Source organism: Uloborus diversus, chromosome 8 (assembly GCF_026930045.1).
Source record: "Uloborus diversus isolate 005 chromosome 8, Udiv.v.3.1, whole genome shotgun sequence".
Lineage (NCBI taxonomy): Eukaryota > Metazoa > Arthropoda > Arachnida > Araneae > Uloboridae > Uloborus > Uloborus diversus.
Genome location: NC_072738.1, coordinates 150,834,993 through 150,907,081, shown reverse-complemented (window position 1 = coordinate 150,907,081; position 72,089 = coordinate 150,834,993). Strand labels below are relative to the sequence as shown.

Genomic DNA, 72,089 nt, shown 5'->3' with positions numbered 1-72,089 from the left:
AATTTTTTAAATAATGCATAATTAAATTTCTCGGCAGGAATTTAGTTTTAAAAACTATTATATGGACAAGGAGGTCAATGCTACTATTCTAATAAGCTCAAAATTCATCACATGTTTGTCGGTGGTTCTTCTTAAAACATAATTGGTACTTGGTAACTCGGCCGAGTAGTGAAAGGCCGAGTACTCGGTACTCGGCTACTCGGCCAAAGTGCTACTCGGTACGTCTCTATTTTATGGTATTGTTAAAAAACGTCTTCAGTTGTTCACATTTGTCCCCCTATAGAGACACAACAGGCCTGGGGCACATATGAACACGGGTAAAAAAAAATATTGTATCATATTTTAAAGGGAAATTCTTCAATATGAAACATATACCTAAATAACAAATGCGTTGAAGGGTTTGCAACCTATACTGCGTCAGTTTCAATTGTGCAGTAATTGCTCCACAAAGAAAATATTTTTAACCCCGAATATATAACTGCTCACTGTCAAATTCTTAAGTCTCGTAGCCTGTTCTGATCACTAAATAGACTAGAAAAAAACTTATATGACTACATAATACAAAACGAGCTGACGTGTGCATCACATGACTTCCTTTTACTCCAATTTAATGTCATTTCCACATTATTGGCAGTTTTAATGTGAGTCAATTGTTTATTCTCTAAATATCACCAACAGTGGCCAAACTGAAGCCAAATTTAAAAAAAGTCGACCAAAAGACTGGCGATATATCGCCAAGTGTCCACCAAATTATAACACCACTTGAGTTTACATCGAAATTAACAATGATTTCCCCCAAAAAGTAGCAAAAGACCCCTTTAGGAACATCCGAATGTAACCAAAAGAAAAGGTGCACAACTAGACCCCACTAGGTTAGCTACGTACCAAATTTCAACTTTCTAGGACATACCGTTTTTGAGTTATGCGAGATACATGCACACATTCACACATACGCACGTACATACAGATGTCACGAGAAAACTCGTTGTAATTAACTCGGGAGTCGTCAAAATGGATATTTCAGGTGTCTGTACGTTTCTAGGCATATATCCACGTGTGGTCGTGTCGAAAAAAAAAACTCAACATTCATTCATGGGTGAGAAAAATGGAAATTAAGGTCGATTTTTGAGTGAAATTTTTTTCGCGAATACAATACTTCCTTTTTTGTAAAAGGAAGTAAAAAAAAATTATGATGCTCTACATATATTTTGCTTTTAAGCTTCATACATTGTTTGATAGTGTATTTTAAAATGATTTTGAACTTCAGTTTTTAATTAAATTAAAGTTATTTGTGCCTTATTATGTACTGTAAGTATTGCATAACACTAAATTATTAATCAACTATTTAGTAACCAACAAAATTCAAAAATAAAATAATAAACATGAATAAATACAAATTTAAAAATATTAATTACAACTAGCAATAAATTTAGAAACTGATTGTCGGAAAACAATAATTATATAAGTATTTACACATTTTTTAGCACTTACAATATCCTATACTAATAATAATTTTACGGAGAGCGGCTATGGGAGTTGTTCACTTGTGCCCCTAGATGTTGTGTTCACAAGTACTCCATCGTCTTCTTTAGAGCTAACTCGCAAAAAAAAAATAAAATAAAAAAAAATTAATTCTGAAATTTTGAATTCAAATTATGTTTTTCGCAATCACGAACTGAGACAGGACCCTACTCATTGGAGTTACTGTTTCTAGAAACGGCTCCTGTCCCCCCCCCCCCCCCCAAGCCTGCCTCTCCTCCTGGGCGGTTACGTGTGCATAGTTGTGTGTGTGCGTAGACCTGTGTGTATGCACGTAGGCGTGTGTGAGTGTATGTGTGTGAAGTCGTGTGTGTGTATTTGTGTGAACGTGCGTGTGTGTAGGACATGGACGCCTCCGACCAGGAGAAGCGGATAGCTCAAAACCGGAGCAGCCGCGCCGCCAGCAGAGGACGGTGGGCGGTGGTGCTGCAAAGGCTTCTGGTCCAAGTTGAAAAAGGCACGGACACCAAAAACGGTCAAATGAGAACAATAAGCAATCGTGATTGCTCAATAACAAAAATTAAACATTGTCATAAATTTACTTGAATGTTCATACAATGGTTCGTAATACAGTGAAACCTGTGTAAGTTGATCACTTGCGGTGCAGCACTTTGGTGGTCAACTTAGGCAGGTGATCAACTTATAGAGGGTAGTAAGAAAAACTTTTTTTTTTTTTTGTCATTTCTTGTCCCATGCATTCATTTTTACTTTCTTCTATATCTAATATATAGAAGAAAGTATTGGATTCGTGCAAATTTTCGAATTTCGAATTTTGACGGATTCGAACGTTTGAGGTGTGCTGAGTCCATTTCGACCATTTTTGGAAAATGTCTGTCTGTCTGTGTGTGTGTATGTGTGTGTGTGTGTGTGTGTGTGTATGTGTGTGTGTGTGTGTGTATGTGTGTGTGTATGTGTGTGTGTCACGTCTGTGTGTGACCAGTTTTTTGTGGCCGCTCTACAGCAAAAACTACCGCATGAAATCGAACGAAATTTTGTACACATATGTGCCCCTATGTGAACTTGTGCCCATTGGTTTTTGGCGCGAATTCCTCCAAGGGGGGTGGAGCAATGGGACGTTTTTTGAGTTACGCGTGCTTGCTATTCCTCAGGAAGTAACTGGCGGAATCAAACAAAATTTGGTCCATATGTTGCCATTAACAGGAACAAGTGCTGATTCAATTTTGGTGTCAATAACTCGAACGGGGGTTGAGCTATAGAACGTTTTTTGTCGTCAATTGTGACTGCTGTATCTCAAGAAATAATGAACGGAATGAAAGAAAAATTTATCGGCAAGTAGCCCTTAGTGGGTATAAGAACTGATTTTATTTTGGTGTCAACAGCTAAAAAGGGGGTAGCGCAATCGCTTGTTCTTTTTTTCCATTGTGAGTGCCCTATCTCAAAAAGTAATGCTACGTTCTGGTTGAAATTTGGAATATATGTGAATCCATATGTAAACAGGCTTTGGTTCAATTTTGACGCCAATCGCTCCAAGAGGTGTTTTTTTTTTTTTTTTTTTTTGCGAATAAAAATATTTTTATTAATGCATCAATAAGAAAGATAAATCGTAATAGATTGTCGTCTGCGTATTTCTCGTGATTTTAATTGAATGGAAATGATCGGAAATATTATCTCAATGATTTAAAAATTTTAACTGTTGCCGTCTTGCGTTTGTTAACAAATAAAATATTTGTAATTAATTCAAGCAAGGCTTTTAAAATAACTTTCAATTTTCGCTCTTTGCTTTGCTTTTGCAATAATTCAGACATTGGGATGGTCGTCAAGTTTTTGCATGTGTAATTTTGTTTTTGTTGGGAATATTGCTTCCTCGTCAAGCATGGGGAGGGATCAGAAAAAAAAAGAAAAATATAGAAGAAAGTTTCGTGATGGCCACAACATACTAGTTAACTAATTGGAATTCTTTAAACTCACTTTCACTGTTTAACATTACTTTAAAACAATAAGAAAAAATGATGTTTAAATATTTTTAGAGATTATTTACCAGAATGACTCGTAAAGTATCATACAAATTTAAAATTTCTGAGAATCGATCAAAAAAAAAAAAGCATCATTACTAATGAAAAACAACTTACTTGATATTAACAATTGCTAAAAATTCATAAGTCAAAAGTTACTCAAATTATTCATTTGATTTTCTCTTGAACATTTGTAACCATGGTAATCTACTTTTCAACAAAATAACTCCTTATTGAAGTTTGGCGCATTTTCTGGGACCTAACATCAGTCTGTCGATGGAAACATAAACATTCATAGGATTTTCTAAAATGTCTGGTTATTTATTTGAGGCATAAGTGATGAAACCTTTAGTACAATCTCATGCTTTTGCCTAGTGGTCAACTTACAAAGGGTTTTTTACAATACTCCAAACCAAAGCTGGTGTATATTAGTGGTGAAGATAGACAGGTGGTCAAGTTACAGAGGTTTTCTTTCATTATATAAGATAGGACTAATTCCGTTCCTGGCAAAAGCGGTCAACTTACAAAGGTGGTCAACTTTACAGGTTTTACTGTACTTATATTTAGATTTGGCAGTTAGTTTTAAAATTTTATCACGTAAAGAAGACAGTGATAAAAGTTTTCAACACCTGCTAAAACAAAGAAGTTACTACCACAGAAACATAAAATTTCGCATTGCTCTAAATATTTGTACAAGAAGTTCAACTAGTACTGTCCTTATTTGAGAATTTTTCCAGTTTTTTTGCTTGAAGTCATCTTAGTAAAACACGCCGTGTTCACATGAGCCCCCTTGCCCTTTTTCTTTTGGGAAGCAAAATCGGATTTGATTGGTACTCTACGTCGCAGACCTAGAGGTGTTATTAGTTGAAGTTTTTTTTTTTTTTTTTTTTTGAGCAATCACGATTGCTTATTGCTTTCATTTGACTGTTTTGAGGTCCTATCATTTTATTTTCCCGCCAGCACCCTTTGCAGCATCACCGTCGACCGGCCGCCTCACGATGCTGCTCCTCTAGCGAAAACCGTATCCAGGTTGCGTCAATATCCTACACTAACACGCATACATACACGCACCTACACACACACATATACATATATACACCTACACACATATACAAACACATACACACACTCAAACACACAACTACCCACACACTCATGCCTGCACAGTGCACACAGACACAAACACATATGCCTACACACATACACATTCCCCCCCCCCCCCCCCCACACACAAACACTCATACACACAACTACCCACACATTCATACCTGCACACAGACATAAAGACGCATGCCTACACACACATACACATACCCCCTACACACAAACACATACCCCCTACACACAAACACACATACCCCCCCCCCCACACACACACACATAAACACACACACTCGTGATTGCGAAAAACATAATTTGAATTCAAGAGGTCAAAATTCAAATTAATTTTTTTTTTTTTCACTCTAAGGAAGGCACTATATTGTACTGCATTTTTGTTCTTTAGACACGTTCTATCTATAAGTAGTTTTTTTATGCAATTTTAGATCATAACCGCTACTTAGATCATAAAACGTCACCTTTCTTTTCATTTTAAAGTACAATTTTAGGTAATTTTTCGCTTCAGATACATCACTTGACCAGCGACTTTTTTACTTTATAGAACGGTGAACTTCGTAAAGAATAAATGAGCAAACAAAAATATCCCTCCAACCCTCCACTCACGGTCGAAAGTAAAATGAGTTGGTGGCAGGAAATAGATGCTTTTCATCTTAGCTGCTTTACCAGACATAACACTTGCGATTATGACAATGCTTGCTGCATTAGCATTATATGCTGCTTCAAAAAATATTTTGTCACAAGGAAAAATAGCTTGGGCTAAAAAAACTGTTGGCGTGAACTTTTTTGAAGTTGGTTCTTCAACGTGGAGATGAGAATGAGTTTTCCAATTGCCTTTTTTTTATTATTATTATTTGATTTTTATTATTTTTTTCCACCTTTACATATTTTTTTCTTTTGTTTGTTCGATTGTGTTTTTACTTCCTTTAACAAAAAAGGAAGTATTTTATTCGCGAAAAAAATTTCCCCCAAAAATCGGCCTTAATTTCCATTTTGCTCACTCCCGAATGAATGTTGAGTTTTTTTTTCAACCCGACCAAGCGTGGATATGTGCCTAGGAACGTACAGACACCCGAAATATCCATTTTGACGATACCCGACTTAATTACAACGAGTTTTCTCGTGACGTCTGTATGTACGTATGTATGTGCGTATGTGTGTCGCATAACTCAAGACCGGAATGTCCTAGAAAGTTGAAATTTGGTAATGGACTCCTAGTGAGTTTTAGTTGTGCACCTTTCTTTTTGGTTGCATTCGTATGCTTCAAAGGGGGTCTTTTGCCCCTTTTTGGGGGGAAATCATCGTTAATTTCGATGTAAACTCACGTGGCGTTATAATTTGGCGGACACTTGGCGATATATCGCGAGTCTTTTGGTTGACAAGTTTTCTCGCCAACTTAACGACAAATTTGGCGGTTTTTTTTAAAAATCTGCTTTCAATTTGGCCACTGTTGGTGATATTTAGAGAGTAAACTATTGAATCATATTAAAACTGCCAAAAATGAGAAAATGACTTTAAATAGGAGTAAAAGGAAGTCATGTGATGCACACATCAGCTCGTTTGGCATAAGGTCCTTAATACACTATACTACGCCAAACGATTGTTAGAATGTCGAAAAAGTAGCCAAAATGGAGTAAAGTGCATTAAACTTGTAGAAATGAGATAATTTTGCCGAAATAAACATCAAGCCGAAAGTTTTAAAATTCGAATAATGAGTTAAAAGATTTAAAAAAAAAATTATTTTGAGCAACTTAAAAACTTTTTTAACAAAACGCAGGCAACGCGAAAAGAAGTACCCCAGCTTTTTGTGTTCCAGAAATTTAGTTACAATTGTGAGTGCTTGAGGTGCTTGAGGGAAAAAAAATCCGTAGCATCTACCGTTCTCACAGGAATAAAAGTTATCTCTCTTGTGGAGTAAATGTTCGTTTTCAAGATACGTAATTGCTGATATTTATCAGCCTTCAATCAGCAGATAATATTTCCAGTCCAGCCTCTGTAAACATTCCACGAACTTTTGATTAACCTCGCTTTCACGGAATATATATCCAAATGATATAAATGGGTTATTCGCTTCCCGGATTCCTGTATCGTTGTAGGATCCCTAAAATCGACTCCGTGATACCCCATCAATAGTTTTTATCGACCAAATTATGTGCAATTATGGAATATGTTTATTTTTTCGGTGACAGACGGTGCTCAGTTTTTTTTTTTTTTTTTCAATTATTGTGGAAGCCTATCAGATGATAAATTTTCTTTCAGCGAGTTTGCTTTCTGAGATCTCGAAATCAGAGAAGATATATCACAGTGAAAATGAAAACTTCGAAGTAATAAGGGGACATCCTCATGTTTCAAAATCTTTCAGGAAACATGAAAAAAAAGTTAAAAAAAAAATTTTTTTTTTTGAAGATTTTGTCTTTTCCTTACTTTTTACTTCTTTTTAGAAAAAAGGAAGTATTGTATTCGCAAAAATATTTTCACCCAAAAATCGGCCTTAATTTCCATTTTGCTCACTCCCAAATGAATGTTGAGTTTTTTTTTTCAACCCGACCACTAGTGGATATATGTCTAGGAACGTACAGACACCCGAAATATCCGTTTTGACGATCCCCGAGTTAATTACAACAAGTTTTCTCGTGACGTCTGTATGTACGTATGTATGTATGTGTGTATGCATGTCGCATAACTCAAGAACGGAATGTCCTAGAAAGTTGAAATTTGGTACGTAGACTCCTCGAGGGATCTAGTTGTGCACCTTCCTTTTTGGTTGCATTCGGATGCTCGAAAGGGGGTCTTTTGCCCCTTTTTGGGGGGAAATCATTGTTAATTTCGATGTAAACTCAAGTGGTGTTTTAATTTGGGGGGACACTTGGCGATATATCGCCAATCTTTTGGTCGCCAAGTTTTTTCGCCATCTTGGCGACAAATTTGAGGATTTTTTAAAAAATCTGGTTTTAATTTGACCACTGTTGGTGATATTTAGATATTAAACTATTGAATCACATTAAAACTGCCAATAATGAGAAAATGACATTAAATTGGAGCAAAAGGAAGTCATGTGATGCACACATCAGCTCGTTTATAAAAGTCTACTGATGCTGTCACAGCATCCAATGAAAAACTCTGACGTACAAAAGCCGGGCTAAATCGACGTGAAAAATTTTAAGCAGAGGCTGCACTAGATCTGGTTTTCAATAGGTTAAAATGATACTAGTACAGGTTTGTTGCAAAGATCGTCAAGGTAGGGGAAAAAAACTATTGCCCTGAATAGATTGTTAATACTAGTGCAGCCCCCCCCCCTTTATGGCAGTTAATCCGTTCCAAACTCTACTGCGATAATGTGAATTACCACAATGAAGGATTATCCTTATTTATGCGCCGATTTTTTTCTAGTTAGGGAGTCCACTGTGGCGTTCGATAATGAACTTCGGAATGTGTCGTTCATCGGCATAGCACCTGACACGAATTCGGCCATCATGGTGCCACAAATTGAAGCGGGATTCGTCAGAGAAGACGACCTGCTGCCAATCAGCATGCCAGCTCCTATGCACATTGGCCCATTGTAGCCGCAGGCGGCGATGGTTTTTGCGTGAGAGGAATCCTGTATAAAGGAATCCTTGCGCGCAGCCCACGCTGCAGCAGACGTCTCCGAATTGATGAAGCACACAATGAAGCGCCTGTAGCTGTTGACCACTGTGCTGCCAATTTTCTAGAAGAAGCTGTGATGCCCGTCAGCGCCATAAGAACCAGGTGTCTGTCATCGCTTCCTGCGGTCACATTTCGGGGTCCATCCCCGGATTTCCTAGCTGTCCGACCCTCGTCCGTCCAGTGCTTCCAAACACGCATGAATGTGCTGCTGTTACGCTGCGCACGAGCGGCTACTGCACGATAAGACAATCCAGCTTCACGAAGGCCGACGATTCTGCCCCGTTCAAACTCCGAAATTTACTCAAATTTCGCTTTCTTTCATCGAAGAGGCATAGTAAAGATTCAGTTAACGTTTACTCTAGCATATAACTACCGATAATCATACACGCCTCGCTACAGCCGTCTATTTATATTCGGTTCGATCCACCGTTCAGAGGGCGCTGCTCAGCATACACATGCGCTACTGGTCTGCAATTCTAATCATTTGCATATCATGCCCTACTTTACATTTCCTGCAATTTTCATCTCCCTCGCGTAAGTCCTTCGTGGTGTTGCAATTTTCAAAAACAGGAGTCATTATCGAGTTGTTGTTATCGAGCTCTAAACTACTCACGGACCCATAAGCCAACCGGTCTTAAAATTCTTGTGTGGAAAAGCATTTTTCCGGCTCAGATGAAGCATACAAACTTGTTTTTTCCCTTACCAACATGCAGAAATACAACGATGTAAAAAATTACAATAATATAACCACCATAGGCGGCTCGTACAAGACCATAGACCGCGAAGACCTTACAAAACATTAGATACACATGTACGCGAATTTGTAAGATATAAGAGTAAAATAGGTGATCTGCCAACTACTGGGAGTGTTCAAAAAGTAAGTTACACTTGAACAAGGCAAATAACATTTAGGTGGGCGCCCATGCTCCCACCTAAATGTTCTTTGAATTTGCCGGACGCGTAAAAGTTGCAGAACTCCATATCGAAACTATACGGTGGGTGCTACAAGACCTCCCATCCAAAACTGCGAAGGAAACGCTGTGCTGTGCTTGCCTTGTGAGGTCGTGCATTGTCGTGCAAGAGGACAACGCCTTTGCTTAACTGTTAAACGTACAGTTATTGACCGCTGTTAAACGTTTTCCACACAAAAGCCGTACTATTCCGCGGTCTTCAACGTTAGAGTGTTTCTCGCTGGCGCGCCATTTTTTTTTCTCGTACTACGCAGCAACGATTCAAACTATTCGTGGAAGCCGTGGAACTCATGTACCGTCTGCGCAAGCTTCTCTTTTGTTACCTAATGCTGCCATCTACGGGGAAACAAGTGTAACTTACTTTTTTAACGCCCTAAATACTATTTACTTTTAAATTTATTGTACATATAAAAAAAATTTAATATCGGTCCAAACTTGATGTTTTTGAAAATTTGTTGCTGCGCTTGACGTGTTAAATATTTTGAAATATAAGGCGTTTCTAAATCAATATCGGGGTTTTGACGCTTTTTAGTTTTTATTGCGTAAAACTTAAAATTATAATTCATATTGTCCAATCACGAATTGTATGGAACTTTCAAACGTCCGGATGAGACGAATCTATCTGAATGAGGGGGAAAAGTAAAAATTTGATGCACGTAATCCGCTCATTTGAGCGAGACTCTGCTTCTGCAAAAGCTGATATCGCTAAAAATAATAGATTTGTCCATTTCCGGCTGTAAAACGGATGTTTTTCTTTCCATACAATCCGTGGTCAGAGAGTACATCGCATAAACGCAATTCAAACAGTTATACGTACAAGTTTACTAGTGCTCAACGTGAGAACTAAGTCACACGGTGCACAACGAGTCAATATGCCAGTTCGTCCCAAACGTTGTTTACTGTTTGTGGTGAATTGTTGCAACAGCTGCCGCAAGCTTGTATCTTGGGAGGGGGGGGGGGTAGGTCAATTGGTAGCCCATGCACACGATCCTTTATGAAGGTAAAAATAACATGAGATCCGGTGAACGTGGTGGTCATGCGAAACAAGCTGCCCGCTCACCGGATCTCACGCTATGTGATGTCTACCTGTGGGGGGTTTATGAATGATTTTGTGCGAGTGTGCCTTCCCTACCAGACCTAAGAAACAGGATTGAGGCAACAATTACACCACAAACACTAAACAACGTTTAGGAAGAACTGAGCTATCGACTTGATGTGTGCCGTGGAACTACGAAAAGAGCTCACATTGAGCACTTGTAAGCTTGTACAGTGCTGGTAAAAAAAAATGCATCACCCTCGCATTTTCACAAAATGTGAGAAATTTTGGTCGACCGATTAACGATGAATGTATGTGAAATTCTGCTAAACTTATGAAATAAACATTTAACAGCAGGAATCCGATCATTGTTTACGTAGATCGGGGCTGTTTCCGGGCCAAGGCAAACTGCTGACCCCATGCTCATTTTTCCATTTCTGGACCTGCGTGTGAGTTTAGAGAAAAAAATTACTTAACCCCATGTCAATTTAAGTCTAATGGCAGGAGAAAGGTTTTTAAATTGTTACTTACCAGTTTTACCCTATGGCACGGAGCAGAATCATTCTGGAAAATGACGTTTGGAACTGAAGTAAAGTGATTCCGGATAGTATAGGAAGCAATTTCTCTTCCAAAATGCCAATATACACCTGAGCGTTTACTGTTCCTTGCACAAAGTGAAGCCCACCAACTCCTTGATCAGAAATACTTCCTCAAATCATCTGAGATACGGGATGCTTGACTGTGTGTTGAATGCAGTCGGGATGACATTCGTCTTCTTTGCGGCGGGGGTGATGCATATTTTTTTACTACCACTGTATGTATAACTGTTTGAGTTGCTATTTCCATTTCTTGAAATAAATACGATTTTAAGTTTTACGTAATAAATACGACGAAGCGTTAAAACCCCGCTATTCAGTTTGAAACACCCTGAATTTTATGTTATGAAAAAAAAATCAATACCATTAATACTTCGTACCAGGGTTCGCAAAAACCCGGGTTTTTTTTTAAAAAAACCCATGAACCCAGGGTTTTTTTGGTCTTTTTTAATAAAACCCCCCCCAAAAAAAACCAACTAAAGCTGGGTTTTTTAAAAGAAATATGGGTTTTTTTAAATCTCTTTTTAGGGAAAATGTGGGGTACTTGTATCATATTGTAGCGTAAGTATATGGACAAAGCGCAAAAATTGTCTTGGGATAAAAAAAAGCTGGAAAACTAGTTAAAATTCAGTGTTTTCTGTAGAAAAGTATAAAAGACGACGAAACCCAAGAGTTGTGAAGTTTCAAATTTTTTAGTTTCCATGATTACCAACAGTTAAGGCAAAGTTACTTCTCAAGTCTATTGTTCGTTTTTAATTGTTTTTTTTTTTTTTTTTTTTTTTTTGGCGTTTTACTTTATTGTATTTCATTTTGTTATGCAAAACTACTGTAGAACCTCAAGTAGTTTAAATCTCTTATTACTGAATTCCAGCTTAATCAAGACATTTCTTTGAATTTTATGTTGCCTGTTTTTCTATTTCTGTGTACAGAGTAAGAAATATTAAACTGTTTCGTAAGATAATGAAAATACTGTACATCCTATTCCGGTTTCTAGGTCTAACCGTTTGCAACACCTGTTAATTTCTAAAAAATATACTTTGTTTATTCGAGATTTGTGACGTGTTGGTTCGCAGAAAATAGTTCAAATAAAAGAATTTTAGCTAGAGTAGTTTCCTCTGTACAATCTACAAATATTGAGAAAATCAAACGTGACAGGACTTAGTCAAGATAATTCGAGTTATTTATTGAGAAGTTAAAGAAAAAAGTTAAATATATTTATTAAAATCTTTGAAGTATTTTTTTAATGCCCTTGAGAGTTAAGAAATACTATTAAAGCTCAAAATTCATTTTTTATTTCCATTATCTCTGGTGAAGAACAAATTAAAAAGAAGTTTAAATTGTGAAAGTATTTAAATTAATTTTTTTTAATTATTTTTTTGTTAAAAACTTCTCAGAAATTTTTTTAAAAAACCCAAAAGTGGGCTAAATAATGGGTTTTCTAAATGGGTTTTTTCAAAAAAAAAAAAAAAACATTGGGTCCAACCCAATTGAGTCCAACCGGCCAACCCTGCTTCGTACCAATATTATTTTTTCTGTATGAAGAGAACGGGGTCAAGTACTATTTCAGTGGAAATTTTTTAGATTACTTACAAAAACTGTTACTCACTTATAGACTCGTAACTTGTACGATTTTGCCACATGCAATTGCTGGACGAAACGACATGTAATCTTTATCTGACACAACAGAGCGACCCTCAATTTGACCCCATAAACGCAGTCCTCTCGTTAAACTGACTGACACTTCCGTGTTGATGGCGGAAATCAACTGCAATTTTATCACATTTTGGGTGTGTTAACAACAGCGAAAAAGAGGAATCGAATGGCTCCGGCGCTCGGAAGTCAAAAAGTTGTGTTCGTCTTTCTGGTTGGAAAGCTTTATGCGTCTGGGGTTTACTCCTTGGGCTTTGGAATGTTTCTTTAGGTGTGGAAGCTCTTTTGATCAGGTATGTCTGATCTTTATCTTTATTATTATTACTAATAATAAAGCTGAAAGTCTCTCTGTCCGGAGGATGTCTGGATGTCTGTAGGATGTCTGTGACGCGCATAGCGCCTAAACCGTTCGGCCGATTTTCATGAAATTTGGCACAAAGTTAGTAGCATGGGGGTGTGCACCTGGAAGCGATTTTTCAAAAATTCAACGTGGTTCATTTTCTATTCCAATTTTAAGAAAATAAATATCATAAGATGTACGAGTAAATTACGAAATTATCATAAACGTGGAACCGTAACATGGGCACAAGCCAATTGGCGAGATACGAAATTATCATAACGTGGAACCGTAGCATGGGTACAAGTCAACTGGCGAGAAAATTCACCATACATTATTTGTAAATATACAGGCGAACCAAAAGACCTTTTCATTCTTCTATTACGGGCAAAGCCGTGCGGGTATCACTAGTAAATTCATAAAGGTTTTGCTATTGATGTAAATTTTTAACCTTCCGTTCGTTGTGCAGCCCTTTCTGACACTTAGAGCAGGAATTAGTAACTGGAGGGAGCAAGTCCAATCATTGACTTAGGAGAAGCTGAGGCAAAGATCCCAGGTCACGTGATTCAACTACGACGAAACGGAGACACGTTTTGCGTAAAACTAATGAAAAAACCCCGATTTTATTCAATACTTTACTTTCAATGCTGTCATGTGATTTAGAATCTATGTTCAAGAAGATATGTAAGTCTTTACTCTCTCCACCTCTTGTTTCTTCTGAATGTTCTGACATGGTTAGTCGCTTTGCGCCTACCAGGTGTTTCCAGTGGCGGATTTGACTTGACTTCCTATTTCTATTCCTATTCAGAGTCACAACTGACTACAACTGTATTTATGTCGAGGACTGCATACTAAGTGCCTTGCCTCCATTATTTTATATACCGATAGATGGCAGCACCATCACCGGATCGAACAGTTAATGAGAATTTAGAACTAGTCCAGGAGCTAATAGCTACCTGGTGCTAGCACCCCCAGAGGTATCGTTTCACTTGGAGGACATTGAGACCACGAGCATATTTAACGTCGCCCAGTCCCCTTTAATGACGACGGTGGGTCTTCGACCATCGAGGTTCGAACTCAGGACCCTCCGGCCCCGAATCCGACACTTTACCGATCGGGCTACCACGGCCCTTGACTTGACTTGATTCTCTTAACGCCTAGTGGCGCATGGGGCCGCTAGCGTGGCATTCCATCCCAAACGATTTAATGCCGTCTCCCTGGCACTCCCCCAGCTTGGCCAACCAAAGGCATTTCTTTCTTATATGGCTATCTGACGCCAGGTTAGCTTTGGACGCCCGCGCTTCCTCTTGCCATCAGGGGTCCACGTGAGAGCAGTTCTTGTAGGGTCTATTGCCTGCATTCTGAGAACATGTCCTATCCATGACCATCTGTGCTTTTTTATCAGTGTGGTTATCGGCTTGCAGTTTGTACGTTTGTACAGGTCTGAATTTGATATTTTATTTGGCCAGTATATGTTGAATATTTTTCTCAGGCTTTTAGTTTGAAAGGCATCAAGCTCTTTTTCTTGCTGTCTAGTTAGCTTCCATGTATTGCTGCCATAGAGTAGGACTGCTCTAACTGTTGAATTGAAAATTTGTATTTTGAGTTTTGTGTGTATGTTGTTAGATTTCCATATTTTATATAAAGATATAAAGGTGGGCAGATTTTCCTTTTCGCAAATGTCGCAAGGTCCTGAAAAGGATCTAAAAAGGTACATGAAAAATATTTTACGTTGCTCTGTTTTTTTTTTCCCCGGAGGCTCCTAAAAATGCATTACGACGGGCCCCCAAACCTGTAAAACCCCTCCTGAGTGTTTCCAACTATTTGAAAACTAAGTTAAAAGCATTTTAGTTTAAAATTGTTACCTATTTAAGAGCATTTAACTGTTAAAATTTATTAAGCTCTGACCTTGGAAACACCAATTGACGCCAGAGGAGAGAAAAGTGCACCCACTTGTAAAGTGCGCTCGACTAATGGAAGATTAATATCTTTGATTCTTAAATTTTCATGTAGTAAATAGTGATGTTCCGGATATCCGTATCCGTATCCGCGGATATCCGAGGGAAAGTAAAGATCTGTATCCGTATCTGTTACTTTTTTGACGGATCTTAAACGGATCATTTCTATTCTAAAATATTTTAAATATTTGAATAAAAGACTCTTAAATTAGGGTTAAATTAGGTTATATTCCCTATTCAAATTATAAGGTATCATTTCAGAAGCTAATTTGTACTCCCCTCCCCGTTGCAAAAAGGAAGGGGAAATAAGTTTTAAAAGTGTGTATCAGTGTGTATTTTTGTGGCATCGTAGCTCCTAAACAGATGAACCGATTTTGCTAGTTCATTTTTCGTTCAAAAGGTGACTTGATCGAAAGTGTTCTTAGCTTGGCTTCGTTTTTGTAGAACTTTAATTACCGGAGATATTAATTAAAAACCAATTTAACATTTTTCACAATTATGGTAGTAAAAATTTACCCGTACGTTTAAAATGTTGGCCCTAATTGAAAGAACGAAGTTTTCTGCTTTTGATATTTATTTGAAACTTCCTACTTATCTACAGTAGGAGCTATAATTTTGTTAAGAAAGTTTTAAATGCAATTCTAAGCCTTTTTACCCGTGATTGGTAGCGATTTAATAGTCGGAAGATAAGGAGAAAAAGCTCAATGATTTAAAAATTTTACCTGCTGTCAGTTCATATTTGTTAACAAATGTGTGTTCTGACCTGCAAAATTCATCTTAATATGAGATCGGCTCTCTGGGACATGTTTTGTTTTTTTTAATTTTTAAATTAATATCAGTTTTTGTTATTGATTTGGGGTTTCTGTTATTCTTCATTTTTGTTTTTCTCGGCATCCTTTAAAAAAAGTGAGACTAAATTTTCTATTTACTGTTTGTAAAGGTGTTCCCGGCTCTGCATTTCGTCGCTCGGAGAAGTTCGGTGGAATGGGTCAGCGCTGCATTTATGCTGAAATAAAATGGGAAAAATTATTTCTAGCCTGTCCAGTAGCAGCTTTACAATCTTGCTCCTGTATTCTACATCTACCGAGTACGCTAGAAATAATTTTTCACATTCCATCAAGCATTAATGCAGCGCTGTCCATTTCCTTCCAACGCTCCCTCAATTTTAACGGAGATTTCTTTAAAGAGTAAATCATAGTCTTGATTATATTTTTGCCGCAGTTGACATTTTTTGAAGAAACTGCCATTATTCTGACGGGAATACCTTCCGTAACAAATTTTACACTTGGATAGTTGAATTGGGTAAAAAAAAATTTTGAGATCCGTATCCGTATCCGCGGATCTTGACACTACTGATCCGGATCCGTATCCGCGGATGTACTTTTTTAACGATCCGGCACATCACTAGTAGTGAATATGGTTTAGTCAACATGAATGTGAACGTGAACCAGTGTTTCGTCTTACGCGACCGTTACATTACGCGAACCGTTGTTTCGTCTTACGACATTGTTTTCGTCAGTTCTTGTATGAACGACAAAAGGAAAACACATAGTCATTAAAGAGAATGGAAAGTTATGCCTTTTATTACACTCACAAATAAGCTCTCATCAAATTTATATTTTTAATCAATGACTAGCGTATCCGGTCACGGCTTTGCCGGTGGTAAAAATGCAAAATAAGTTGATTGCGACCCCATTGTTACCGTATTCACTTTCAGCGTACTAAATGCTTTCATTGTCTTCGACTTAAAATCATTGCTTTCTTACATATCGCCGAACTTTTGTGATAAGTCTTAATATTTAATTTAGAAATTTAGCTTTCATCTGATGATAGAAATATAGAAAAGTCTTTTATTAGCGAAACTCAGTCTTGGGCTCTACGGGGGGGGGGGGGGGGGGTAATAGGGAAGTTTTCGATTTTTCAATTTTATTTTTATATGATAGAGTAACATGTATGAACATCAGAGGTGAAAAAAATTTTGCGATACGATAAGTAGTTTTTTTTAAATTAATTTTTAAAGTTCAAGCCATTGTGACGTCAAATGGCACAGGAAGTGACGTCATGCGCTCTTCCGCCGCGGGAGAAGCCGAAGGACGTGCAGTTGGCTTCGAAGACGAAACGTAGGGCTTACCTCTTCGCATTTAACTCTTCGCGTTTCTGGAACATTAAACCTCTCATCCTCTCGGAAATATTCGAATACCATCATTGACGTTACTTGAGGAAGATTATTAGATTGTACTTTAACGAATCCGGCCTCCATAGTGTGTTCAAAAGGATTACTGAATTTCTAAAAAATAAAAATATCAGCGCGCTCAAAATGTTCGTAGCGAAAACAAGGGATCTTCGGCGGAAGGCTGCCCATTAGTGCCCTGTGACGTAAGCTCGTGTCGTTTCAGAAGAGCGCACTTTTGCGCGTGCATTTTAAAAAATTTATTAGAAATCAATTACGGTGTTTTAAAATTCGGCGATGGTGATTTTTTTTTTTTTTTTTTTTTGTTTTGAGAGTCAATTAACAATATCCAATAGTCAAAATATGAACGTTTAATAGGTTGCAACTTCCCTATTAGTAACATTTCTCTCCTTGCATTCGGAGAGTGTGGTGCTTGCATGAAGTTTTGATCTCTTCTCTTCCCGAAATACCATTCTGCCGATTCACTACCAGTTTCACAGCATTATTAACAGCTTTTGAGTGTGACTTGGGGACGTTTTACGGAATTATTCAGAAAGCTTTAACAGGTTTAAAAATTAACTTTGTAGGAATCCGATGGAAGAAATCGAAGCTATAAAAACAAACGTAAACGACCAAAAGTATTAGTTAATCCGTAATGTCAGTATAAATACAGAAAGGAATCTCCTTTGATCACAAGGGCGCCCATATGGTGAGGTAAGAGGGGACTCAAGCCCCCCCCCCCCTTAGAATTAAGAACTCCCTTGCTTTTTGTCCCCTTTTTTTGGCAAAAGATAAGATAAGATAAGATAAGATAAGATAAAATTTATTAACAAACAAAATACACATACATAACAGTAAGCAAAATTAAAAAAAGTAAAGTTAAAAAACTTACAAATTATAAAACATAAATTACAAACTTCATAACAAAACATTAAGAAAATCTTGACTATAGTTCAACGCGAGTTAGTATTAAATTTAACACTAAAGAGCGCCAAAGGCACTGTCCGCAGTGTTTTTTAATTGATTTAGTATGGAGTACAAACACAAATATGTATTAACAGAAATATTTACAAATTAATTTTACACAAGTAGTAAAAATTTTACACAGAACAATTATTGGACTGTTTGACTCCAGAGGAAAAAAAAAAACACAATAACTCGCATTGAAACATTCAATAGTATAAAAATTACAATACAAAATCCCCCCCGGTTGGCAAGTCAGTATATTTTATCAGCTAAAAGTTAATTGTTGATACAATGTCATTATTTTGTATATATTCATTGACCCCTTTTTTATATTTTTTAAAGTTCTTCTCATTCCTAACATCTTCCGTTAGTTCATTAAACAGCCGCGGTGCCAAGTAAAAGAATTGTTTTTTAATAATCGTTTTATTTGGTTTTATAACTTTATATTGTTTACCTGAAATTCGAGTATTATATTGTTTTTCATTAATTTCAAACCAGTTATTGTTGTTATGCAAAAAATACAATATTCTCTGTGCATATATTTTTCTGATATTATAGATTTTCTCTGACTTTTGTAAAATAGTATCGTTTTTATTAAGTTCTTGTTTAGCTCCATAAATTATTTTCAAAATTTTTGCATAAGTTCTATTTAAATTGGTAAGATTTGTTTCATAATCGCCTCCCCATGCACAAATACCATACGTAATTATTGAGTTAATCCAAGCATAAAATAAACATCTAAGAAACTTTTTCCCAACTATATTTCTCAATAGATAGAGCCAATGTATTCTACCTCTTAATTTTTTCACAAGTTTATCAGTATGGCATTTCCATCTTAAATTTTCACTAAAAGTTATACCTAAATAATTTATATTTTCGACTCTTTCTATGGTAGGGCAGTTACAGTTATTTGTGCAGTCACATGTTGGTTCGTGATATTTTATGCGTAAATCAATTTTATTAATTCCATTCTTTTTTAAATCAAACTTTATGTATTTTGTTTTATTTATATTAAGAGATAACATATTGTCAGTTAACCATTTATTTATAGCAGTTAAATCAAGTTCCATTTGGTTTTTTATATCATTAATGCTCTTTGCAGAATATGTTAATGCTGTATCATCTGCATATAGAGTAATTGTACCGTATAATTTAATGTATGACATGTCATTAATATATATTAAAAAAAGTAATGGACCTAAAATTGATCCTTGAGGGGCTCCCGTTTTTGTTGTTTTATATTTGCTTATACAGTTATTTAGTTTTGTTGCTTGTTTTCTGTCCGTGAGATAGGATAATATCCATTTGTAAGGCATTCCTCTTATTCCAACATTGTATAACTTTTTTATCAAACTCTTTATGCTTACACTGTCAAATGCTTTACGTAAATCCAAGAATACTGCTGAAGTTTCATAGTTTTCGTTAATGTTCGCATAAATTTCACCTGCTAATTTTAATACAGCTTTTTCAGTATTTCTGTTTTGCCTAAATCCGTATTGTGCGTTATGGAAAAAATCATATTTTTCTAAGAAATTCATCAACTGAGAGCTATAACATTTTTCCAATAATTTTGAGAATATTGGCAGAACTGAGATAGGTCTGAAATTATTACAGTCATCTTTAGCACCTGATTTGTGTATCGGTGTAATTATTGCTTTTTTTAGATCTTCTATGAATTCCCCTCTTTGTAGACTAATATTGATTATTTTTGTCACAGTTTCTATATGATAATTAGCAATTATCTTAAGTGCATTACTTGTAATTCCGTCATGTCCCGGTGTTTTGTCATTTTGCATATTATCAATAATATTTTTAACCTTACTTATTTCCATTGGGTAAATATACATAGAATTTGTTTGGTGTGTTATGTTATTATCATAGTTTGATGCTTTATCGCCGTTTATTTCCACACAACAATTTATAAAAAAGTCATTAAATTTTTCAACTAGTTCATTGCTATTATCTACATCGATGGAATTCTTATTCTTAATCCCTGTAATATCTTTAATAATATTCCATTGTTTTCTTCCATCTTTTCCAGCATGGACAAATTTTTTATGAAAAAAATCCTCTTTTTCTTTTTTAATCAACTTTTTTAATTGTTTATTGTATTCTTTATAATTATTTTTATATTCCTTATTATAAGGAAATTGTTTTGTTTTTTTATATAATTTTTCTTTTTTATTGATCATATTTACCAACTTTTGTGTAATCCATTGTTTTTTTAATTTATTAGCTTTTTTTATCTTCTTGTTTTTTTCCATGAATTCCTTAATTTTACTGATAAAAGTGTTATAAATCTCATTTATCTCCATGTTTTCATCTATTAAGCTAGAGAAATTAATTTCTTTAATATCCTGTTCAAAAGTTCTATAATCGATGCATGTTTTAATTATTTGCTCGCTACTCCGATTACGTTTCAAATGTTTTTCTAATAATTTTTTGTTATCAATTTTTACTAGTAATGCATAGTGATCGGTTATTGTTGTTTTATGTACTGCAGCTGTTACTGCTCTATCTATTCTGTAATTAGATTTATAAAAGACATGATCAATACAGGATGAGCTTAGGTCATTACACCTAGTTGGTATATCAACATATTGCTTGAAACCCATAGTGTACATAGTATTAATATAATCATTTGTTGTCGTGTTATTCTGTAAAGTATCAATGTTTATGTCACCAATATACAAAATGTTTTTACATACAATTCCTTTTACCTTTTGTTCAAGTTCTAATATATAATCATTTATACTACATTCAATAGCCCTGTAAATAAAAACTATAAAAAAATCAAGTTCCTTATTATACAAGTATAATGCCTCAGCAGTATTCATTAAAATACTCTGATCAGAAAAGTAGTATTTCTCTTTAATATAAGCTATGACTCCCCCTGATCTATTTCTTTCTCTTGTATTATAAAGTTTGTTATACCCCTTAAGATTATAATTATCAATTTCACATTCCTTAATCCATATTTCTCTTAATAACAAAATATCTATATTCATATTTTCAATTGTTATCAAGAGTTCATCTAAATTTTGCCTTATGCTCCTTATGTTCAGATGATAAATGTTTAATACCGCTGTATTGTCTTTTATAAGAAATGTCTCTGCTTCGTCCACGTTATTTAGTTCAGTGATTTTTTCAATTGAATCATAATCCATGAACACCCGTTCACCTCTCTTAATATCGTGGTCTTCCATCGCACAAAAACTGGTTTGAATTATTTCTCAATTTATCCAAGTCCTCTTTCCTCCTTACCTGTATTACTCTATCATTCTCACTTTTTCGAAGAAAGACCTTTCCTCCTTTCATCCAAACAAATTTATAATCATTTTCACTCTTGAATTTTCTGGCTATAAAATGTAATTCCTTAACCTTTCTTGTAACATGTTCATTGATAAAAATCTTTTGTTCTTCAAATTTATTGTTAATCATGGTCGTGGTTAAATTTTTATTATCTTTGGTAGCTCTGAGCCATGTATTACGTGTGAGAATATCCTTAAATCTCACTATAATTGGTTTTATTCTATTTTTAAAATATGCAAAAACATTTCTTCTTCAGCCGTTAATGAATGAGTTATTAAAAATGTCAAATTTTAATAACTCAAATCAGCACTGAAATCAGTTTCCGTGGGGAAAATATCCTGCTAAACCATGGGGAAAATATCTGAGCCCCCCCCCCCTTACAATTTTGCATATGGGCGCCCTTGCTTAATCATGCTGTCAAAAGCTCAGGACCTTTCAATTGTTAACATTGGTTAACTTGTGCTAAAGCACACAGTTCTACGACTCCATATTTTTCAAGCAACTGAGGAGATAAAAATAGTCATAAACTAATTTTAAAAAATATACTTCAGTGTAGTTGGATTAAAAAAAAAAACCTCTGTGAAATATGGATCCGTGCACTTATTAAGCCCTGAACATCGTAGATTCACTGATTCAAAGAAATGCCTACTTAGCCGGCCTTGAGAACATTATCAGTGAACAACTGCCAACATATGAAGGAATTTTAAGCACAGGGTTGAGGCAGAACCACATGCAACACACCGATACCGACAGCTCGGTTCTGCCATCCAGTTCCAGCGACTGCCGTTTCATGTTCTCGATATAGACTCATCCGTCTGGAATAGTCAATTACCGGGCAGATGCCATAAAAATCGTAAAAAATGTAAGCCACGAGCAGGTTTTCGCATCGCATCTCATAGCAGGAAACTTTCAATGAATTATGTTATCCTATTTACCTATTTTGACCTTTAGACAATGCTGAGACAGAAAAGAAACTTTGAAATTCCCCTACGGTATACTCAGGGGCGTGCACAGGGAGAGGGGAGAGGGAGAAGGAACACGTGTTGGCTCGGGCCCAATCCTGAAGTGTTGAAATATCTATAATCGCACTTTAATTGGTTAAATCAAACTTGGATCAATAACGTTTTGCTATTGGTTCAAATCTTACTTGAAGCTCTCTCAGAGGTCCTACATTTTCTTAAGTTAATGCTTTTCTTTAGTCTATATTTTATTTATTTATCTTTTATTGGTTGGTTTATATTACATGCGTATTAATTGGTTAACTTACTAATCCTGGACTAAACTATAAACAGTCTATGTGCTTAGGGCTGTGTCTAATCTGACCAATATCATTAATGCTATCTTCAAATTCGGCTACTTCCCCCCGTGCTGGAAAAGTGCCACCGTTGTCCCCATCCACAAGGAGGGCTCCGACCCCCTCTTCCCCCAAAATTACAGGCCCATTAGCCTTCTCAGGATAATGGCCAAAATCACTGAGCAGCTAATTAAATCCCTTCTTGAGGCCCACACGGCACAGCACAACATTATCCCTGATTTCCAATTCGGATTTAGGCACAAACACTCCACCAATCACCAACTTCTACGGATAACCAACCAAATGACTGAAGCCAGGGCCCTCAAGCGGTCGGCCATCGGCATATTCTTCGACATAGAGAAGGCCTTCGACCGTGTCTGGCATAAGGGGCTCCTCTACAAACTTATAGTATTGAACTTCCCAAGCTATCTCATTCAGATAATTGCTCACTACCTGGAGAGTCGGACTTTCCGAGTTAGAGTCGAAAATGCCCTGTCGGACGAAAAACCCATAGCCGCTGGCGTCCCCCAGGGATCAGCAATTAGCCCCCTTTTATATTGTATTTATACATATGACTTCCCTTCCAACCTTTTTACTTTTAGCTCCCTCTTTGCAGACGACACCGCGGTTCTTGCGGTTGACCCCAGCCTAAAATATGCCAGATTTTTTCTTCAGAAACACGTCGAAATCATTGCCTCATATTTCAATGACTGGCGCATCTCTATCAACCCCTCCAAAACAAAGGCAGTTATCTTTGCAAGGAGGGATGGTAGAGACAAAGCCCCCCGGCCCATTACCCTTAATGACTCGATAGTCCCATTCTCCAGGTAAGTGACCTACCTTGGTGTCACATTTGACAGCTGCACCACTTTCTCCTCCCACGTGAAAACAGTTACTAGCAGAGCTAAGAAAAAGGTTGGCCTGCTCAAATGCCTCACTGATAACTCAGGTGGTCTGAACCTAAAAAACAAAATCAGACTTTACAAGTCTATCATCAGACCGACGTTCACTTATGCCATCCCCATCTGGGGTCATGCGGCAAAAACTAACATGCATAACCTCCAAATCATACAAAATAAATACCTCAGGGCTGCAATTGGCAACCTTTGGTATATTCGCAACGATACCCTTCATAGGGACCTTAACATCAAGTATCTTATGCCCCACATAAGGGAGATAGCCACCCAATTCTATACCAAAATCGAAACCCACCCCAACCCTTTAATAAGAGAACAAACAAACTTTATTCGTGACATTCCCAACACTACATACCCCTCCGATACGATGTTTGTGGACCACGACCTCTCCAGTACTAGGACTGGCGCCGGTATGGGGAGATCGGGTCCGGGAAGATAACATTGATAATCTTCCTTCGTACTCCCGCCACGCGGGCCCCTCTTCGCCAGACCTGTACATAGCCTTCATGTATATATTGTCTTGTACATACTATATTTAGCCTAGTTATTATTATTAAATTGTCGCATTCATACCCCCGTTAGGGAAACCACTTGTACATATTTTATTTAGCCTAGTTTTATTATTATTCAATTTGTCTCACTCATACCCCCATCAGGGATACCTCTGTACATAGTGTAAATATTGTAAATAGGCCCTGAAAAGATTCCTTTTTTTTCCACCGACCCGTACATTAGGGTGGGCCGAAAAAACTTTTTTTGGAAATCTGTTTTTGGATAGTGCAGAAAAGTTGCTATATGGGCCCGTTATTACCCATAAAAAATTTCGCTAAATTTGTTTAATATTTAGCCGGCGCTATTTGACCTTGAAAAACGGGAAAAAAGGGCGAAAATGGACTTTTTTTTCAAAAAAAAAAAAAAAAAAAGGAGGGGGGGGGGTCAAAAATAAAAGTTTGAAGCTAGTTTCAGCAAACATTGGAAGTATCTGTCAGTGAATTAGTGAAATCCTCAAAGACATTTATACATTTCGTAGAAGATTTAGCTACGCTTCTTTAAGACTGAAACATGGGAAAAATGAAAAGAAAAAAAAAAGAAAAATTAAAGTAGTTTCGAAATAAGTAAATACTGAAATGTTACGCAATACGTTACTTAGAAAAAACAGTGAAAATTCAATCATTTTATGCGACACTTGTACGCCCATTTTAAAAAGGGGTCCTCTCTTGTGCCCAATGTCTATTTTTGGGGAGAGAAAAGTTTCCCGGCTGGCTGCTCTCTGAGCTTCAGTCAGAACGAAATTCTGAGCATTCGATTGTTTACTGCAGAACGAGTTAAAGAAAAATTTCGAATGTCATTGCATTATTATCTTTGTTTTGGTATACAATACGACTGTTATGGAGAAACGTGCGAAAAAGAAAGTAACGCGAGCAAGCACAAGTAGTCTTCTATTTGGACCTGGAAAAGATTTGTCTCCTCCCGATGCTTTATTTCTTCCAACATATGAGAACATTATGAGATGTTATCAAATTACTAGAATGCAAATAAAGGGAGAAGGAAGTAAGCAACTATCTTCTGCAAGTGTGGCCACTGTAGTTGCAAAAAAGGTTATTGATACAGTGAAACCTGTGTAAGTTGACCACTCGCGGTGCAGTACTTTGGCGGTCAACTTAGAAAGGTGGTCAACTTATAAAAGGCGGTAATGTTTTTTTTTTTTGTCATTTCTTGCACCATGTATTCATTTTTTGAGGAATTCACCCTTACTCTTTCTGTTCAGCTCCACTTTCATTTTTTAACATTATTGAAAGTGAAACAATAATTAAAAATACTATTCTAATACTTTTGTTATTTTCAACTTGTTTTTAACTATATTAGACACTTTAGTTTTAGAAATTCCATATATGCCAGCTATTTTTCTCTGGCTTTCTCCATTTTCAATTACTTTTAATATTTCATACTTTTTATTAATCTCAAGCTCCACTAACTTTCTTTTTGAAGCCTTTTTATGTAAAACTTATAGCACGAAGAGCAACAAGCTCGACTCTCCCAGTTCATAAAGGCAAAATTAAAATGTCCTATCTCTTAATCCCTTGCACCAGAAACATGTAACTTTACTCATTCCTCATTAGCTGGCCCAGATCTGTGTACCCGCAGTGCGAGGGGCCCGCGTCCTTAATGGGGCTAAGGGCCCTAGAAATTTATGAAAAAATAGGAAAAAAAAAAAGAAAACTAGCACTAAGGCTTATTCGCTTTTCAAATAGACACTTCTCGCCACTAGGGAGAGGCCCTACATATTTTGTTGCAGTGGGCCCAAAATGTATAGATCCGGGACTGCTCTTTTTAGCAGAATTCCTGTGTTGCCACAACATATTGCAACTGAAAGAAAGGACTTTGAACTTTTCTACTGACAACTATTTTCATTGAACAGAGTACAAAAAGCTGTCTCAAATAGAACAACAAATGAAAAATAAGTTTGGAGAATAAAGAGCAGCATAAGCTTTATGCTGCTGTTAAGTTCGTAAATTGCTATAGTATGTCATCAAAGCTTTTTTTTTTTTTTTTGAAGTTTTTTTTGAAAGCTATCCAAAAAAAAAGATATTATTATTATTATTATTACTATTATAAATAAATAAATAATAAAATAAAGTAATATTCTGAAGAAAGTTTTAAAAAATAAACCAAGTGGTCAACTTACAAAGGGTTTTTTACAATACTCCAGACCAAATTTGGCGTACATTAGTGGTCAAGATAGACAGGTGGTCGAGATAGAGAGGTGGTCAAGTTACAGAGGTTTTCCTTTATTATATGAGATAGGGCTAGTTCCGTTCCTGACAAAAGCGGTCAACATAGACAGGTGGTCAACTTACAAGGGTGGTCAACTTTACAGGTTTTACTGTATTTGGGAGCGTGCTTCCCTTCTCGTTGTTTCAATAAGGAGAGTGATTGCCATGATTTTATCTTATTATTCTAAATATAATAGCGCAACAAAGAAAGCTAAGAATATAAAGACGCAAATTTTACAATCAAAGCTAGGCAAATTTAAAGCAGATGCTACGACTTTGTTTGACATTTGTGCCTGCAAATGCGCAGATTTATATTGGTGTAATTGAAGAAAAAAAGCAAAAGTCCCTGATAGAGAAAAACGATTTCTAATTGATCAAAGGATAGTAAGAAAACTGGCTATTGGGAAAGTGGGTAAGGTAACAACCCAGAAACTACGAAAAAGAGAAAAAAGATGCCAGAAAATTGGAACAAGTGTTGCTTTGGACGAGAAAGACATATCAGTACCCAGCACAAGTGGATTGAGGGTTAAGGAAAGTCATATTACATTGAATAAACCTGAAACAGAGCTTGAATCAGGAGAAAGCACAGAAAATACAGATGACGATTTTAAACTGAATTATCCGCTTTCAAGAAAACGTAAGCGAACTGATGCGCCATCAACAATGACAAGTCAAATAAGACTTTCTATGCCTCATACAGCTTTAGCAACTATTGTTACGCTTGTATATAGACACTCCAACTCCATCAGAAAATCTTAAGATGCTTGTAAAGTATGTAATGTTAGCTTATGCTCCAATGTGGTTTGAAATAAAAATGAAATCGAACTGCCAGTATGGTGCCCAACATGTTTGGAAAATGATTTCTCTTGCAAGGCAGTTTCCAGACAACGTTAAGGAGATAATTTTCAAAGTTCTCTCAAATAATGCATATGTCGCTCATCCTGAACAGCTACTGTTGGCAATGTTGTTTGACTCAAGAAAATACATTCGGGAATTAGCTGTTAGGCGCATTCTGAACTCTAGAAATAAGAAGACGAAGAGCTCGGATGGTGTACGATTTTTTAAGCGTCCTAAACTCAATTTTGAAGCCGTTGATTATGTTGATTTAGTTCATTGGGCAAACTATGTTGTAACAGAGTCACCTCTTACAATGCATCTAAAAGACCAACAATTGAAAGAAATGTGCAAAGAACAGCCGACATACTTCACTTTCGAGAAATTTCCCTGTCACTCGAAAGCTGTAAAACGTTGTGTGAAACTAATAACCGAACTGCAATAAAAGTTCGTGGCGAAACTGCACGAGATGGATACATTCGTACCAAACTTCAAGCTAGGAAAGAACTTCCATCATTTGATAACAAGGGACAATATTATTCCAAAATATAATATTCATTACGCATGAGGTATTATAAATCAAATTTGAAGTTTTTTTTTTTTCAAAGTTTTATATGTCTATACGTAATTCTAGAAAATGTATGACACTATTGCGTGATAAAAATTACAATGATTAATAGTGCTATTTAATTAATTAGTCTATGATTTAATTTTGAAAAATAATTTTCACATTGGTTTTTAAAGAAATTCAATATTTTTTCATTTTTCTCCAATTTTTGATGTTGGAAAGGAGCGGTTAAATGCTCATTAAAATCAATGAAACATTTTATGGGCTCGAACTGGCTCATTATATAACATTTTCGGTGCATTCCAGCAAAGTATTTGGAATTTTGTTTTTTAAAAAAATTTCGACAAAAATTCATTTTTCTCTTCTTTTTCGGTTTTTCAGTGTCAAATGCTAGATATTTTTTAATATCCAGGAATTTTTTTGTGAGTGCTAACTAGCTCATTACACAACTTTTGCGCGCTATCCAAAAATTGATTTCGAAAAAAAAAATTTTTCGGCTTTTTTCGGCCCACCCTACCGTACATACCTTCTCTCTCTCTCTCCTGTGCAGTTTCTCTTCTACTTCCCTCTCTGAGCCAACTTTTCCCCCCACCTACCGGGGAAAAGGCTCTGCGGGCCTGCCCGACCAACCATCCAATAAAAAAAAACCCAAACTTGGTCATCATGAAAACCCACTGATATTTGAGCAAATCTTCCACACTTTTAATTCTGGCGGCAAAAATATGCCGTCAGATGCCATGTTCATCTGTTAATGACTCTTGTATGCTTAGGCTTCGCCTAAGATTCCTTCCATTCTCGACACTGATAGGACTAGGCCTATCAGTTTTCTTTCCACTTGTACATACCATGTAAATACTTGTATATAATCTTATCATATTCCAGATCATTCATTTATACTGTCATTTCAACTATGTAACCCCTGTAAATATGTATATAGTGTGGCTCTGAAAAGATTCCTTTTTTTTTTCTTTCTCCCCCCCCCCCCCTCACACCATTTCAAATCAACTCCATCATGACTTTCCCTCATACAGGGTAAAAGAGCTCCGCTCTGGCCCATTTAAATTCCTATCTGTATCTGCATCTGTTTTGGTTCTTTGGTTATTAAGTATTACATATTTGTCATTGTTTATGTAGATAGTTTCTTCAACATTAATAAATGTGTTTTCGATCCACGACATGATAATCATTTAATATTCTCAACATGAAGTGGGCCCAATATTTTTAAAACTAGGGGTGAAATATACAGGTAAACAATACGGAGCGGGGGCCGGAAAAATCATTTGTGAAGGGCTCAAAAATTTCTGTGCGTGCCCCTGGGTGGTATACTCGTAAATTATAAATTATTCAAAAATTTGTTTTATGATGGTTGTGGCTCACTTAGCTGCTCTTGGAAGTCAAAGGGCATTTGATGGAGTTAATCAATCATTCACAGCAGACCCCCCCCCCCCCCCCGCGCTCTCTTTTTTTTCTTTTTGACAGCGAGTGGTTTTAAGTATCATTCCGATGAATAAAATCGAAAACTTTTCTTTCTTTGCTTGTTTTTAGTTTTTTTACCGTCTTCTGCACGTGTCTTGTCAAACTTTTTCAAACTGTTGATTGGAATCGATATTCATTATATAGAATGTGCGAGATGGTCTTCCGGGCTTCGATGCGGTTTTATGGCCACAATTCATCTGTTTGACCGAAATTCCAAGGAGTTGTGTTTCTTTCAGTGCTCAAAGACAGCTTCCTGGAAGCGGACACGGAAGGAAAAGGCTACATTGACTGCCAAAACGTCATTTCCGTCGTTCGCAAAGCGCTGGGAATAGCTCTCAACAACCAAGAAAGGGACAAAATTCTGAAGAAAGCAGAAATTCTCGCCGGAAGAGGTAAGCCTCACTTTCGACTCAGTCCTTTTGAGTTGAGAAAAAGATTACGTATAAAACAGGCATTGGGTGAGAAAAAAAAACAAAAAGAAAAATAATTTGAATTTTGTCATCTTGAATTCAAATTATGTTTTTCGCAATCACGAGTGTGTGTGTGTGTATGTAGGCGTGTGTGTTTGTGTGTAGGGGGTATGTGTATGTGTAGGCATGTGTGTTTGTGTCTGTGTGCAGCCATGAGTGTTGGTAGTTGTGTGTATGAGTGTTTGTGTGCGTGGGGGCGGGGTATGTGTATGTGTGTGTAGGCATATGTGTTTGTGTCTGTGTGCAGGCATGAATGTGTGAGTAGTTGTGTGTATGTGTTTGTGTGTGTATGTGTAGGTGTCTGTATGTATGCGTATGTGTATGTGTGTGTAGGTGTACGTGTGTTTATGTGTATGTGTGTGTGTGTGTGTAGTTGTGTATGTATGCGCGTGTGTGTAGGATATGAACGCAACCTGGAGGCGGTTTTCGCAAGAGGAGCAGCATCGTGAGGCGGCCGGTCGACGGTGGTGCTGACAGAGGGTGCTGGTGGGAAAATAAAATGATAGCACATCAAAACAGTCAAATGAAAGCAATAAGCAATCGTGATTGCTCAAAAAAAAAAAAAAAAAAAAAAAAAAAAAATTCCATGGAAAGACGTTGTACATAAATTAGGCAAAAGTGCACAAAAATTCCTTTCATTTTCTATAAAATTTTTCACATTTGAAAAAGAAAAGTAACAAGATGGAAGGGACTATGATATCAGTTCGTTATAACCGAATGCTCGTAAAAAATATGTCAGAGAAAATATCAGAAAATTTCATACGTTCTTACATTTTTTTTTCTTAATTGACCCAGAGAAATTGGTGAATTTAAACTGTCTCTCGTATCTTTTGTTCTTTTACTTAGCTACTTTTACGTGTACTGTACATTCTCGTTTTTCCGGATTAACTAGGACCAAAGGCAATCCGGAGAATCGAAAATCCGGATAATCCGGGATAAATAAGCAAATTGAATTCTCAAATGAACATATTTACCGTTCAATACAATAAAAATAATGTTTTATAACAAAATTACAAAGAATTGTTTACAAGACATTATAAAATTTAAAAAAATGTTTCACATCATTTCTTAGTAAAGAATTGATCTACCGCCTCTTGTTTTTAAGGGCAGTTCTGGAACTGCAGTAGCGAACGTTGTGAGAGTAAAAATTAATTTATTTCATCCTTAATTTTTTGAGACCAAACAGTACCCGCACGACGATGCCTGTCCTAAGAATTTAAAGGTAGTCCGTTGAATAATAATAAAAAAAAAATCCACGATCCCTTCCATCCCTTCTGATGTGAAATGATCATTTTTCTTCAACTAAAATGTGTACACACATTTTCAAAACCCTATTAGAGTCTATTTGGAATTTCAAACTATTCGCCAAAACACATAAAAGATTAACATTAGTTTTAAAGCTCAAAATAATCCTTCAACTGTATAGTTCATCGCTTAACGCGCCAAGCAACAACGTTAACGTAGCCCTGCCCTTTAGCGAGTGAAGTGATTTGTTTTCTGCAATTTAAAATGTTTCTCCAAATAAACAATACTATCAATCACAATTGAATAATACGACAAATGAAATTATTTACTTAGATAAGTAACTATCTTCAACTGTAAGAACAAAAGCAAACGTTGAAGAAATAAGGAAAACAAAACCCAATATAGTAAAATCCTACAAAATCAAATTATGTACCTGAATATCGAAAAAAAAAAACCTCATTCAAAAATAAGTTTGCTGACCACAACAGTCCCACAATAGCATAGCTTTCGACACTGTCGGTCAGCGCCCTCTCAAGGTAATTTACAGCGCCATCTGTTAGGAATTCATAGAACTAAACAATTAATTAAACATTTAATTTGCAATTACAAATATTTCGGGAACGCGGTCGAACAGGATAAAAAGGATTCTATGTCCGTCTCCTGGTTCTAAGCTACATCTCCACCAATTTTCAGCCAAATGGGTTCAGCCGTTCTTGAGTTATAAATAGTGTAACTAACACGGCTTTCTTTTATATAAGACTAGTGGTACCCGCACGGCTTTGTCCGTAATAGAAAATTAAAAGATCTTTTGGTTCACCTGTATATTTACAAATAATGTATGGTGAATTTTCTCGCCAATTGGCTTGTACCCATGTTACGGTTCCACGTTATGATAATTTCGTAATTTACTCGTCCATCTTATGATACTTTTGTTCCTAAAATTGGAATAGAAAAAGAACCACATCGAATTTTTGAAAAATCGCTTCTAGGTGCACATCTCCATGCTACAAACTAACTTTGTGCCAAATTTCATGAAAATCGGCCGAACGGTGTCGGCGCTATGCGCGTACAGAGATCCTGACAGACAGAGATCCGGACAGAGAGAGAGAGAGAGAAATCCGAACAGAGAGATTTTCAGCTTTATTATTAGTAAAGATGATTGCATTTCGCCCACACGCTTTTGTTAAAAAAATAACACTAATTGAAGACAAAAATGAATCAAATTTTAAAGAAAATGCATATTTTCTTCGTAAAAAGATCTTTTCGCCCGAGCTTGTTCAAAGCAAATCCAGCTATTCGATGAGGATTTATGCAGGACTTCCATTTCCCGGTACGCATTTGTGTTAACTTTTTTTTTTTTTTTTTTTAATTTGTTCAAATTTGAACGAAGAGATGCCTTTATTAAAAAAAAAAAAAAAAAAAAAAAAAAAAACAGGAGAAAGAGTTGTTCAGACTAAGTACTTGTAAATATAAAAACAATTTGATTCGAATAAAATTATTCACGTCAACAGGCAGAAATGTTTGGCAAGGAAGAGGTAACGCTTCAGATTTTCCATGTTTCAATATAAATACATATTGAAAAAAATAATCATTTGTTGACTTATATTTATATTTCGCCTTATTTTAAGAAATATATTAAACCTTTATATTCAGTAAATTACCGCCCAATTAGCCAGGGCTAAAGCAGAAATACGTGAAATACACCGCCAGCTCAGTCATTTCCAGCCGAGGACTGCAGTTTCGTGCTTAGCACTCATCAGCCTGGCATAGGAAAGTGACTGAGCTGGAGATGGAAAACCTCTTAAGGAAGCCAAAATAAATAAAGCTTTAGATTCCTGAGAATGCAACTACACCCAGAACTACTCCCGTGAAACCGTCATCGTCAGTGCATCAGTACTGTACCCAGAAAAAAAAATTCGCAAGGGGATATGGTTAGTGTTAGCCCTTTTCTATGATTAAAAAAAATTAAAATTCCTCAGTTTCAGGGGGAGAGGGGAGATAGATTTCCAGATCCTTGTCATTGACTGATACATTTATAAATATGTAGATACATTTTCAATAGCTAAGAGAAGGACCATAACCTCTCACTTTTAAAAAAAGTTTCAAAAGCATCGAGTGAACTAAAAAAGAGGGCATTCCGAGGTTTTTCTCCCAAAAATTTTTTAAAACTGAAGTCTTAAAGCTTTTAGGCTGTCGTAAGTAATATCAAAGTAAAAGAAGGAGGGGCTCTTTGTAGCAAAAATCCAAAACTGGAGTCTTAAAGACGCAACTATGGACCATCTTTTGAGTGCATGGAGCTAGGGATTTGGTGTTGCCCCTCTCCCTCGCTCGGAAAAATATTCGACGATGAATTAATTAGAACTCTCCAACTACAATGAGTAGCTGGATAAGTTTAGCTCCATGTTATTTTTTGATGACTGAAGGGAGAGGGTATTCGAAAACCGGAAGCTCTCTCGAAAATTTTTTGAAATTGCAGTCTTTAAATTTGTAGGCTGTCTTTGGTTTTGTAAAAATAGGAGGGAGTGGGAGATGGTTCAGAAAAAATTCTGGAACTGTAGTCTTAAGGGGATCCAGGACGCAAAAACCGTCAAATTTTGCAATTATTTTTTATCATGTGAAAAATTACTCCGTTTTTTTCTGCTTAAAAGGACGTTTGAATCGTGTTTATATCTTAAATAGAACGAAAGATTAATCATTTTTGTTGCATGCACCTAACTAATGTGTACTTAACTTTAAAACTTTAAACGCGTTTTTCTCCATGATGCAATTTTTCCCGATTTCTTGCATTCAAACTCTTATAAGTCAGGAACCGATAAAGATAAAGTTCTGAAACTTGGAGCATATCTTTTTCAAACAGTTTACTTTAATTTTTATTCGGCGAATTTAAAAAAAAAAACGTTTACTGCAAAAATTATGATTTTTTTTTTAAAAAAAGTATCTTTGAATTTTTCGAAATTTTTCTTCAAATATTTTTTTATTTTTCATTGAATCAATATTTTTTAAATCGCCGAATAAAAATTAAAGCTTAAATATTTGTGCGTAATTTATTTTAAAAAAATTGAAAATTGATCAAGAATATATCTTGAGTTATAGCAATTTAAAGCAACCCCATTTAAAAAAAAAAAAACTAATTAAATTTAAAAAAAAATCATATATATATATATATGTTATGATTTTGCTTATTAAATAAATGGTGAATCAGTGCAAAAAATTTCAAAACTCTAAAGTATATAATAAAAAAAATTTCAAAATGTGTCTGGACCCCCATAACAGCGCAAATTGAGTAATCGTTGGTGAAAGTAGAGGAAGGTGTTCGGGGATTCCCTCACTCCAGAAAAGTTTCAAAGTAAATGATTTAGAAGCCCAATTTTAAGCTGCTATCATTTGTAAACTTAGAGTTTGCGGTGATGTCCCTTGAAAAATTTCCAAATCTGAAGTATATGTAAAGGACGCTATTTTAGGAAATCATTGTTTGTACGACTTAAGGGGGACGACTTCGGGGTTCTCTGCCGAAAATATTTTGTCAAACTGTCTGAAGCCTGTAATTTACTCCAAAGAAAACACGTGGAATGGAATGTTTTACCTTTTTCTTTAGTATTGTTAACCACCACAAGGTAGCGTATTCGAGCTCTGGAGTTACGAATTGTCTCCGACTCTGCAGCCATGGTTTTTACTGCAAAATAATTATTGTTATTATGATTTGTTTTTATTTTCACTCTGAAGTTTTAATTTATGTATTCATTTTTTGGTGGAGAAACTGTGTTTCAACATAAAGATATGAGCAGACGATTTTTTTTTTCAACAATGAAAATTATTTCTTTAAGTTGACGTTTTATTACTTTTATTTATTTTTGAAAATACGTTAATTCATTTTTAAAACTGTTTTTTTGGCAACAGGAGAAACACAAACAATTTTTTTGAGCAATCACGATTGCTTATTGCTTTCATTTGACTGTTTTGATGTGCTATGATTTTATTTTCCCCCCACCATCGCCCAGTGGCGGATCCAGCCGATTGTTTTGGGAGGGGGCCATCCGAAATTTTTGAACAAACTCCGAACTCCCCAGAGATTTTATTAAAATGAAGTTTTAATAACTCAATTTTCGGAGTATCGGGACATTAGATGAGGGGGTGGATTTAGGAATCTCCCTTGAAAATGTTTCAAAATTTAAATAGCGGAGTAATTTTTTAAAATTAGGAAACTAAAAACGCATTTTGTCTATTTTTGATGATATACCGAGAAAGGTCAGGTTTCAGGTGCTGGCCCCAAAATAATTTTTGAAAATAAAACTTAGAACCAAAATATTCTGTCATTATACATTGAGAAGTTAGAAGAGGAGGGATGCTCTTCAGCTGTCCATCCTAAAAATGCACCTTTATGTAATGTTTGCTTACATTTAAGGAAGAGTGAAGGTGCTTAGAATCCTTCCTTCCTGGAAATATTTTGCATTTGAGGCTCTAAAAATTCGATTTTTAACTATTTTTATACATATTTTAGAAAGGGATGGAAAATTCGTGAGCTCCTCCAAAAACCTCCTTTTAAAGCTATCATCAGGATATAAACTAAGGATGGAGGGGGTCTTATCAAAGATCGTTTGTAATTGAAGTCCCAAAAAATTTCATTTAAGTTGCTTTTAAGCAAGTTAACTGATAAGGGCTGGATAAGCTAGTTTCCGTTGATATTTTTGCCAAATAAAAGACTTAAAATGGAATTTTTTGCTACATATCAAGGCATTTGTGAAAGGGCATGGGAAAAGGGTTCTCCTTCTAGTTTCGAAATTAAAGCCATAAAAACGAAAATTTAGGCTCTCTTTGGTCTTGTGAACAATAGGTATACTCTGAGAACAGCAGCATTTAGAGATCGTCCAAGTGTCTGTAGTTGGAATCAAGAGATGGTGTAAAAGATGGAGAACAATTTTGGAAATAAAAGTTTTGTTTTGAGGGTAGGGATATAATTTATCTCCCAATTAAGGCTTATGCTTCTTTTTCAGTGTAACACATGTGTTAAATTTTGTTATCTTCTCATAATATTTTTTTCTTAAAAAAATTCCTACAATCACAAGGCTTTGGGAGGGGCCATGGCCCCCCTCTAGATCCGCCCCTGCCATCGCCACCCTCTGCAGCATCAGTGTCGACCGGATCCTCACGATGCTGCTCCTATAGCGAAAACAGTCTCCAGGTTGCGTCCATATACTACACACACACACGCATACATTATACACACACCTGCATACACACACATATATACATCATACACCTATACACACATACACACACGCATACATACAGACACCTACACAAACACACACATAGACACCTACACACAACTACCCATGCACTCATGCCTGCACACAGACACACATATCCCTACACACAAACACACATACCCCCCCCCCCCGACACAACATACACACACATACACTCCGTGATTGCGAAAAACATAATTTGAATTCAAGATTTCAAAATTCAAATTATTATTATTATTATTATTATTTTCTTTTTCGATATGATGTATTTATTTTAATGAGCTGTTTAATTTTTATTCTTTTTTCTATTTTTGAAAGCGGTTAAACTATTATTTTATTTTTAATGGAAAAAACTGTATTGCTGCTTTGTTTAAAAGGTGATCCAACTTCATTTCATCGTTTATTTATTTTTAACGCATCTAATTCTGGAGATGAGCGAGGCATATTTTATTTCTAAAAATTAGCTTTAAAATTTTTTCCTTGTCAACTTACACTTTTGTCTCAGCGATGATATTGCAAAGAAATATCACCTTCTGTCATGCTTTTTAAAAAGTTTTTCAAAAAGGTGAACGATAATATTTTTTAATAAACAAAAAACAAACTCTCCATTCCTGGTCCCCAAAAACCGCCACTCGCCACTGATGACTGATCGCAATTTAGGCAAATACACAATAAAAAAAAATTAGGCAGACTCAGAAAATCATAACGAAACTCGTTTCTTCCCCTCCGCGGAGAAGTGAAACAAGCGGGGAAACAAATAAAAAATGAACCTGCGCGCCAGCAATTACCTTTTCTGCGGAACTATTCTGCGTCATGAATTCAGCCAACTTTCAGCTTGGCGATTTTATTATACGAAAGCCGTATGATTCACCAGCAATAATGAACCGGCGAATTGCGATCGCTCTGTTTGAGTCACATGGCATTTTCATTCAGTAGTGAATCAATTTGCTCACCTAAGCGATTACGCTAGTTCCGCGTGTGTTGGATTTGAAAACTGGATCTGGGTGCAACTTCATTCCGAGGTAGTAAATAGAGATATTCTATCTGTATCGGTGGCAGTTGTTTGATATCTCGACAGCTGTATATTTGTTTGCATAACGGTGTTAATTAACACTTTTGCTTCAATGAATCAAAATTCATAATGTAATTTAACTAGCATGATGTTGAGTAAATGTAAATCCAATGAATTTATTTTCTTTTGTATTTCGTGTTGTGTGCAGAAGCATTGAGCACTGAAAATCTTTGTGTATACTGAGTTTCAAGTACTCTAACAATTTCTGAATAAACTTTAGTGTGTTTTTTCTCGTTCAGAAAGTTTTCGATTGTCTGCAACAGGTTCTGTATTGTTAGACAGTTATTAATACATAATCTATATGCATCTTTTTGAGTTGAGTTGGCCGCTTTGCAGGCCAAGTAGTACAAGCAATAAAACGTCATAACAAACGTAATTTCAATGTTTGAATTGTAAGTGCAATATAAAAAGTATCTTTGTTTAAATACTGTTATTCAAGACAGATGCTAGGATATTATCACTAATTTAATCTGAAGGATTACAGTTATGTTAAAGCATCCCAGAATTGACAACAAGCTACCAGGGCCGATCCTAGCAGGTGTGCAGAGTGTGCACCGCACAAGGGCGGCCAAAGCAAGGGGCGGCCGCAGGCCTTATCATATAGTTTTTTTTAATCAATCAAAATTCCTCAAGAATTTCTCAAAAGATAACTCATAATAAGTCAAATAAATGTGCTGAATTTTAAATGTTCAATTATCAAAGTGCTGATTTCCTGACAGCATAGCATAGTTTAAGAAAAATAGATTGTTAGGGAACATTGTGTTGGTTCATTGTCCATTAATATTTACGCTTTACACACATGATTCATTTGGTTGCAAAATTTATGACGGAACCAGTAATCAGGCATGGATACATGGGAGGGGGCCGATGAGGGAAATGGCCTCCTCCTGAAGAAGAAAGGGTGCCTTCTAAAAGGAGCACTCAGAGCCCAGGGCGGCCACTAATGTTTTCCCCCCAAGCTTTTATAGACCTAAACAATTAAGACATTTTTTATATATTACATTTAAAAAAAGCTATACTGATTAGATACTCTAGCAAGCATTTCAAACAACAAATTTTGTTTTCAACAATCGCGGCTGCGTGGAGAGACTGGAAAATTGCGACTCCCCTGAGAGTCAAACATTTATGAATGAACTAAAATTTTGTAATTTTCCCCCTTTACAGCATTTTTTTCGAATTAAAATCACGAATGAACTGCCCGGTTTCAGATCAGTGCTCTTGCCCCGGGTAGTAAATTTAAACTTGGCTCCAAAACGAAGATCTAAAAAGATACCATGACATCCTTGATGAGACTAAAGAAGGCTTAAAATGGCGTTTTTAGGACTTTAATTTCGGAAAGTTTTGCTGTTTGAACCACCGATCTTAAGGACCCAATTAACTCTCTGATTCACCCCTTCCAACTTAACTTAATCAAACATAGCCTGAAATTGTTGGCTTTAAAATCCAAAATGTGTTTTCAGAGGACAGCCCTTCTTAATGTCATCAAAAATTGCTTAATGACATTTTTCGTATTTCTTTTTCGAAATTTTTGCGATGGCGGGCCTCGAAATCCATTCCCAAACATTACTACCAAAGATAGTCTCCATTAGCGTCTTTAGAGAGGCCCCTAATCCCATCACCTCAGTTTGAAATTGACTTCAGTTCGTGAGGGCACACTGAACCCCCGCCCGCTCTTTGATCCATCGTAATCAAACAATGCCTAAAATACGATTTTGGGACTTCAATTTCTAAAAAACTTTAGAGGAGAACTGCCTGGTTTGTGTAACTTTTCACGGTAGGGCATATACCCATCAATCGTCGAAGTGAGGTGGACAAAAGTCGATAATTGTGTTTTTCAGATATTAATATCGAAAAATATCCGTAAGATTCGCCGAAGCTTCCCAGTTTTGTTAACGTCACCAAAGATAGCATAAAATTGCACTTTTAGAAATATCCGCTTGGGAGCCCCAAAACCCTCCCTTCCCAAAAATAGCCTAAAATGGATTTTAGTTCCGAAAAATATTTCGGTTCGGAATTTTTTTTCACGTTTCCCCTATTGTTTTCAAATATAGCCAAAAATGGGTTTTTAAAACAATAGTGCCGAGAAATTACAGGAGGAAAGCCACCAAATCCCCTACCGTCACCAAAGACAGCCTAAATTTGCGTTTTAAAACTTCAGTTTCGGAAAATTGTCGGGAAGAGCGCCGATCTTTCTTAAACTACGGTCACAAAAAATAGCTTCAAATTGATTTCAATTTTGAAAGAATTTTAGAAGAGAACCAACATTACTTTTCCTCTGAAGTCTCAATCTATTACTTTCTTCAAAGATATAAATTGTACCTAAGACGTTTCTTACTATGAAACTTTTCTTCCTTTTTATAAGTTCATCATTCTTGTTTTTTTTTCTTTTTTAAATTAGAAATTGATATAGAAATTTGAAGAAATATTTATATGCACGTCAAAGATTAGTCAAAATATGCAATTTACTCTTGCGGGGCGGCACATTAGGTCTTTGCACACGGGCGGCCGACACCCTAGGATCGGCCCTGCAAGCTGCATATTAGAAAAGAAATTTTATTTGGAGCTATAACTATTTTTTACTATAGCCATTTATGGCGTTGTTACTTCAGGAATAGTTTTATATAAGTACCTTTAAATCTGTCAGATTAAAATTGAAGTAGTGATAAAGCAATAACATCATACTTATGTGTTAAATACATTTAAACTGACACTTATTCTTTTCACAAAAGATTTGTTTCTGTGATGAAGAAACGATAAGACAAAAATTATAGAGGGTTACTAGTGCTATGGTTTTAGGCCTTCGAAGGAGCAACCCCATATACTTAAGCGCAAAATGTTGTCAATGTGATTGTGAGGTTTTCAGGACTAGTTGAAGGTTTTTCTGCCTCCCTAGGCAACAGCTCGTCCCGCCTAAATGCCGTACCCAGTGTTGGAAAAAAGCGATCTTTTGTCGCATTTTGAGACAAAAAATGTTTACTCAATACCTAGAGTTCCAAACCTAAGTGCCAGATTTTCTGCCTAAGATTTTAGATTTATTGAAAATTTTCTTACTTTGAGATTGACAATCATTAAATTATTTTGAGTAATTTTAAAATGCAGCAAATTTTGTCTTTGTAAGGAATCATTTTCTTAGCTGGTTACTTTAAATATATAGCATTTCTATTTGCGACAGTTTTTTTCGTACTCTGATGAGATATTTGATTCATTAAAAATACTGCTTAGATTTTTAATTTTTACACCTCTCTCTTATATTAGTCGTCCTCATGAGGTCTAAATTTAAATTCTTATTTCTAATATTTACCATTGCACTATAGCCTAGCTAATTAATAATTCAGCTGGCATAATTTCCATACTTGTGTACATTTATTGTTTATTTTAGAATCATTTAATTATCTTATCAAATTCAGCTTTGTGATGATCCTATCTTTAGTGTTTTAAATACAAAATATCTCACTTCTCGATCACCCTGAAAAGTCTGAGATTTTCACTCAAGTTTAATAATTTGGGTATAACTTTGATATACACCCCCAAAAATTACGCCCCAGATTTTTAGGGTTGCTGTTTCTTATTTTGGTGTTGCCAATTTAGGTTTTTTCAGCTTTTTGCTGTTGCCAAATTTAGTATTTTCTTGTATTTTGTACCATTTTTTGAGTTTTTTTTAAAGTTTTGCGGCAACAATTTTTGTGGCAACAAAGTTTTGTGTCAACAAAAGCAAAAAAAGTCGCCAAATTTCCGATTTGGGGGGGTATATCAAAGTAGTTTCATAATTTGCTCTAAGTGTAAAGTATGTGACCTCCGTTTTCCACAGCCTCTTTTAAATTTTAATATGTTTGTTACATTTGTTGTATTATTTCATTAGGTCAGCTAAGTGTCAATGCTTTTATCACTGTAATGGCAGATACATTAACAGAGACAACACAGTGGGGCAACTTGAAGACAGATGTTTCTGGTTATGTTGGAATTGATACATTACAAGAGCAAATTCGGAAGAAAGTTTTGAAAAAAGGATTTGAATTCAATATTATTGTTGTTGGTGAGCTTATTAAGATCTTTTTTTGATTTACTCATACAAAGAAAGTAGGATAAAAATATTTTTTGAACTCTAGTTAACTAAAATGTTTAGAATTAACAGATTCTAGTAAAAGTAAGGCTTTAAAAATAAAACTTACATCATGTGATTATTTTGTGAAATACTACTTAACCCGAGATTGCTCTTGCGACCAAAACGAATGGGAATGCTCGCGCAGGGTATCTCATACCCGAGGAGGTTTTTTAGTATTTTCGAGTTCAATTTTTTTTTCAAAAAGGTTAAAAATGCAAAAAGAGAAAAGAATATAATTATAAAATGCTTTCTTAAAGGACTTGCATTCGATTTCTACATTTTTTTGCAAATGCATGCCATATGGTCCATGCAAATGTTTTTGTCACATTTTTCACACACAAATTTGGTTTTTGTCTTTTATATTGGGGTTTTCAGTACAGCTTTTGTACATTGACTTCGTTTTTTTAGCAGGGGATGCAATGTCTTCACTAGATCTTAGTTTTAATTTTAAGTCTCTTGGAAGCATTGCATATGCTTTAGTTCAGAACTGTAGCAGAAATACTCGCGCAGGGTATGATACACCCGTAGAAGTAAATTCCAAAGAAACTAATTTCAGAATGTCCCCGCCATTTCTACCCTTTCAAGGTTATGACCTATGGGTCAGCTACTCAAGGAATCGTTCACTTCCAAAAAAAGGTGGGGAGAAATTTGATTGAATGCGAAGAGGTGGGTATGTCATACCCTGCGCGAGCAATCTCGGGTTAAAAACCATGAATTTATGCGTTAATATATTTTAGAACAATATATTTCAAAAAGTTTGACGTTATTTAATGTTTACCTATCCATAGACAACTGGTGAGCGAAAAAAGTGGGGTGTGTCAAAGGAGAAAGCGGGAGGAGCAGGAACCCTAAGGATGACTTTATTTTTATATTGAGCAATTGAACTTTTAACGTCATTAATTGTTATTGATTATTATTACCTTCTCTAAAAAATTCTCGACACAGCTTCAAAAATTGGAACAAATGCAAACAGTATCCTCCCTCCAATTCAAAGCTTCAGTTTTGATAAAATAACGTGGAAAAAGTATAAAAACACAGTAAGTAAATTCTCCTTTCTTTAAACATGTGAATTGATCAATCTTATCATTTCTCAAACAATGGTTAATTTGGAACTCTCAAAAGTGGAGGCAGGGCCGGATTTAGGGGAGGGCAGGCGGGGCTACTGCCCCGGGGCCTCCACAACAGAGGGGCCCCCACAATTAAATTTTTACAGAATATTCTAACTTTCACGGGTCGAAAATATCGGATATATACATATATCAAAATATTCGGATATATATCAAAGTATCAGATATTTTCGAAAATATGATGATCTTTTCGAACCCTGATTAGGGGCCTCCACTCCTTCGTTGCCCCGGGGCCTCCACACTTCCAAATCCGGCCCTGAGTGGAGGGGCAAAGCCTCTGTACTTTTAAAATTGAGGGAGCAGTTGCCCCCCGCCCATACGTGGCGCTTTTAATTAATAAATGTGAATTTACTTAATAAATGTGTTTTTATATTTTTCCTTGTTATTATTTTATCAAAATAAAACTGAAGCTTTGAATTGGGCGAGGGAGGATACTGTTTGCATTTGTCCTCATTTTTGAAGCTGTTTCGAGAATTTAGTTTGCACAGAGGCACCAAACGGCACCCTTTAAAGAATTAATTTTCTCACCCATCCTAGTACATCCCGATTAGGTATATATGTGTTGCAGTGACAGTCAGAAATCTTCTAAATGTCGACAATAGTTGGTGAATATTGACATTCACATATACCAAAGACATCGACGAATGATTGAATATTTCAAGTGAATCACTGGTGAAAGTCAACATTCTCCTTGGGCATATTCAGAAGGGGCAGAGGAGGGTAACTAACCTTCCAAAATAAAAAATATTTAAAATAAAACCAAATGAAAAAAACTTTAAATTGACAGTTTCTTCAATTCCTAGCTCCATCAATGAGTTTGGTTGTAGTAAATTTGTGTTGTCACTGAGTTTGAAAGTGTATAACATCATGTTTGGGAGCCCATTGAAAAGGGAAAGTTATTGACATTTAATTGGGTTAATACTGCTATCCTTTTGCTTCTAAAATCTTTGAGGGAGTAGAAATGGGCCAATAAAATAGGCCAATAATTGCCCAAATGATGGGCCTGCCCAGGGTGGGCCCGAACTTCAATTTTTGGAAGGGTGGAAACTCACAATTTGACAAGTAGAACTCCTAATTGACGCCAAATGATGATAATTTTGCCGAATAATGATACTTTTGCCAAATCTGTTAGGCTAAAGCCTTTATCAGAAAAATTTGCTGAATTAGGAAAATTGTGGGAGATCACAGTGACCTCCCATAACTTACCATCAGGGTTCTCTCCTGGGCCTGCTCCCTCCATGTTGAGCTAGATACGGCCTTGCATTCTCCTACAGGGTTTGAAGTAGAGCGCGAGATTGCGCGAAAGGCGCACAAAATCGGTAAATCCCGCTCAATCCAAAGGTCCGTGTGGGATTTCCCCCATAAATTCTTAAACGCGATAACGAACTCCATACCAGGAAAGCGGAGAAGATAAAAAAAATCTCAAAATCTATTTTTATTTTGGAAAGATGGAAAAAATTTAATAAAGCATCCGTCAATTCAAAGCAATTCAAGTTACATCGACAAATTCCGATTCGCTGGCATCAACGAATTCCGATCCACCGACATCAACCGATTCCGATCCAGGTCTTGTTCTGATCAGCCGGTCAAAATGCGATCCGAAAGCTGCTGGAAACGAAAGTCCGTTTTCGAAAGGTACAGGCAATTTTTTACTTTTAACTTTTTGATCGTCAGAAAGAAAGTCTTTGTGCAGTAGAAATATTATTCTAAACAATGGGAACCAAACTCCATTTGGATAATTAGATCCAGAAAATGGTCTATTTAAAAAAAAATGAGTATTTGTTACTTAGTTTAAAATATTTTATTAAAAATGAAATAATAAAATAAAATTGCAAAATTACTGAATAATTATTTAAAAATGAGGTTGATATTAAACTAAAAAAATTACAATTTAAAAATGAATAAATAGAAAAATGAAATAAAAATGAATTATAAAAAAATTCTAAACAAATTTTCAGAACTTATAAAACTTCTCCCCCAAATTCAAATTCAAAAAATCCCCCCTGGAATCTGAAGTAAAGGGGGACATTCCCCCCTGAGAAATTGAACCCTATTTCAAACCGTGCTCCTACTTTGTTCTTTTATGGTAACTGAAAATTGATACCATGGACACTTCTCAGGACCCTTTGCCTCTTGATTAAACAGTTACAGATAGAGACTTGCTGCATTCTAGGGTAATGCTACACCCACTTGAGGAAACCCCCGAGTTGTTGTATATTTGTTTCTGAAAACTTCTAAAGGAAATTAAAACCGACACACGATAAATGTCAGTTCAAGATACATATTGAAAAAATTGATCTGCATCAAGTGAAGATCAAAAAAATAAGCAGCGCTTATGGATACTTCTAGGTTGCAGATGCTGGAACACACTTAATTGCCATTTTGCTATTGCTTTATTAAGGAAACATTTTGTCGCAAACTTCATTTTTGTCCTTGTTCTAATTTTAACACGACTCCGTTTTTAGGAAATTTCTTTATAAAAAATGAATTAAATTTTTTTGGTGCCTGAATTATCAATTGCTTATTTATTTATTAGAAGTGCCACCTAGGGGGGGGGGAGGATCATGGCGCAGCCTGCGTCATTGAAATTTTTAAGGGTGTGTTTTGAGAGGTATTTTTTCTTTTTTGGTGTGGGGGGGGTCTTTGATATTTAGGGGGTGCACCCTTGCTCTTAGGTAGGGGGCAGCCTTGTATTTATCAAGGTAAACCCTTGAACATGATCCAAACGCACTGCATTGACTCAGACTTCAACTTTTCATTGCTGTTCTAGTGCTAAAAAAATTACGAACACGTACTTAGATATTAAGCAGTAAGTTACCGTCCCTAAGCCCATGTTAAGGCAGAACTGCATGCAATATACAGATTGCAATATGGCTGCGAACTCTTGCTGGTAAACTAAATTTACTTTAGCTCCAGTTTGTTGGCACTCTGAGCTTCGATGCGATGACATGGCCTTCAGCTCAGTTATTCACTTTCCCAGACTAATGAATCCATAACAACTGTTCTTTCTGGATATAATAACTCGGCTGTCAGTATATTACAAGTGCATACCTAGATACTTCTATTTTGAACTGACGCAGAATTAATCTCAGTTAAAAAAACGTTGAGAAAAACACTGCATTAAGTGAAGATCAAAATGAGGCATCTACAAGAATTGTGGCTACTTGAAAATTTTTTTTTTTACAGGAGTTTTCAGTTTCTTCCCAAATCATTCAGCATTTTATGTTGCTCCTTTCTTGAAACTTCTAAATAATTATTTAATCAACCAATATTTAATACTTGTTAGTTTACATATCAGTTTTAATTGCGTATTCAGGGGTGCCAAAAACTTAAATTTTTGGGAAGGGGGAAATTCTCAATTTACGGAAAGAAATTCTGAATTTGACTTAATAAAATTTTCGAGCATTCACATATACATTCAATTCCTATGTTATATAACATGATTAGGATGTTAGGCATTATAAAATTAAAAGCAAAAAAAGAGTAGAAGTGTAGGGGCCGAGACCGAGGGCTCCATAACAACGAACTGCCTTGAGAGAGCCGAAACAGCCAGCGCCACATGGGATCAACAAATCCCATGAGTCTTTGCAGCGAGCGAAGAACAGCAAAGAGAACGAGAATGAATGGATGTGGGGGAAAGCCGCCCGAATAATTTCACAATGAAATGCTGTGTTTTAAAATGTAGAAGTTGATCTGGAATTTTGTAATTGTAAATATATTTTGTATATATAAGTGCTAATATCAATTAAAATTTCGTTATGAGTACTAATTGGAATCATTCATTGAGTGACAGTATATTTGTGTCAAGATCAGAACCCACCGGATCCCATAGTAGTAGTATTGTAAATTGTAATATTGTCAGCAAAATTTGCCAAATGAGGAAATGTTTTAGATCACACTTATTCCCATTGGGACACCCATGTGTGTAATTTTGTTATAATTTTAGCATTTTGTTTCTTTCCCTTTTTTTTAATGCAGAAAAAAAAACATTCTCTGATGGTTTAAATGTTGTGCTAATTATGCTTTCTTTGTGTTGTGCTTATACATTTCAAAAACTTCAAACTCAATTTTAGGAAGAAGTGGCCTTGGTAAATCAACATTGCTCAATACTCTATTTAAAGCCAGTGTAAGCCGACGGACATGTGTCAAAAATGAAGGTGAAGAAAATGGAATTTATAAAATTCCAAAAACTACAGAGGTCAAGTCTGTTAGCCATGGTATTGATACTTTTCTACGTTATTCTTACTGATAATTTAAACTTTTAAGCTGAGTAATGTTTTTTGTTTTAATTTTTTTTCTTTTGTTTTCTTGTTCAAAGTAATCCAGGACTTAACTTCCCAATAGGCAGAGTAGCTGCTAGGGTGGCAAATTTTGCTACTTATTTCTTTTTTTACTCTTGAAGTGAACTACTAGCATTCTTTCATTTTCCATAGTAACATCCTTTTCTTGTAATTTAATAATGTTTATTTTTACTCATCTTATGAAAATGAAACATTTTTCAAGCATGTGTTAGTTAGAATAGTGCAAAACAATAAGTGTGAAGCTGACAAGAGGTGTCGATTAAAGAAAAGCAAGTCATTGCCTTTGACCAGGAGCTCCAAACAAGATTGGATTTTGACTAAGATATTTAGTGCCATAGTAAAGTTTATTCAATTATTTTTATGGTTTCTTCAGTGATTGACGTGTATTTTCTCTTCTACGTTATTAATATTTAAAAATTTTTCTGTTAATAGTATTAAGTCTAAGCAGCAAATGAAAATAAATGACAAGCAAAAAAATGATTTTAAATGAAGAAAACATGTTTATTAAAAAAAACGATGAACAAAAAGCAGGGTTCGTACTTCCTTAAAAAGACCCTAAAGAAAACCTTAATTACATCAATCACAACATGGTGAATAAATTGCTCTTCTCCTCGCAAGGTTGCAAGTTCAAATGGCAATTTCTCCATCCCCTCTGGGAAACTCGGAACAGTGGGTGGGGGAATGTGTTTACATTCGAATATGCTAGTAGAAAGTGACCACACAAAAGGGTGGCGATCGATGACACATTTTTTTAATTGCAACTTTTGCAACTTTAATCACCATGTGGCAACTGCTAATTTTTGCCAAAAGTCGACTATATTTTCAGCATGTTCATGTGTACAACATATGAGCAAGCAAAAAATCGATTTTGACCATCTCTGAGTCAACTCTAACGAGATTGCTTGTGCCGTCTGTATATGTGTATCTTGCATAGCTAAAAAAACGGTAAGCCATGGAAGTTTGAAAGTTTGTCTGTACAATCTCGATAGGGTCTAGTTGGGATTGGCAAGTTTTTAGTTGCTAATTAGTGATGTGCCTTCAAGATGGTGTCATAATGAGATGTCAAATCCAGTATCTGTTTAGTGAGATTCTCATAAGAACCATAACATTAAAATAAGAAATAACAATGTCAAAAACCACAAACTGCAGATACTAATTTCGGCGTTACAAGGAACGCCTTTTTCAATGCAAAAGAAATGAGCTTATGGATGAAAAGATGTCTCCCAAAAGCCCAAAGCCAGAAAAGCAAACAGTTTAAAAAATAAAAATAGCAGATTAACCAAACACCAATGAGAAAATTATAAACCAAAAACGAACCAATAGGAACACACAGAGCATGAGCTTTCTCACGAGTACAATACAAGAGAAAGAAAGAATTCTATTGGACGAAGTTTAAGCCACAGAGCTAAAACAAAAAAAAAAAGTACATCGTGAAGCGCAAAAGAAAATTAAATGGAAGAAAAAAACATCAGGGAATGAAACAAACCAAAAGCAAAATTTTCGGAAAAATAAAGATAAATAGAATAAAAGGGGTGAAATATCCACAGCACTGCAAAAACAAGTTAAAAATAAACAAAGCAAGATAGATAAACTTGAATGTACGGAACAGCTTTAACATCATTAACTAAGTTAGAACTGTTCCTCAAAATATGGAAAGATTCCCCAAAGTCAAGATCTGATGAATTGGGGCATTTTTGGATAATTTGATAAGAACATTGTTGAAATTTCTATTAAAATTTCTGAAATTCTTTCCTGGATTGGCTCTCAACAACAAACTAGGGGTGTAAATTTTAAAAATGTTCTATTCAAACAAAGATCCATTAGTATTTTATTTTTGTTGCTTTTGTATGTTACATTTGAGTTTGGTTATTGAAATTTCAGAATCCAGACCCCAGCAAAAGTATTGAAGCTCTTTACTTTTTAGCGCATTACTTTGTGCTAATTTATAATATGTTTTATAACTAATTTAATGCCACTTTACCTTGCTGCGTGTTTTTGCATATTTTAATTTGCATTACAAAAGAACAATTCTGCTGTAAGAAGTTCAAACTTCACGTTTATCTTTATTGCCAATTCAAAATTCACAGACCTTTTTTTTTTGCACCACCAAAGTAAATCTCCCTCTTCTGGTGGTAACTTGATTGACTTCTGTTTACGAATCTAAAGAGACCATACTCACTGCTGAATCTCTACTATGAACTTAACAATGCTGCCACCAAATCCGCTTTATTTTCTTTTTTTTTTGCATTTTATTCATTAATTTTACAGGGTTCGTACGCTCCTTCAAAACTCCTGCTTTTTTAGTTCAAGACCACATAATCTTCCTCTATGACAGAAACTTAAAATACCTTGATCGACAACTAACGTCATGAGAGGGGCGATTTTAATGTAGTAATTTCGTGCATTTATTTTTTTCAGAAAGATGTGATTTACAAATTGATCATAGTTAAATCATAAAATTTGAAGGTGAAAATTTTATTAGAAGACTAAGACATTTCATAAGTGAAGTAAAACATGTTGGTGATTGCCTTTTATTTGTCTTCAAGTTTTATGATTACTGTTTTTCCCTCCTCCACACACTGAGCAGCGAAAGTCAGGTTGTCTGATTATTATTTAAATATCAGTATATGTACTATATTAAGTGATTGTGTTAAAAAAAAACAATTGTTTAGTAAATCAAAGTTATGATATTGTAAAATAAAAAAGGTCATCCACAGGTGATATCATGCCTTGAGGAGGAAACGGGCTCATGAGATTCTGACAAGGGGGGGAGAGAGGGTGACAAGAAGTGACATCACACAGTTATTGTAACAATATGTTTATAAAAAATTTGACATGTGACAAGAGCAGGAGTTAGCTGAAGTTTGATACTTTGTGATAAAGGGGAAGGGGTCAAATTTGTTGGAAAAAAGTGTGACATCATTTGATGACAGCCTGTTAGTACTCCTCCAAAATCTCATTTTACTCCTTCAAAACTCCTTAATTTTGTTTCTGAAATTGAGTACGAACCCTGTGTACAAACATGCTTATTTGGTTTCCGTTGAAAAAAAAAGGTTTTTTATTTAAAATTCAAAGTTCAGTCTTTCATTGGTGTTTGTGGATAATCAAAAATTTCTTTACATATCTCTTAAAGTAATTTTTGTTGACACCTGCACTTAGTAGTTTCGGTGAATTTGTTTTGCCTCGTTCACAATTATTCTATCTAATTTAAGATAGTATTGCTATTTAGATTTATAAGTGTAGTTTATTTATTCAATGCAGAATGTTCCTTCTTTTTATATTTAGTTCTCGAGGAGAAAGGAATTCGCTTGAGGCTAACAGTTACAGACACTCCAGGATTTGGAGATCATATTAATAATGAAAACTGGTATGCAATTTCATGTTTTCAGATACAGTATGGGACTCCCAATTTTGAAATCCAGAAGACACAAAACTGATTGCTTAAATTTAAAAAAAAAATGTAATTTAAGAGAATATATTAAATGTTTCAAATTATTAACGTTTGGCTATTGTTTTAAACATGGTACTTACAGCTTATTTTAAAGTTCTTTGATGCCACGTGTCAGGCAAAATATTAATGTTTTGCTGTAATTGTGCCACAATGTTTTAGCACCTGTTCATGATCTTTTTTCTGTTTATGATTCTTTTTATTTTATCCTTATTATAAAATACAGTCAAACCTCCATATACCGAAGTAGCAAATTGGCGGAAAAAAATTCGATATATAGTGCCCACCGCTTATTAAAATCACATTCGTTCTGCGGACATTTGATTTTATAAAGTGGCTGATTTTATAAACCGGCACACATGCACTGAAAAAAAATAAAAGGTTTTTAAGTATAAATACTCTAAAAACGAAATATAAATTACGATTAGTTGTATTTTATTTTTAGTCTAGTTATATTATTTTAGTTCAGTTGCAAAATACAGTTGACATTTTAACTTACATGAGGTACATTTTTAAAGATTCTCAAGGGTCTTAAAATATTGACTTATTGTTGTTTGAATAAGAGAATTTGAAAGTAAAGATTGAGAAATCCCTAATTTAATTGCAGAATCACACTAACTACATTTAGGAAGCTTGTCATACTAATTCAAAATTTCGAATTCATCTTTCACACTCAAGTCGTCACGACTCGGTAGCTAACAATTTTAACTCAATTGTAAAACAGAACTGTCAACCCCTGTAGATAGCTGAATGAGCACAAACTGATTGTCTCAGTGGTGAGTGAGCAGGGCTGCATTTTGAAAAAGTTCTGCAAAGTGGAAACAGGCAGCATCAACTGAATATATGGCTCTGAAACAATTCTCTTGAGACTGCTTCATTCTTCTTTTTTTTTTAATTCAACCCCCAAAAAAAAGTACAACCTTTACCTTTTTTTTCGTTTTTGTTTATGTGGAATTTGTTATTTTATTAGTGCTGTAATGTTTTAAATCCTTGAAAGAAAAAATAAAATCCTGATTCTATTCAGAGAAGAATTAACACATGCTCTCCAAAAGTTTGATTTTATGAAACGGCGAGGATGATTTTATTAAAGGATAAACCTAACATGTTTTGACATAGAAATGATTCTGTTCTTCCAGATTTGATTCTATAAAGCGGCTGATTTCATAATCCAGAGATTTTATTAGTGGTGAGCACTGTATAGAAATTTCGATATATGGAAACGATCTTATTTTATCATAAAAGTATCCTAAAACATTAAAATAAAAGCAAATTTTCGTGTATGAAACCCAATTTATAATTTATACAAGTATCGGATTAAATGAAAGTTAATGATTAAAAAATTAACAGAAATTACATTTTTACGCCAACATACATCTTCATATTCTTCGGCAATTCAACTTGATCGCAACGTTAGGGGATTTTCGTTTTAACAATGTGATCGGGATAAAAGTAAACAATCAATCTACTTAACTTGAATGATTTTTACTGAAGCTAAGAAGACTAGAAATAGTAATCAACAAACAAAAGGGATAATTTGAAACTGATTTTACAGTGTTACTGGTTACAGCTAAAATTTGAAATAAACTTGAGAGAATTTAAGAACTTCAGAACGGAACAATGACTTAACTACAAACCCTTCAACCCCTGATTTCTTATGAGTTCCGAAGTAATCTTTAGTGTGAACGTTATTTTCTCCTCTAACCTTTATTTTTCATGAGACAAACAGTCTGAAGTAAAAAAAAATATCTATGAATGTCTCGAAATTTTTTTTCGATACATAGAGATTTTTTCGATATATAGAAACAATTTTTCTATATAATGAACATAGAAATTTGCTGGGATTTCGATATATAGTAAATTTCTATATGTGGAAGTTCGATATATGGAGGTTCGACTGTATGAGGTATGTTGAGCAGAAATACAAAGGTATTTTTCAGTACAAATACAATTTATTTATTGTGTAGATCAGGATATTGAATAATGCATAAAAAGCAATACCTGCAAATACACCACTACCAATTAATTATGTCCAAGATTGCTAATGGAATTGAACAAAATTTAGTGGAAATATTAGTAAAATATGAAAGAAAGTGTCAACTATCGCACAATACAACGATTTTATCTATGTTTGAGTCTGAATCTAAAATTACGAAGGCCCCAGTCCCCAGTGTTTCGGATTCGGGGTCCCATGCCGTATTCAATTGGAATAAGTAGTTCTTAAACATTGTACTTGCATGAACTTTGTTTTTAAAACTTCTCCTCTTTTAGCTGGTTACCCATTCTTGACTACATTAATCAGCAATATGAAAAATATTTAAATGAAGAACAAAGTGTTGCTCGAAAGAAATACATTCCTGACACCAGAGTTCATTGTTGTTTATATTTCATTCCACCTACTGGACATTCGTAAGTGCAAATTCATGCGTTTTCATTTATTAATTCTTTGAATGCCTTAATGTTCTATGCTCATACGTAAATAGTGCAAAATATTGGCATGCAATCTCCTGCCAGGGGTGAAAGATTTTTATAAAAAATTGAGACAGTGAGATGGAACAGGATTTTTTTTTTTATAGTGAATAAGTGAAGTCTGGGCAAAGTTTAGATAAGTTAGCTTTTTTATTTATTTTTTTTTATGTAAATCCTACTAAAGAGAAAACTACTGCTCAATACCTTAAATGAACAGAAATAAAGGGGCTCTTAAATTATAAAAAAAAAAACAATTTATTACAAATTTATTTTTAAGCTAGTAATAATTTTTAGTCAGGCCCGGATCTATAAATTTTGAGCCCCCCCCCCCCCCCCCAAATAATGAATTTTTTATCGAATGACTGTTGTTTGTTTTTAACTGCTGTAATATTTCTGCCATGTATTTTGCATTGATTAGTTAAAATCTCCTAATTTATTTATTATTATAAGTTATTGCTATTACTTAAGATTCGTTGTTGTTCATCATATGTGTTGAGTTTCTATTTTTCCTCAAATTTTTTCAAAAACATAATAGAAATTTTTTCTACATTAAAAATTTGAGCACAGGTTCTTTTAGTTTATTTATTTATTTTTTTAAAATGGTTTCTTGGACCGTAGGCCCCCTAGCGCTGTGCCCCACCACTACCCCCCGGGGTCTGGGGGTACGTAAATCCGGCCCTGTTTTCAGTGTTCATATATTTTTATTATTTCTGGACATTTTTTTTTTCGGAAAAGAAGTTTTTATTTCCTATGTATTCAATGCCTTTATTTACATAAAAACTACCCCCCCCCTCCCTCTTTATTTAAAGAAATTCCATCTTTCAAATTTTTGCACCTTTTAACCCTTGGCTCCTGCATCTTTAAGTTTTCTAAAAGAAGTACAGGATTTGTGAGCTCTCTGCCCTACTTTAGCTTTGGTAGAAGCTTATTTCAATTTTTTTTATTACATGTCATGTAAATATTGGTTCATCTCATCATTTTAGAAATCTAATTAAAAACACTTCCAGAATTTTTAAAATACTGGATGTTTTTAAATTTTTCATCAGATAAAGCTTTGATACAAAAATATAGGATAAGTAAAGTAAACTCCTGCTTATCCATGACCTTGCACACTTTCAAAGATTTTTTTTTCGTGGCGATGGTCAATTGAATCTTATATCTTTAAACGAGCAATTCTTGTGGGTATGTATATATATATTTCTTATCTCGGAAACGGCTCTAACGATTTGGATGAAATTTTGGATTTAATTGTAGTTTTGCATTCCAAGTTCATCTACATCAGTGTTTTTTCTGTAAAAATGCAATTTTTTACAAAAAGCAGTTTTTTAATATAAAGTCGAATTAAGTTAAGCCTTGCAAAAAAAAAAAAAAAAAACTGAATTGACACATCAGGCAGACGATTTGCAACCATATTAATGAAAATTTGTCTCTTCTCGCTTTAAAATTTAAAACTTGTTTAGGGTTGCCAGGCTTGGCTGATGTTAGCCACTTTGGCTAATTTCAATCATACTTGGCTTTATATAAGTCGATGTAAGGCTTTTTGTTTTTTTTTTCAGCAAAACTATTGCTTGACCATCTTATTTTATGTACTAATTTTCTTTTTTACACTTCAAATAGTTTTATATGTTTTTTTTTTTTTAAGTCATGCATTTCAATTTTATTTCGGAAAAACATATGTCTTGAGACTTTATATTTTGTTGTTATAATTTGTTGGAGTGGTTTGTGGATCATCGGTTTTTATGGATAGCATGCTGTATGTAGCATTTTCTGGGATAAAGTGAGCAACTACTCTAAAAGTACTTATTCCAAATGAAAATCTCGATTGGAATAAAATCGCGAATCGCAACTCTTGATAAATGACAGGAAAATTGTATAGTGGAAACAAAAATGTAACAGATAGTTTAAACAGGGTGGCGACAAATCAGGGTGATCAGGGAAAAGTCAGGGAACTTTATTAATCAGGGAAAGGTCAGGGAATTTTGAAAAAATAACAAACAATCAGGGAAAATTGATTTTATGAAGAAAAAAAAATTTTTTTTTTGCTTTGCAAAATTAAGTCTCCTAATTCTCTACGCAATTTCCGGCAATTATCTGTTCAAAAAAAAAGTTAAAATTAATGAGGTACGATTATACACTGCCGCATATTTGTGCATCTTTTTTCCTCAACGTCAAAGTATTGCATCTTACTTATTAACCACAGGATGCAAGATTGCTTCTGTGTCTGTAAAGTTGTTTATTTTACCTAGGTTGAAGTTTGCTTTCACGCTTTCAATACTACGTAAAATAAACAACCCTACAGGCAAAGAGGAAACCGTCATTAATGCCTTAAGCGTATTGTAATCAAGATTTCAAGAACTCTTTGTTTTTTGAATTAATACTGATAAAAGCTTAAAAGTTATTACTTCTTCGCGTTTTTAATGTAATTTCTAAAATTGAACATTGAATCAAAAAAACTTCGTTTTTTTGCCGTTATACTATTTGCTGTCACCGCAGATTAGAAATAGAAAGGTTTTCTTTTTCAGGCTTAAATGATTCTTTTATATTTTAAAACCATTCTTTTATATATTTTGAAATTAACCAATTGTTTTTCCCCCCTTACATTTTAAAGCTGTTTGTTACAAAAGCAACCTAAATTTTTTTTCGATACATACTGAAATCATTTGAAATAACTTGTGCACTTAAGTAAATATCTTTATTTTTTTGTTGTTAAAATGCTGTAACCATTCATTAAAATCTATGTTCTTGATTAGAGAAAAGCTCCCTATGAATGGATGTCAAAAGGTTTCATCTGTTTTGCCTAAATATATCAATTAGTTATATAATAATAACTACATTACTTCTATTTTTTCACTATTACTTGTTATTCTTGCAACAATTATTATACTGTTTGAAAACTTAGTTCAAAATAATTTCAATTACTTTTTAGTTCTATCATAAATACACATGTTTTTAAGAGTGATTTTAATAGTTTCTAAAAATTCTTATGCTAAGTGGTTACTGGAAGTAAAGTTTTTTTTTTTTTAATTTTATATAAATTTCCATATAGAAAAATTTATTATACTGTTTTGTAAGGTTTTTTCCAAACAAATTGACTTGATATGTTTTTTTTAAACATTTTATTAAAAAAACAGCAATTTTTAAAAATTATATCTTTAGTTCAACAACTTTACACAACTTAAAAACGTTTAAAATACTGTGTTTTGTACAAACATACAATGAATTTCAAGTAGAGCAAAGAAAGGAAACTATTATCATTGGTAACGTAAATCAGGGAAATTTGATAAACCTAATCAGGGAAGTCAGGGAACTTTTTTTCACAGTTCCTGTCGCCACCCTGTTAAAACAAAATGTTGATTTAATTGCATTCAGAATCTTCTTTGTTTGTTTGGTACTTTAATGTTGTTAAAAGGTCGCGCCGCATTTTCAATCCAATTTTTCATATTTATTGTCGCCATGTTTGGTCTTAGAAACTACTTTTTTTGTCAATACCGTGCGTTAAATATTTATACGCAACCAGCTCAGAGACTCCCTTGGTGGATGTCTGTGGGAGAGAGGAGGCCTATATTTAGTAGTAGGCTTCTTGCAGCTGAAATGATTATAATGCTGATGAAGTATTTACATGTATATCTCTCGTTTCTCGAAAGCATATCCAACGACTGGCAAGAGCCTTAATATTTCGATAACGTGATGCTTTTCAAGTATATTTGAAAAAGTATCGAACCTTAGAAAAAAAACAAGCTGACAAAAAATAATTCTTTTAAAGCCAAGCAAGGCTCGGTCATCCAGGTACTGTAGATAAATGCAGCCAGTTTATTCTTCTTTAAGATGCAACAAATGAAATCAACATGGGAGCAAGTTATGTGTTTCAAATTTTTCCACTTGTTGTATATTTCCAAATGCTTATTGATTAAGTGCACATGTTGTGTCAATATTATGTTGCCACAGATTTTTGATCAGTTCCAATTGACAGTTATGAGGTTGGAATCTTCCTAGATTAGTTTCCATATTTCCTTTAGTTTCTAGTCTGGCATAAAATTTACTGTAAGTTGCAATGTTTTACCATGTTTATTATTTTCTGTTTTCCACCCTTAGATTAACTCCATTAGATGCTGAATTTATGAAAAAATTAGACAAAATTGTGAATATTGTTCCTGTAATTGCTAAGGCCGACACTCTTACAGTAGATGAGAGGCTTGCATTCAAGCAACGAGTAAGCTTGACAAAGTTCAATCTTTATTTTTTATTGATTGGTAAAAGCTTTGCTATATGCATCAAATCTAAAATTAATTGAAATTATTTTATTTCAGATTAAACAAGATTTGGAAAGAAATGGAATAAAAATTTACCCTATCAGTGAACTTGAAGAAGAACCAGAAGATATTATATCCAATAATAAAATTAGGGTTAGTTAAGATTTAAATAGCTCAATATTATTGATTATAATCTGATATCTGTGGTTGATTGATTGACCGTTGGTTTTGTAAAAGATGGCTGAATTTATTTGCTTATAAACTGGTTTCCATTTAAAATTTAGCATAGAGTTTTCATTGGAAACAAATTCTCGCCAACATCTGTGCCTTATCAGGGTTGCTAACTGCTCTTCATTTTACAGAATTGTTCTGCAAAAACTGAAACTCCTTATTTCCACCAAAATAGTTATCTTTCTCCTTTTTTCTCTAAAATTCATAACATGAGCAAGTTTATATTTACTTCAGAAAAAAAAAACTATTTTCATTCTTTACTTTCTCTTCAATTTTGTTGGATTGTTAATTGGATTTTCTAAATCTATTTCCGTCTCATGCAATATTATTAACATTTTAAAAACATTCAAAGTCTTTAATGTTTAACTAATATTAAAACTAAAAAAAAAATCAATTATTCTATTTTTAGCATATTTTCTTATGTTAATGTGACAATGATAAAATTGGGTATTTTAAGTTGTTCCGACTTAAAGTATAACTGGTTTTATAAATATTTTATAAAAAATTGCTAGGATTTTACATGCTTATCAAAATTCAAACACAGACTTAAGTTAGTGGCATAGTGGCTATTGTTTTTAAATGATTTTTGCTCATAATATTGAACTACTCTGCAAACCACAGATGTTGGTCAAATTGTTACCCTAAGGTTTGCAAGGACAGATAGAAGGGAGGTGCGATCGTCCCTCCCTTGAGGAACCTTGCACCTGCATTTTTTTCCCCGAGTTGAGGTCGTTAAGGAAAATAATCTGTTTTGAATCTCTTCCCAGAAACTTTTTTAAATTGAAATTTCAAAAAGGCAATTACAGACAATCTTTGATATTGTTAGGAGAAGGGGTTTATGACCAGTTGCCCACCTGGTCATCTTTCAAAATTTAAGTCTTAAAGATTCAATTGTAGACATCTCGGGTAGTATTAAGGAAAAGAATCTGTTTTGAATCTCTTTCCAGAAACTTTTTTAAATTGAAATTTCAAAAAGGCAATTTCAGACAATCTTTGATATTGTTAGGAGAAGGGGTTTATGACCAGTTGCCCACTTGGTCATCTTTCAAAATTTAAGTCTTAAAGATTCAATTGTAGACATCTCGGGTAGTATTAAGGAAAAGAATGTTTTGAATCTCTTCCCAGAAACTTTTTTAAATTGAAATTTCAAAAAGGCAATTTCAGACAATCTTTGATATTGTTAGGAGAAGGGGTTACTGACCAGGGGCCTACCTGATCATTTTTCAAAATTTAAGTCTTAAAGATTCAATTTTAGACATCTCAGGTAGTATTAGAGAAATGGAATAGGTTCAAGTGACTTTCTTCTGGAAATTTTTGGAAACTGAAGTTTGGGCCTTGAACGGTAAACCCTGTGTTTTATGCAATGTTTCCATTTCTTTCCTTGAAATGGAATATCTCTATCATATTTTGGCGATCGCTCTATAAAGCATAAAACTCTTTCTGGCATGAAAAAATAAAATCCAAAGCTATCTGCCTCTACCATCCAGTGATGTGACCAAAAATTTGCTGGGGGTGGAAAGGACCTTAATTCTTTACATGTATACAAACATACTAGGATTGGAAATATAGCTTAGAAACAACATGTTTGCATTTCTGCAGTCATTCATTGTTTTTCATTAATTTTTCACTGAAATTTCATTGACAAAACTTTTACCTAAAGTTATGTTTAACTTGTGAATCAGAGTTACTAAATAATTAAAGCACGGTACATTATATTTTTTAAATGCAGATATTAATCTATTTTTTTAGGAAATGATTCCTTATGCTGTAGTCGGAAGCAATGTTCAACACCAAATCAATGGCAGAACCATTTATGGTAGGAAAACACAATGGGGAACCGTAGAAGTTGAGAATAGAGCTCATTGTGAATTTCCAGATCTCAGGGATATGCTAATAAGGTAAGAACTCAGATTATTTGCATCTCTAATATTGTAATACTGTTAGAATTCGAAACAAACGAGCGTTAGTCGTATTAGCAACTAAAAATTTTAGTTTGCCGACCACTGTTTTCGCATCCCATCAACACATAGGCGTCGGAGCCGGGGGAGCTGGGGGAGCTTGAGCTCCCCCTGGAATATTTCAGACCGGCTCAGCTCCCCCGGAAAAATTCTCGCACAGCAGCTTTCTGTCATACATTGTTTACCTCAAACCTGATTTCAAAAATGTGATCTGCCTTTTCTAAGAATTTCCACCCAATAAGCAACAAAAACAAGGGACAGACGGAGTGGTCAGTGCACTTGAGTCCTTCTTCACCATTTTTCTCACTGTTTACCCACCTCTTGATTCCCGGAAGAAGATTAACAGAATTTTAGACAAGCTATCCTACCGGCTGCGGAAAAGTGGGCTTTGCCCCGCGGCCTGCAAAAATCAGTACCAATATCGATAGGGGTTTGCTCCCCACCTTGAGCCCGTGTTTCGAGAGCGGCATTGCAGTTTAGTTCACATTCTTATTAGTTTTGCCTCGCATACCGTTTTTTTGTCGCGTGATCACAAAAAAGAATAGTGAGTCAGTTTTGCATTTAAATATGAATAATATGGAAGGTGATACAGACATAACTATAAAAAAGGTTACTAAGGTAAGCAACTTGTTCAAATCAAATGATTTCAACTTTCCAGAAACTTATCTCGTTTTAAAATATCTGACTTCTTAGGCACAATGTAAAGAATTTCCAGCGGAGTCCTTTGAAACTGGTTGATTAAAATAAACTAGCAAAATTTTACGTGAAAGTTAAACTAAAAGATCAAGTGGTATTGTTCTTTATTCATTGCAATTACCTACATTAAAAATAAATAAATAAATAAATAAAAAGAACTTGGAGAGGGGGGGATCCCCATTTACAAACAAATTTATTTATTTATTTTTTACTCCGTCGTTTATTTCTCTGTTTGATCATTTTCACTCCTTCATAAAAAGTTAAGTCCCGAGCAAAGAAAATTCTTTAAAGATTTCCCAAAAGTCTAATTATGTAGTTACAAAACAATAAACAGTCCTAAACTAATTCTCAAGGGATCATGAACGTACATATATTTCGGGTTTAAATTCTATGTTTCGATCAAAAGGTACCATCAGATCGTAAAAATGTCATTGTTCTATGATCTATCGAAACCGAAAGTAATCTGTTGCCAGATAGAGAACCCGTAGAGGTCCGAAATAGATATTATTCAACGAATTTTTTATTTATTTTTAATGGAAAATATTATCAAAAGAAACAGCATAAATCAGCTGCGTACTCAGAAATTAATTTTGGGGGCGCAAATTATTGCTGTGATAAAAAACGCAATTTTTAGAACTCTCCCACGGTAAAAAATTAAAAAAAAAAAAAAAATGTGCTAGTTACTTTATTTTATTTTAAACCGTCAGGGATAGATTTTTTCATGAAGTTATAAAACTGCGAAGATAAATATCATTCAAACAATACTAAAGGAACAAAAATTCACATAAATCAAAATCGGTGAAATTTTCATTATTATAATATTCTTAAAATCTTTCAATGGTTATAAAAACAGTTACTGTGTAAAAATCTGTTTTGAAAGGTGCGAGTTTATTGAAATAAAAAATTTTGAACCTAATACTTCACGAAGTTAGAATTTTTCATATTTTTTGCTCTCCTAGTTTACGATTTTTTTGTCACTTACAGATATATTTTCATGTCAAAATTGTAACTTTTCATTTATTATTTTTCATTTATTAAAAAATCTTCTACAATATTTTAGTTTCTCTCAAAGACTTTTACTAAAATTTATCTGAACAATAAAATATATAACGAACACGTCATTTTAACACATTTCTAACGTTCTGTTTCTCCACCTTAATGTTTCATCCTTTTCCCTTTTTCTAGTTCTCAGAAAATAAGAGTCTTCTAAATGCTACTCTGCCGAAGTCCTCCTTTTCATTCAAACTCATTACAGAGCGCCTCAAATTTTGTTTTCAGGACTCGGTTCCCTGAAAATTTCCGAAAGAGAGTCCCTGAATACCTTGTTCTCCAATAACATGGGAAATTAAATAATATTCCGTTTTTGGAAATTCAATTTCAAAAAATTACTCGGCCCCTAACCAGGGCTTGATTACTTCACCGGCCAATTAGACCTGGGCCTAATTGACCTGGCCTAAGGGGCTCCAAATTACTGAAAAAATTATGCATAGCATTACAACTATACGAAAAAATTCCATGTATTTTTAAAAGTAATAATAAAAAAATAATGACTTTTTATTTAGAAAAGAACTTCCTTAAAGTGGAATTTTTATTAATTCTACCAGTAGCGAATTTACCATGCCACAATTTCGAGTGACCCGAAGGGGATTCGTGAATGCATATGATTAATAATTTACATAGTTCTTTGGCCCACGAAAATGAATTCCGACAGGGCTAATAGAGTCTTCAGGGAGCCCTGAAATTATTGCAGGCCTAGGGCCTCACATTTTGTTATTCGGGACCTGCCCCTAACGCTGACAAATATCATCCGCATTCGCGCTTTTTAGAGATTATAATTTCGAAAAAAATAAAGAGAAGGAACCTCTGAACCTTTTCTGATAACACCATTGAAGAACGCTTTCTAGAACAACTTTGAAAGATTACCAGAGTAGAGCCCTAGAACAGCCTTTTCCCCTGACATCATTGAAGATTGTCTACAATTTTGATTTTGGATCTTCAAATTCGAAATATTGGGAGGGAGATGTAAATCGATTTGAAATTCGATCGAGGACAATCCTTCGAGTCATATTAGTTTCACTAGCGTTAACAAATATAGTATATAATCCGTTTTTAAGACATTAATTTCGAAAAATTTTCCGGGAAGTTTATTCGTACCATTTCTCCCCTTAATATTCCAAAAATCGCTTAAAAAGTCGTTTTTAGAACAAGAATTTTGAAATTTTCCCCGGGGAAGGTCCCCGGATCTCCTCTATTTATACGTGCTCATCTTCGAGTACTGACCAACCCCCTTTCAAAACCGGAGTTTTATCACCTCATTATCTCCATATACAATGTATTTATTAAATATGATTGAAAACTTTGCTGGGAAAGAGAGAGAGATGGAGAGAGAAACTAATTTCTTATGGTCAAAAAAATTAAGTCGCCCCCCCCCCCCAAATTATTTTCTGCTTATGGCATAATGTGTCTCAGCTCCCCCTACTTCCACTAAGTTCCTACGCCTCTGCATCAACATGTTGTAGTAGCTTTATACATTGTGCCAGGGCCGTCGACAGGATTTATGGGCCCCTATGCAACTTTCTTCGGGGCCCCTAACTTTTTACTTGAATCTCCTCTTTCTTCGCTCTGCTTTTACATAAATATCCTAAATATTGTCAGTGGGTCTAGGTCTAATAAAAAGGGTTTTTTTAACTGAAAGTTTTTTTTTTCTCAATTAAAATTGCTTTGTTGTGCTTCTTCTTAATCCAAACTTTGTAATGTTATTAAAAAGAGAATCTTGTATACAGAGCCGGATTTCGACTTAATGGGGCCCTAGGCTATTTTAAGCATGGGGGACCTTTTTTGTAGCTCGAACGATATTATATTAGTAGCAAAACAGGCTATTTTTTAAGTTTTTTTTCCCAACTATGTTTCGTTTCCTCTGGTACATATAGCGATATAGCCATGAATGTGTTTTTAAAAATTTTTTTGTTATACTGTCTTTTTCTTTTTACCTTGGACGAGGAGGGTTTTCAGGAGAGTTATACAGGAACCTCCTTTGAGTTGAGGGTAGAATACCTGAAATTTGAGGGGGTCCGGGGGTTTCTCCCCTGTAAATGTTTTTGAAAAATGCATTAAAAAATTCTGCATTTTGAGATTCAAACTACAGAAACATCAGCAAAAATAGGAGAACAAAATACAGAAATTTTTTAAACCTATGCACTCTTTTGCAAATTAAGGCAATGCAAAAGAAAAATTGCCCTTGGTTCAACAAATCGTTGATATTTATCGACAGAGAGGAAGAGCTAGAGAGAAGAAACGATATGACACAAAGTCTATCACTTGCTCACATCGACTTTCGGTTACATATTTTATTTTTCGACCTGTTAGTTTTAAATATCCCTTCTACCCACCGACAAACACAACGCTGAATCAATTGAAATATTACCTAGATTAAACAATGCATAAAATTCTTTCAAAGAAATAGTGGAAATATTTAAAAAATAGGTATTAATGAGAAAGCAGCACCCTAACCATTCAGAAAGTTTACCTTAGCTTAGGTAAACTTAACACCAATTCTAATTAATACAGTGACACAGGGGAGCCCATCCTCCTCCCGCTCCCCAAGAGAAAGAGCACCCCCTCCCCAAAAGAAATTTAATGGCCCTGACCCCCCTAAGTGGGCACCCTTGAGTGACATAACATTGCCCCTTTTAGACATTTGACGAGAAGTGCATCGTCCAAAAAGTTTTCCCAAATTAGGCAATCATTTTTTACTCTTGAAACAACGCTAGAATTAATTTCATTTTGTATCACTGAACTTAATACTCAAATCAATACATATTTTTAAATATTTCATCAAACTGAGCCGTTTACCAATGTTTTAAGTTTCGAACGCTAAAAATGCAAGCGCTTTTTTTCATTTTTTACCCCTTGTCTGTTTTACTAAAGTTCTGGTAATCTTTCAGAAATAAGCGTTTTTTTTTTTAGCCTTGCAATTTACGCAAAAAAAAAAAACATTTATTTTTGGTTGATAGAGTCGATAGAGGACTCTGAAGATAAGGACAAAAATTCTTAATTCGAACTTGCAAGATTTAAAACTCGTAATCTCTAGGAGAAAGAGTTTCTTCAAACTAAAAAGATTTTTTTTTTAAGAAAGAAAAAAAGTGGTGAGAGGGATTTTTTCTTTTTCTTAGGACCGCTTCGCGGGTCTCCCAATCTCTCACAGGCCCCTATGCAATGCATAGGCTTGCCCCCCCCCCCCTTCTCGACAGCCCTGCATTGTGCAGAATATATTCAATCTTGCTTTTTCAAATCGATTTCCTATTTTGATTTTTAAGTATTAATAGTGGAATTCTTGTCTCCGACTTTATCATTCCCATCTTTTCCAAATGGGATATATTTATGCAAAATGGCATTTAACTGGATGTAATCACAAATTGCTGACGGACATCTCATGAAATACCTTCTGACTGTTATACTGAATACCTAACCCCCTTGCGGTTGACCAGTCCGAGAATTACATGTTAAATGGACGAGATATCTCGTCAAGAACTACAAGGTGGTTAATGTCTGGGTACGCGTACACTATAGTAAAATTTTTAACTTCTCCCAAGTTTTTCTTTTTATTTTCTTAACAGAAAGCAATTTATAATAATTATCTTACTTATCAATAATCTTCTCAGGAAGGCTGTAACCACATTATATATTTCCTTTACTCAAAAGAAACTTTTAACAATAACATTACTATTGTAGCAGTTGGAAACTTCTCTTAAGAAGTTTGAATTATTTAAAAATTATGCCTAAGCAGAATAGTTTGACAACTTTCAAAAAAAGCTTAGTGCCAATTACACCCAACTTCTGCATCCCTCCCAATTTTGATCCCTGAATACCCATTTCATACATCATTGGCTTTTGAAAATGATGCAAAATAGAAGAGAAAAGCTCTGCTTGTGACCCTCCAGTAATCCTTTTGAGGTCCTGTTGTAATTGCTGCAGGTGAGACTACTTCATTTATTATTTACACACCTATTTTTTTAGAGTTGATATTGACGTACGGGAAAGTAGGGTCATTTAGTTCTGGACAGAACTTCTTGTTTAACTGTACAGCTTATTGTTTATTCTGGAAAAGTTTATAGAAGCCAGTTATAGAAAATTGTGCCTTGCAGATTAGTGATTTAAAAGTACAGTCGTCCCTCGCTACTTCGACTTCCGCAACTTCACTACATCACGGTTTTTTCTTTCTTTTTTTTTTCAAATATAGTAATTAGCCTTTTTTATGCGCTCGTGTAAACTTTTTCTACAAAAGAATAACAAAGTATATGTCTTTTAAGTAAGGTAAGAAGAAAGTGTAGGGTATCTCATTTTAACTGTAAAGCACTAATGGAAAGTATAAATCACTGTATTATTACTAGGTGATAAACACATCTGTAAATGGTGTTCAACAATGTACTAGCTTTTTAAGTTGTACACGTAAATGTAGAGGAAGACGGGGGCACCTATGGTCACTAACGGGCAATTGATTCTTCATCGGACAAGTTGAGGTTTTTTCATAGATTAGTAGTAGTGTATAAGAACTGCGTGTGTGTATAGTTTATTTTCCAATAATTAACAATGTGATATCTATTACGTCTAACATATCTAATTTTCTCATATTTTGTGCAATATATTGAGTAATACAAATGTAATGGTGGCTAAGGATGCTGTTTCGTGTCTAGGGGGCTCTAACTATGTTAAAAACCTATTTAAATTGCCGTAAGTAAGTTTTATGCGCTCTAATTAATTAGAAAAATATATACAGAATCCTACTTTGTGGAAATTCAGTTATCGCAGTCAAGCCTGGAACGAATTAACCGCGATAAACGAGGGTTGACTGTATTCAGAATATTTTGGAAGCATTATGCAAATTTATTAAAAAATTTTATCAAAAAATTTATATTGCATTGTGTCATTTCAACATAAATTTTTATTTTTTCTTTAAAAAAAAAAAATTGATTTATTTTCTGATATTCAAACATTAAATGAATTTCTCTCTTTGTAAGAACTCATATGCAAGACCTGGTGGATGTGACTCGGCTAGTTCATTATGAAAATTTCAGACATCAGAGACTACGATCCAAGGATCGCCATGTTAATGGTTTGAATGGACAGGTGGTAGATATTGAGCAAATGAATGAAAGTAGCTTATAGAAAATATGCACTTTCGCGGAGCATATCAGCATTTAATCATTTGTCCTTCTTCAATTCTAACAGTACAAGGAAAACAAGCATATTCATGTCATAGAACTTGATGAGTTGAGCATAAAATCTTGATTACCCGAAATAATTACTAGATAATACTTCACATTCAGATTTCTATTGCTTTAAAAAAAATAACATTCAAAAAAATTCAATGTTTCAAATGACTTAAAAATAAAATTAAATTAAAATGCAGATAAATTGGCACCTGATGTAGGCATGCCTGCCTCTGGTAACCTTGGAGTAAAATGGTTTACTTATATAAAATAAAATTAAATGAATCAAATTCAAAAGTACAGATACTGACATCAGTTGAATGAAGTTCTGGTAAAACGTTTTGGATAATCGATGTTTTACTGTGTTTTGTATTGATTGTTCACCATTCTGCTTTTATCATTGATTTATTTTTTATTAGAAGCACATGATTATCATAATTATGATCTGACATTTTACACAAAGTGTAAATAAAACTGATCTTTTTTTTTTGCTGTATTTTTCACAATTTCAGAAACATAAGAAACAAATTGTACAATCAATAAGAATTGTGTATATGAATTATGATAAAATGTATTATTAGCTAATTGGCTAAATATGCATTATGAATTCTTTTCAAGTGCCTTTTAAAAGTATGATTATTTATGATGCAGTGATGTTCTTACATCTGTGCTTGTTGCATAAAGGTTTTAATTTTAAAATTAAGTTACCATCCTTGGCATTTTCAGTAATTTCCCTTGCATGTTTGAAAAGCTGCAACAGGTTAAATGACCGTCTCATTCCACTTCTGAATTTATTCTGTTCATCAGTGATGGATTGGGATGAGTAAAGCAAAAGGCACTGTTCAAGAAAACCCATTTCTCTCAAAACAAAACTACAATTTTAAACTTAATGCCTATTATGCAGCAAACAGATGTATATATGTGTGTATATAACACCTTAACTGGCATTTTGCATGTGATATATTCCTTTTTTTATTTGTGTCATTTCAGATGTGATTTGTTTATTGCTTCATTTTATTTTTAAGCATTTATTTTTATTGTCATTTTTATCAAAACAAAAGAAATAAAGTTTAAAAAAGACAGTAGAGGATTTTTCTTTAAGTGTCAAAAAATTGTTTAAAAAAGTTTTCAAAATGCTGCAGTTTTGCACAGCTCATTTAAAAGCCCTTTCCACTCAATTTTTTTGAGCAATCACGATTGCTTATTGTTCTCACTTGACTGTTTTTGGTGTTCCTATGATTTTATTTTCCTACCAGCACCCTCTGCACCATCACCGTCAGCCGACTCCTCACGATGCTGCACCTCTAACGAAAACCGTCTCCAGGTTTCGTCAATATCCTGCACACACGCGCATACATACACGCACATACAACTACCCACACACTCATGCCTGCACACACACACGCGCCTGCGTACACACACACGCTCGTGATTGCGAAAAACATAATTTGAATTCAAGATGACAAAATTCAAATTAATTTTTTTTTTAACCGTATATCAGTAAGCTAAAAGCTGCAGTTTGTGTCTAGCAGCACATGCGAGTACGTAACGATATTGTTATTGGGCTGCCCTGACAGTCAAGTGCAAAGATGTTGCAAAAAAAAAATGATAGAAGATTAGTTGAATTTTAATGTCGATGTTGAGCTTTGAATCTTCAAAACTTAATGAAATCACAAACCACTTAAGATAATGCTCTTTATTTGTGTTACAACATTCATACTTTTGCGTACAATTAGAATTTCATATTTGATAATTTGAACTTTAAAGCAGAAAATGGAATGCAATTTTTTCAGACAATAACAGAACTTATTTCACTGAAAATGAAATTAAACCAGGATTTTCATTTATTTTGCTCAATTTATGTCTTTCACTTTTTAAATTTCACATAAAAAATATTTCTTGAAGAATATATACTTACATAAAATTGGTTGGTTACAATAGGAAATTTTAATTTTTTGTTTTAAATCCCAATTAGCATTATCTATGTAACTTTTATATTGTTTTCAAATCAGATTTCTAGAGAAAAATGATTCGGCATAGTCATGCAAAAATAAAAATCCCCTTTTTGGAGGAAACTGGAAAAAAAAAGGAAAGATTTGAACATTTAAAAAATATTTATTGTAAAACTTTGTTCCAGTTTTGAAAAATTTAAAATAATGTTATGTGGTTCTTAAAATTTGATAAATACAAGGTTTAATTTTGTTATTAAAAAAAATATAGAATAATGTAAATTTACTTCTTCTAATAGGATATAACTTAAATAAAATGCAGCTTACGAGTAACCATCTGAGCTAAAAGAGAAAAGAACACGTAAGCTTTTTAAAAGATGCGTGGTCCCTAAATTGCAATTTTAATACAATATGGATAACTCTTAAAATGGCATCACCAACTTTTATGAAAATATATATTCACATATTTGACTAAGCATTACTAGCTTTATACAGTTGCTATAATTAAAACAACTTGCACCGGGATATTTGACTAGCATTCAGCAATGAATATTGAGCAACTCGTACTGTGTTTTGTTATGACTTATCATTAAAAAGTAGCACATGAGCAAAACTAATAAGGTTTTTTCTTCCAAAAGTAATATTTTTAAGGCACAGCTTTACTATAAAAGATGTACATGTGTTTCAATGAAGCCAGAAGTTCCCTTTTGAAAGAAAAAAAGGGGGGGGGGGGGGTGATTCTGAAAAACTTTACACACTACCAAGGAGGCTCCCCAGTTTAAAAGTTAAACAATCTTTTTTTTAATGCTTTAATACAGAAAAGATGTTGCTAGCAATGTATGAAATCTTATTTTCTCATGCTGGCTTTTCATACTAGACGTTTTACAGGAAGCCAGATTTCATACATCATGGTAACATTCATAATACAGTATAAATTCAATTTAACAATACCTGATTTAACGATTTTCTCGATTTAATGATGCATTTCACTGATCCGGATTCGACTGCATCTGTCTCTGCTCCTTGATTTAACAATCAATTTTTCCAGTCCCTTGACAATTGTTAAATCGGGGTTACACTGTATATAATAAAACCAGAACTGAAATAATCCCTTAACCTACCAGTTTTTGAATCTAAGTATTCACAAGATTCAAAAAATTATACAATAGACAACATTTTGGGTTACTCTCATAAAAATAGATTCTTTCAGTAAAAAAATTTTTTTATAGCACATAACTGATTTCTAAATGTTATTTATATTAATACATAAAAAGAGAAATCTAATAATAGAAGACATTAACATGTCCAAAATTTAAAGCTTTATATAGTAGAACCTCTCAATAAGGGACACTAAGGGGACCAGACATTTTGTCCCTTAAATAGAGGTGTCCCTTATTCGGAGGTGGATGAATTGATGCATGCCGTGTACTCAATTCAGTATAATATCACAGTAAACATTAACACTAAGATAATTAACATTTATGATTAAATACTGAAAATGTTTGTTATATGCTAAATAAAATTCATAACTATTAAAATTTCTAAGTTTATATTATTTTATTAATTAAAATTTAATAAAAAAATTTTGTAATGGCAAAGTTTTGTAACATACAGAAATAATTTTGAAGTAATTCATTACATAAGTAAAAATGACAACAATGTGTATAAAGTACAAATAAAGTAGTATAAAAGAGTTGAAAATTCTTTTATACTACTTTATTTGTACTTTATACACGTTGTTGTCATTTTTACTCATTCCATAGTACAAAGTTTTCAACTGCTTTTTTACAATTCATTACATATATTAGCTTTATGTTATGTAAATTACAATTTAATACTAAGTGAATTAAAATTAATGTTCAAATTTTAAGTTTTATATTCAAAGTTAATTAGTTGCTGTGCACTCTCCGTCTTCCCGAACCTACTTGAATAAGCTGTTGAGAGGGCAAATCATGCATGTTAATTTCAGCAAGTTTTTTTACAATACATTACTTGTTTCCTTCACATATGTTTAAGTCGAACTTACCTCAAATTATATTTTTGGAGGAAAAGTGAATCTTGTATTCCAGTAAATTTACTATTTCTTATGCGCCTATACGTTATTTTTTGGCTTTGTGACTGTCCCTTAATTAGAGGCAAATACATGGAAGTCCCTATTCAAAGGGACTGGGACCAGAAAAAATGTCCCTTAATGGAGGTTCTACTGTATATACAGGGTGTCCAAGAAAGATCCTTACCAGTCACAACATGAATAAAAATACCAGCAGGTGAAATGAAGTGTCTTTTCTTAGTTCAATTGACTAGCAACTAGTACTCCCTACTTCAAGCAATTAATAAGATAAAATTTACAAGTTTCTTTGTTTTTGCAGCAGACTGCATTTCACCAGTTAGTATTTTAGTTATCTTATATAATTAAAAACTGAGAGTATCTATGTATGTCCAAGTAACTTCTCCTGAACGCCAATGAGCTGACCATCGAGCCAGGTATCGATGGATTCGTAATCTTCCCGTCTTTATGTTTGGCTATTTAACATAATCCTCCGATAATAATTAGTGGAGATATCAATTAAATACTATGAATTATGACTCTTAGATTTCAAAATAAAATCCCTATTTTTCGAAGGCTTTCCTCCATTCAAATTATTATTCAGTGCTTCATCTCAACTTTCCGTAACAATGCTTTTATTAAAATTTGTAGCGTGAAGAAAATCGTTAAATGAAAGATTTGTTGCCCTTTTTTTTCCTCGAATATAAACAGAAAAAAAATTTGGTTTTTGTTTTGAGGCTTATCCTGCAATCGGGGTTTTTAAAATGTTTTACTTTTTAGTTATTTTCCCGCAATCTGCCACAAAATTTTACTGATTTTTTTTTTTTTTTTTTTGTTCAAGCCTGATTGTTGAATACGCGTCACTAGACATGACTATTATTTTCGAGGTGCACCGTGCAACGCAGCTAGTTTAAGTTTAAAATGGTAAAGATCTTTCTGTCTATACATTTATGTATCGAGGGAGGGGGGTCCAAAAAAAGACTGATTTTATGGAGGATGGAGTTTGAGTAGTTGAGAGTTCTCCTGCTGAATGCGTATCAAAGGGGCCCATATAGGAGAGCAAGAGGGGCTCGACATAGAGGGGCTTTATAGCATTTTCAAAGACAAAAAAATCTAAAAAGGGAAAAAAAAATCTAGTAAGACACTTGCATATAAATATAAATTATTACTTTTGTACTTTCACAAATCTTAAATATTAATTTAATATTTTACAAAACTAGTTTAACAGAAAGCCTTAAACATTTACAGGTGCAATATGAAGGCTTCACTCATTTTCAGCTTTTTCTAGGGGTTAAAAAAAAATCAAAGGAACAAAGTAAAAACAAAGTACAGGTAAAGGTACTGTACAGTCGTAGCTCTGCAAATTCACCCTTTCTCTGTGTTTTTTCATTGATACTCTGTCTAAAAACTTCGAGTAAGATGGGTAGGCAGGGCCCAATACTGGTTGATTTTACTACTACCGTTTTTCGGTACTTTCACAAAAATCTTATTTTAAAATCGGTACTTTCACAAAAATCTAAGTTATAAAATCAGCAGCTTCACAAAACTAACTTTGAAAATCGACACATTCTAGAAACAATATTTAAAAAAAACGAAAGTTTCACAAAAACCCCTGTTTTAAAATAGAAAACATGTTTTTCTGTTTAAAACATAGTTTATTCATAAAATAAAATGCTAAGATGATTTATATGAACAATCGCTTAGGTAACAACTTTTTCATAGTATTAAACTCAAGTTTCACTGTTTTTCGCCAAATTGCTTTTAAGCTATCTTTTAGGGGATGGTGATTGCCTGAATTGTACACAGTACAAAGCTTATTGAGCTGAGATACAATGATATTTTCCCTACCTCTTAGGTTCCCCCCCCCCCCCCCCCCCAAAAAAAAAAAACGTTCGAAATATTAGTTTGAAAAGTGCAAATGTCATTAGCTAACGTTTAAATTGCTCTAATTTTCTGACACAAAAATTAGAATGTGCCTTTAAAAGATCACAAAATCAATGCCGATAAAAAAAAAAAACCTTTCACAAAAATAGTATATTGACTGAATACTTTTGCAAAAATAGGTAGTGAGAAAAAATCCTGGATTTGCCCCTGGTAAGTGTGATAGTTACCAAGATTTTTCCCTGGCTCGGACGAAACC

The 72,089-nt window shown here is 34.4% G+C and overlaps 1 protein-coding gene across 2 annotated transcripts; it reads left to right on the top strand.

Moving 5' to 3' along the window:
* Window positions 1-12,716: 12,716 nt before the first annotated feature.
* Window positions 12,717-67,029, top strand: LOC129227351 (septin-9-like). 2 transcript variants are annotated; one of them, XM_054861896.1, is made up of 10 exons: window positions 12,717-12,819; window positions 29,369-29,524; window positions 41,025-41,198; window positions 46,468-46,611; window positions 49,981-50,062; window positions 52,412-52,549; window positions 56,702-56,819; window positions 56,917-57,012; window positions 58,840-58,988; window positions 65,762-67,029. In XM_054861896.1, exons 3-10 carry the CDS (start codon window positions 41,057-41,059, stop codon window positions 65,907-65,909), a joined length of 1,017 nt encoding a protein of 338 aa, XP_054717871.1. In that variant the 5' UTR covers window positions 12,717-12,819; window positions 29,369-29,524; window positions 41,025-41,056; the 3' UTR covers window positions 65,910-67,029. The 2 variants fall into 2 exon arrangements, with proteins under 2 accessions (XP_054717871.1, XP_054717872.1); XM_054861897.1 differs by lacking the exons at window positions 12,717-12,819; window positions 29,369-29,524 and adding an exon at window positions 36,990-37,115.
* The last annotated feature ends 5,060 nt before the right edge of the window (window positions 67,030-72,089 follow it).

Excerpts from the sequence above, each read along its gene's own strand:
- LOC129227351 (XM_054861896.1), top strand. The coding sequence starts at position 41,057 with ATGGCAGATACATTAACAGAGACAACACAGTGGGGCAACTTGAAGACA. Across the intron at positions 46,612-49,980 it reads GGTCAAGTCTGTTAGCCATG|TTCTCGAGGAGAAAGGAATT; the intron begins GTATTGATACTT and ends TTTTATATTTAG. Across the intron at positions 56,820-56,916 it reads GGCTTGCATTCAAGCAACGA|ATTAAACAAGATTTGGAAAG; the intron begins GTAAGCTTGACA and ends ATTTTATTTCAG.